We start from the raw sequence: 72,089 nt of genomic DNA, 5'->3' as shown, positions 1-72,089 counted from the left end.
GCAGCTCGATGCCGTTCTGGCGTTGAATGGCGTCACGGACCAGCCGCTGATGCACGCCATTCTTCAAGACGCCCTTCCGGTAGAGTTGCGTCATCTCTCTGGCACTTCAACCTCCAGCCAGCAGCCTTACGATGACCTCTGCTCTGCGGTGCTTGCCAGCTATGGCCTCACCTACCAACCGCTGCCGTTCACCCGCGACTTACAGGTTTCGTCTGCGTCGCAGCGTGCGGTACCCTCCGGCCCGAAAGTCTTCACTGACCGGGACCTAACTTCCCCGACTACGTCTCCTACAACATCTCGTCCGGCCACTATCAACGCGAGTCCCGCGTACGAATGCCCATCCGACGAGGTTCAGAACATTCGTGCTGCACGCGACCAGTCAGCCACGAAATCCGACGAGCTTCTTCAATACGTTCCTGTAGCCAACGACCGGGTCGCCACGAGGTGCATTTTTTCGAAGTCCTCGGCCGATTGTCCCTCGGGCACTCTCGCCACCCGCATGTCTTCTCCGGCCTACACAGACCACGATTTCTCAGACATGTCAGACTCCACGACGGCTTCATCGCCGCATGCCCCGGAGTCTGCCAAGACTACGGATATCCTCACGCTCACTATTCGCCCCTTGGTCGCGGAGACTTCAGCGTCGACGATGTCCGAAGGCGCCTCCCCACCCACCTCGACGCTCTCTGCGTCTTGCCAGCAGCGACCATCTTCAGCCCCGCAGTCTCCCGCAGCCGAAGTTAAAGTCATAAGCCGTCAACCACAGCCAAACTTCCGAGAGGCATCGACTATGACTGACGCAGCTGAGGACGACGTACCTGGCGCGCCTATGGCACTGCAGACTACATATGCCACACATGCTGTAGAGGTTGTCATCGATCATGCAGACCTGCACACCAACCCTCATGCGCGGAGAACCGATGGTCTTTCAGGTGTGCCACCCGATCCTCCATCAAAGCTCACGTCTTCTGAGCTTCACAACTATTCCCCAGAGCATTTGGCGCCGGATGCAGTCCGCCACACAGGCTCGTTGGTAACAACAGTGACGACGTGCGGTCCAACTGCATATCTGCCGCCCTTGATAGTATGCCAACGAAATCATCACGTTCGGCATAATACAGAGAGGCCCTTTTTCAAGCCTCTTGCTAAACAGTCATGTGTTGCAGCCTTGGCCTTCAAGACGGCGCAAACACCTACGAGGTTTTCCCGACGCAAGGGCCAACCACTTGCCGTGCACATGACTAGCCGCAATGCACGGCGTTTCCGCATCCGTCGGCTCGGCCACGCGCCCCGGCATGCCGGTCGCAGTGCTACGCGGAGGCCGGTGTTTCATCGACAGAGACGTCCGCACCAGCACGACCGCGACGCTGCTCCTTGTCGACAGCATGCTCGGCACCCTGTGCGCTGTCCGAGACCCCGCTGTGGCTGTGAAACTTCAGTGCTCGGTCATCATGGGTGCGTTCCGATCCTTCACACTATTTCGCCCACATTGCCGGCGCGAGCTCTTCAGCGCCTGTCCACAGTTCCAGCTGTGGGCACGTTTGTCAGCCGCGTCTACTCGAAACGGCGGGTGCGCATTCGAATGGTCCCGCCGCGTAATTGTGGGATGGACGTGTCTATGAACACAGCGACCCGGCACTTCCTTCTTCGTCCCTTGCGCTTCTCCCAGAGTCGCCCACCGGAGACACACTGCCTACTGATGGCCCATAAACGTTGACAACCTGGACTTGCCAAATGAACACTTTATGGATTGCCGTTCATGTATATAGCATTTGTCGCTCTCTTTCTTTTTCATACGCCTTCAAATAGCGCAAAGCGCTAGGGGGGGAGCCCTGTAGTGCCATAATCACCATCATCATTTCTCAATCAGCGCGCCGCGCCTCTCGCGCAGCTGATGCTAGCTCGAGCTGCGCGAGGATTAGAACGAGCTTCTGGCCTGGCGGTACAGACGTGGCAGCCGCCGCCGCTCCGCTTCGGCAATCGCCCTGGATAATAAAGTGGTGAGAGAACGACACGACCACGTTGGCCGCCGTCCCGTCTTCCTCTCTCGCTACAACATTATAGTGGTGCTGAAACCGCGTGAGACGCTCGACCTCAAGGCCACGTTTGGTCCTCGACAAGCCGGCGCTGCAGTCCGCAGCATCCTCGGAGCCGACGCAAGTGTGGGACTTGCGGTGTGGCCCCTCTGGGATCAAAATGTACTTGTGTGCACGCTCAAATCAGTGGACGCCGCCGAGAGACTCCTCCGGGACATTAAGCAGCCAGTCGGGGGCCGCCAGCTAACATTCCGGGGACATCCCAAACTCTCCGGTGAGTTCTGTCTCTCAAGACGAAACGTCCGAAACTGTGAAAAGCAAGCTCAGTGCTGAGCCAAATGTAGTGTCTGTGCGCAAGCTTGGGGACACCCCGATTGCGGTGATCACCTTCGCGGGGACCAAGGTGCCACGGACGGTGTTATACAACTGCGAGCGGCTCCCTGTTCGCTTGTATAAGAAGACAGTGCCTGCATGCCCACTCTGTGGCACAGTGGGCCATCGAGCAGATACTTGCCTGCGCCCGCAGCCCGGCCGCTGCACAAGCTGCGGCGTTCAGGTACCTGCTGCTACTCCTGACGGTCCCACGGAACACCAGTGCATTCCGAGCTGCCTGCTCTGCGGCGGTGTCTTTCGTGTCCTTCTTGTCTCTGTGTCGTCGTTTTGTTCTCGCGCTTACTATCGTCATGCCATACCAACTAGCCCAAGCTGCCACACTTCTAAGGTGGCCACAAGACTGGAGCTCCTGGTTGTGCTGGACGGTTCCGGCAGCCGGTCAAGTCGGGATCCCCACGCGGATCCAAGCCGAGGACAACGGGGGGGGAGGACAAACAGGCCCCGACTCCCAAGACTGGCCCCAAGAAAGCACCAGCCGCCAAGTCAAATAAGCCAGAACCCAAGAAGACCAACACCGGGCACTCCACCAATGTAAAGTCTGGGACCCCGTCGGAGCCTCCTGTCTTGGTCAAGGACTTCCCACCCTTGACACCCGTCCAAGCACAGGTGAGCTGTTGGAGTGGGGCAGTCTCCGGACCTTCCCCTTCTCCCTCCCCTACCGAAACCACCCTACAGCAGCAGATAGGGGAGCTCAGGCGCCAGAACCAAATTCTTGCGCGCAAAATTCAGGAATTAGAAGCCAAGCAGGTCGGGTCATCCGAGCCAGTGCAGGAAGCTGAGGCAGAGGACGGGGATGACGGCTCTTCCGTCACATCCCGCCTCACTAGCGTCTCGCGGCAGGACGCGGACACGGTGGTTGGACCAGCTTCCATTACCGGATCCATCGGTCGCATCGAGTCCCTAGAGCGTAAAACCGAGCAATTAGAGGCGAGCGTGGCAGCCCTCCCCACTCAAATCATGTCGGCAGTCCGCGAGTCCTTTCAGGACATGTTCACGGCAGCCTTAACACAAGCACTTCCCGAAATTGTGGCGCAGGTCTCTAACTCAGTCCTTAAAGCCGTGCAGCCCTGGGTTATCGCCCAAATTAAAAACACCACTCAGAGCGACCCCCCGCAGGTTAAACGCAAGCCGGCCTCCCGTCAGGCAGCAGAAGAAGGCTTTTCGGGGCCGGCTCCAGGTCCGGACCGGTCCTCTGCACCGTAAATAAATACTAAAAGATGGCTAGCCGATCTAACAAACAAGCTAAATATCTACAAAAATGTGAGATTATACAATGGAACTGCAGGGGTTTTAGAGCCTGGAAAAAACGGTCGCACCTCCAGCTCTACTTGCAGTCCCTCGGAAACATGCCCGCCTTGCTTGCTTTGCAGGAGCCCGGTTTGGACGTTAAATTCTCTGGCTATAGCACTTTCCAGGGGGGGCCCTCGTCATGCATCCTGGTGAACAAGGCATATACCGCGATTCGGGTCGATTTAAACTTAAGTACTGAACAAGAATACACAATGGTCAGAGTACTGCCTCTCAGACGTCGCGACCAGTCAATACATATCCTAAATATATACAGCCCCCCGCATAAGCCACGCGTAACTTTTAGCGAAATCTTCCTCCGGGCGATCAAGTTGGCAGACAAGGACCCCTTAGTGATCGTGGGAGACTTCAATGCTCCCAGCCTTCACTGGGGCTATCACTACGAGAAGGCCAGAGGACGTAAGCTGGCGGAGCTTATCTCCACCCTTCGCCTCACGCTGCTCACGGATCCGGCGTACCCCACTCTAGTGGGGAACTCGGTAACCCGTGACACGTGTCCGGACCTCTCTCTCGTAAAAAATGCTAAGGATGCTACCTGGGAGAACTTGGGCGATTCTCTAGGCAGTGATCACTGCCTTCTCCGGGTCACACTCCTAGAAAAGTCAGCTCATAAAAAAATGCGGTCAAGCCAAGTTGACCGATTGGACCCAATTTCGCAATCAGACTATCCCTCCCGTACTATTTTCTGGAGGCTATGCAGAATGGGCTCAACACGTAAACAACATTCAGAAAAGATTTATTACTACCCTCCAAACCAACGAAGAAATCCCCGCAGTTGACACTCACCTCCTACACTTGTGGGAGGCGCGCCGAAGCTTAACAAAACGTTGGAAAAAGCAGAAGACTAATCGCAAATTACGTATCCGCATAGCCTTACTCACGGAACAGGCTGCAGCGTATGCTGCCCAACTCTCAGATTCAAATTGGATAGCCCGCTGCGACGCCGCAGCTCGTCAGATGAGCTCGAAGGGGACATGGCGTCTCTTTCGCAGTCTTATAGACCCCTCTCAAACGAGAGGGGAGGCGCAGAAGCAGCTCCGGCGACCTCTGCAAGGGTACCAAGGCACTCCGGCACAGCTTGCGGATGCTCTGTGCGATAGGTATCTCTGTCGTACGGAGGACCCGCCTGGTCCGGCGTACACGTACTCTGGTAAGCCTAATCACCAACTCGATGCCCGTTTTGAGTTGCATGACCTTAAAGCGGCTTTAGCTAAAATGCGCAGGGGTACGGCTCCGGGGCTGGACCGCATAACAGTAAAGCTGTTGGCAAACCTCCCTGACACAGCCTACCTCCATTTATTGGTATACATGAACGAGATCTGGGACGGCCGTGCGCTCCCTTCCGAATGGAAAACGTCACTTGTGACTTTTATCCCCAAAGCAGGCAAGGCCGTGAATACGGAAAATCTGAGGCACATATCACTGACTTCGTGCGCGGGCAAGCTTATGGAGACGATGGTACGGGATCGCCTCTCCCCATACCTTGAGGGCAAGGGCTTCTTTGCAGACACCATGTTTGGGTTTCGCCCACACATGTCTGCACAGGACGTCCTTCTCCAGCTCCATAGGGCCGTCATACAGCCCATAACTATGCAACACAATGATAAAGCCATCCTCGCCCTTGATCTGAAGGGGGCTTTCGACAATGTTAAACACAGCAGCATCTTGGCTAACTTGAGTTCCACCGATTGCGGGGCTAAGGCCTTTGCATATGTCAGAGATTTTCTCTCTAAACGCCAAGCACTTCTTCGGATCGAGGACGAGGAATATGGCCCGTACATTATGGGAACACGGGGTACCCCACAGGGAGCAGTGTTATCACCGCTCCTTTTCAGCATTGCTATGATGCGCCTTCCAAGCGAATTGGCCAGGGTGGAAGGCACACAACACGCAGTATATGCCGATGATATTACAATCTGGACCACTGAAGGGAGCCTTGGTGAAATCCAGGAACGCCTTCAGCAGGCCGCATCCATAGTCGAGGCGTATGCCAACGATTGTGGACTCCAATGTGCTCCAAACAAATCACAGCTTCTGCACGTTAGAGCGAAGCCAAGAGATAAGTCAGCCATACACATCTCCCTGTCTGGGGTTCCCATCAGAGAGGTGGAGGAGCTCCGGATTCTGGGCCTGTTCATTCACCACAGACTCAGACCGGACTCCACTATAGCGAAACTCAAGAGAATAGGCGAACAGGTAGGGCGCATGATCCACCGCGTTTCCAACAAGCGGGGTGGTCTGCGGGGCATGGACGTGCTTCGGCTCGCCCATGCCTTCGTGACTAGCCGGATCCTCTACGCCGTCCCATACCTTCGCACTAACAAGCAAGAAGACGAAAGAATAGATGCCATCATTCGTAAGGCTACTAAACGAGCTCTGTATCTCCCGGTGGCCACTTCCAACGCCAAACTGAGGGCGTTAGGTGTGCTCAACTCCTACCAGGAGTTGCGGGAGGCCCACCTTATGAATCAATATACGCGGCTCGTGCAGACGGCTCCCGGGCGCCGCCTGCTGAACCGCTTACATATACAGCACACTTGCACTGCAGAGGAGGCGGAGCGTATTCCGGAACTGTGGCGGCATATGCTCTCGGTCCCTCCACTCCCCAGTAACCTGGATAAGCACACGCACGAAAGCAGAAGACAGGCGCGGGCTCGGACGCTTGAGAGGCAACACGGCTCCCGACCTGGTGTTTTCTACGTAGATATAGCAGGGCCTTCGCCCACGGGATTTTACACGGCCCGTGTAGTTCACCGGGAAAAGTATGTCAATGGGCTCTCGTTCCAAGCACAAAATCCAGAGCGCGCTGAGGAAGTCGCGATAGCGCTTGCGGCTGCGGACCCCAACTCGAAAGTTATCATCACAGACTCCCGGAAAGCATGTGCTCATTACTTGGTAGGAGAGATATCCCCCCTAGCCAGCCAAATTCTAAAACGGGCTCTCGCTGATCCAGCCCCGAAACGCATCGTATGGGCTCCTGGCCATCAGGGCTTACGAGGTAATGAGGCCGCTGACGCGGCCGCCCGAGCGCTTACCCACCGGGCTCCTCACCTTGGCTCTTATGACTCGGAGGCCAGTACACCGCTGCTGCGGTTCAAAGAAATTTTGACCTATTATCGCGACACTCACCGACTTTACCCGGCTCCTGCAAAGGGGCTGAGTAAGGCGGAAGAGCGAACTCTAAGGCGCCTGCAGACAGGTACTCTACTCTGTCCTGCAATCCTAAAACATTTCGATGCGAACACAGATGGGCGGTGCCCACACTGTGGGGAGACGTGTGATATCTTCCACGTGGTATGGGCATGTCCGAAAAATCCCCACCTACCCCCTACCCCTTCCCGAGAGGCATGCGAGACTGCCCTCCTCAACTGCTCATCACTAGAGTCTCAACGGGCTCTGGTGAGACGGGCGCGAGTAGGGGCCTCGTCATGCGGTGTCCCGGACTAAGGACGCCGACCATGTAGCGGGGTCATGCTTTGGCCCCGTACCTCTCTCTTTTATAATAAATGTTTTTCATCATCATCATCATCCATCTATCCATGCTCCCGTCTGTCCGTTCGTGCTTTTGTCTGTCCATCCGTACTCCTTTCCGTTCGCCCGTACGTCCATGCTTCTTGTCCATGCGTCTGTCCATCTGTCCTTCAAGACGTGCGCACGGGCGGATGGACGCACAGAAAGATGGATGGACACATGGACGGATGTATGGACACAAGGACGGACGCTTCGCCCCAGTCATCATCATTCACTCCATGGATATTCTTCCATTTTTATGAACAACTTTTTTGTGAATAACTTTATTAACTTTACTTGTGAAGAAGTGACACAACCACGTCACATTGAATCAAATATTTAGTTAAGAAAAAATACACGAAGCAACTTACACTTCTACATTCATATGAAGTTCTTTCGAGTAGCAGGGTCGGATTAATAATGTGACGCGCAGCCGAAGTTTATTGCGCACGCTACTACACTCTCTTTCAGAAGCGCCTTGTTCAACGAAATAGCTCGCAAGATCCAGCTCACAAACAACACAGGGCGCTTTAACAAGTGGCGGGACCGCACTTCCGCGAGCTTCTTCTCGACCACTTCGCGTCAACGGAATGGCGCCGCGGTCGTGCACTATCGAGACAAGTGCGTTGAAAGGAGAGCAGTGCTTTATTTACATACCTTAATGGTTCACTACAATGCCCACACTGCCTCTCTTTCTCTCTTGCTAGACGTCTTCGTCACGCCCTCCCTTTCGAAATTGTGCAGGGGCCGAAATTGGGTCCTTAGCCAGCCGACCCCTCCGCTCTTCCAACATATACTCTGGGTCCACTTGTTGCCCGGAGTCGAGTGCTAGGAGCCAGGATCGATGGCCTCGCAGCTCTCCCTGGCGAGCGGTGCCGCCACGGAGGCAAGCGACTAAGGAAGCCCGAGAGCGGGGCTGAAGGAAGCTGGGGAGTACCGGACTGCCCCACCACTACTCCCACGACGACGAAGACGACCAACTCTGGCTGCGCAGAGGCGGCGGCAACGCCCAAGTCCTCCATCTCTTCAGCGTTTTTGGAGGGGGGAAACAGCACTTGGCCGGAAGTAAGGGCCTGTCGCTCCGAGCATTTTCTCTGTCCGTCTCCCGTTTCTACCACGGAAGCTTTCAATAGAGAGGAAAAGGAGAAAAGAAAAGCTTCGGGATGTCCATTCGTACTCATCCCTGTCAGGCAGGAAAAAGCTTTCGTTTTGTCTCGTGTTGTCGTGCGCCTGTCGCTCATCACTGCTGCTTGTGGTTGCCGATTTCGGATTAGCGGTTTCTATCACGCCCAGCCATAGTTAACATCAATCACCGTCAATTAACGACAATTTTTCTTCCCGTAATCGTGCTCTTATTTGTAATAATGCTTTGCCGTTAAAGCTGTAGTTGGCGGCGTTGGAACACGGCAACCTGTCGATGTGCGATCCACGATGGAAGGCAGCACTTATTTAAACATATGCAGTGAACACGGCTCAAAATATGACGTTCTAGAAACAAAACTGGTACACAACAGGTTGTTCCAGAAGTGTGAAAGTCTAGATACGATACGCTATTAGGGTTTTCCATCCCATTAGACACGGGCAACGAAATGAACACACAGAGTGTTTTTAGTATGTGCGGCATTGTGGCACATGTGAAGGTGCTTTCCCGGTTACCACTTGACGGTACGGAATTACGTGCTGCTTTGTCTGACCAACGCTCCTCGTAGGCATGTTTGCTGGCTTTATGATAGACTTGCCGAAAACACATAAGGCAATGCGTTCTCCACTACGCCTCTGCCATACATTTACATCAGCACTGGTGGAATGCACTTTGTTACAGCAATAATTATTCCGACTCTGCCTTATTGGTCAATGCAGCTCCAGAGTGCGCCATCAATATAACCACTCAGGTTATTGACTCCGGTAGTGTGGTCACTGCAAACGCTAACAATCTTACCCATAAGCTGAAAATCATGTCCACTATACTGCTGCTTTTGTCTAACGTACTCCTAGACATCAATAATAGAGCAATATACCTTAAAGCCCCAACGTTCCAAAGTGATATCCGATGGCCTAAGCTAACCTAAAAGAAAAACTGCGAAATGTTACAAGTCGACTTTCCTTCCAGTGGGCGTAGTGCAGCTGATGATATCAGTGAGAATCTTAAGCGGATGGGGCCCTCGGCTTTTAAAGATTTGTAACGCCACCAAAACATGAACGTCGCATCGTGGGCGCTCTCTGGACTGACCAAAGCTGACCCCAAGGTGGGAGCAGCTCCCTGCGCCCTAGTCGCGTCTTTCGGTGCTATTAATAAAGTTGGTCCAACCCACCAGCCAACATCAACCCTAAACATAAGTCGCTTAAAATAATACGCGAACAAGAAATACAACCTAGTATAAGGCTTCCGACTGACGGTGAAAATGTAGTATCGGGGTTCATTAATTACGTAGTTGCCAAAAAAAAAACAAGCATTTGGACCTAAAATAAGCGCATAATACAAAGCCATTATGACTTAAAGCGTAAAGATCGAAACAAAGAACGAGAGAAATGGTTTTAGTTGACTCTCTAATCTGCATTTGCATTGTCCAGAACTACTTTTATAGAACTTAAACTTTATGCGATGATAGCTGATTTGTCGCCGTGACCCAAGTTATACGTGGTGAACTAATCAGTGAAGTGCTTTCGTCCGGGGTTTTTATTTGGTTCAGGTTTCATTGTGTCGTTTTCGTTGTTGCTTTACGTGAACTCAAAGGGGTTGTGATATAGAAATTTCGAGTTCTTTTTGGTGTGTGTAAAATGAAAAGCCAAGCCCTCACGAGTCTACCAAATGTACTGCTAAATTTGAGTGCAGTCATGAAAAAGTAATTACAGCATGTTTTTGAAAGCAAGTTTCGATTCATACTGTACTCTGTACGCGGCATTCGTACTGTACACGGTATGAGCTTCTCGTCGCCTGCTCACGCAAGCAATCATAACGTTTCCAGGGGTGTGCTTCACTTGGTGGCTCGACTGGGGGCGTACAAGCAGCCATTTTGGAAGTTTCAGTACCTTACGTCATCACAACTAGCTACACTGCTGCGTGACGTCAGCAGAATTAGAACCGTAGCCTGGCGTCAAGCTAGTGTCGATATTGGTTGTCACCCCACGAAAAAATAACCCCGATATCGAAATAAAATATCTTATCAGCATTTTCAGAGCATCGAACTTGCTCAGAGTCCTCCCTGTCTGTTTTCAAAAGATGAAGTCACCTTTGATATGTGATGTCAGTATCACTTTATGGGACTCTTATTGTTCCGTTATTGTGATGACTTAATTATCGCTTTTAACTTATTTTGTTTCACTACTTATCACGCATTGCTTATTATAAGCGCACAATGGTCACTCATACCGGAAAAGCGTTGTCCCTATATTAAGTAGTCAGCATAACATCTTTCCCTTTCACTCTTAGTGGTATCTTTCAATTGTACATTTCAGACGTGGCCTGAAGCATGGAATTACTTACGAGATCTTTATTAAAGTTTCTTTTTTTTTTTGAGACTGTCGCGTGCTCACGTAAACGTTTTGTTCTTTTTTTTCGAGCTAGCTATAGATATGCTCCTTAGAGTGTCAACATTATTCTTCTTTTTTTACTTACATTTTCACTGAATAATTAACACACTGAATGATTGTTTACTTCTACCTCACTGAGTCACTGCGAAATATTATATATCGCAAGAAAGAAAATTATGGTCACGGTAACAACTTCAGAGGCCATAAGCACATCAAACAAAGGGTAAGAGGTTAAAGATGAGATTGCTTTCAGTGGAGTATTATTAGGGTGGTGAATTCTGTAGTAATGCGCTACCGAATTAGGCGAATTAAGTCAAGTAAATATGCAAACACTGTGAGGACGCTAGTTCAAAAAAACACAAAAATGGCACATATCCGTGAATATCATCTCCGCCGGTCTTATTTGTGACTGTTAAAAATATTTTTCACTTTATTTCATTTAATTGTTCATATGCTGCCAATTACGACAAGTATTACTCCAAAAGCGGCAAAAAAATTACCTGCACACCGAGTATCGAGTATATTTATATGACAGTGAACTAAGCCAACCAGTCCTCCTCGGAAGTGTCACGGTTACGGAGCTCGGCTGCTGACTTAAACGTCGTGGGTTTGATCCCAGCCGCTGCAGTCGCATCACGATGGCGCTGAACTGATAGGACCTCGATATACCAAGCACTGTCATTGCATGTTAAAGAATACAAGATGGGACATAAAGATTACCGGAGCCCTTCACTACGGCATCTCTCCTAATAATATGGTTCGGGGGTCATAAAATCCCGACGATGATTAGATGTTTCTTAAACCAGGCACTTCAGAGTGTAGTTGTCACGAGGAGCAGTTACTTTTGTACTGCAGTAACTGGTGCAAGAGACAAAAGCTAACATAATAATATTTTGGTGAAACAGAACTGCGCATTATTCGCAATACACGCTCAACTTTCCCTACAGGTACGTTCAGGCACTAAATTTTGAAAAGGCGGATGAAAGTGCATTAGGACATACAAACAGATAAGCAATGAACGGCGCAGTCAGGCAGGTAAGCAAACCCATCGTGAAGGCACACTTATTTGACCGAACACCAAGCGACCTATACACGAGTAACGCGCGTTTCTTCCGTTTTTACCGTATCTGTCATATTTCTTGCGCCAAGTTATTTACCCATCCTATTGAAAGAAACGTCGCACAATACGTCAGCGTTAAGCTCTGCCTCTCGAAACAAATTGGTTGTTGGGCTGAAAAAGAAGCTCTTCGAGGAAAAAAAAAAGAAAGCCTGTATGGCGACATTTCTATAGTACGCAATACCATTCAAAAAGGGACCGGAATACAATAAAAAAAAAGGTGAAATAGGAACCTCAAACGGTGCATTCAGAGGAAGTCAGTTCTGGGCGTGATATGGAAAAAAAAGTTCTTAGAGGACTCTCGGCTGACTCTGGGCGTAGGCGCGGCAGTTTTGGAAAAACCAATAACTGGCTGCCCACTCCAGTCGCGTCTCGGGACGCCTGTGGAGTTTTCGGAGGATATTCCTGCATTCGAGTTTTATATTTGCGCCGCCAGGTCTCGCTGCCTGCGAGCCAATGTCGACTGTGCGAGAATACAGGCATCCCGGTTTATGCTGTGCCTGCCGTGTCCGTCTCCTTTCGTTTCGTCTCTGCGATCTCCCGTCTTTCTTCGCAGTCTCCAGCTTACACCAGCCAGTTCGTTCATCCACGGACATCCAACCTCCCGCCTCTCCAAGTATGGAGAACCTTTCACCGTCTAGTTTCCTTTTGTCGCGCTGGGCTTGGTTCCGCCGCTGATTTTCAACCGCGAAGTGAAGATGGGCAAGAAGACGCGGAGGAAAATGAAAGATGTGTAGAAAGAAAATCTCTCTAACTCTCTGGGCTTTTCTGTAATCCTAAATGCCATGGCTCCATTGGCAGCTGTAAATAAATATATATATATATATATATATATATATATATATATATATATATATATATATATATATATATGTGTGTGTGTGTGTGTGTGTGTGTGTGTGTGTGTGTGTGTGTGTGTGTGTGTGTGTGTGTGTGTGTGTGTGTGTGTGTGTGTGTGCGTGTGTGTGTGTGTGTGTGTGTGTGTGGTGGGGGGGGGGGGGGGTGTACGCATTCTTTTTCCGCGCATTCGCGCGCATTCTTTCTCCCCTTCCTGCCATTTCTTTTGATGAAACCATCATCGTTAGACAAGCGATAGACACAATAATGAATGGGAAGCGCAATATGTTTGCGCATAATTAGCTCACGCTTAAAAATGTGGTTGTCATATTCGTGCATCACAGTGTATTGTAAAATACCGTGCTGCCACAGAAACTTCCAAGCCGGATGAAAACGACTCATACCTTCGGCGAAGCCGCGGTACAACCGTCAACCTGCAAGCGGAACGCGTTTCACGACAGCGGACCACAAGTTCGAGAAGTTTCTTACGTACTGCCCGTTCGGCTTTGTTTTGGGAAATCCGTAAACGCCTGTGGTGTCAGCGTTAACGATCACCAACCGTCGGTGTCGATTTCTCGTTTGAAGTCAACCACAACAAGAACATTGCTGATACTCTCCAGTGTTAGCCTTTAAGAAGGGGGATCAATAGAACTAGGGTGTCAACGTAAGTGCCAACCCGTCCAACGCTGCCATGCCACCACTGTTTTAGTGTGCATTGGGCAATTTCTTACTTTTATACCTATTTCTAACAAGGTTCTAACTACTATGAAGTCATGTCCTACTTTTTCTTATGGCCAATACCTATCAGAGAGGAACGAAGGATTTATTTTCTACTGAGGACTATTTTTAAAACAAACCTTTTCAGAAGTCACTATATGATTCGCTCACCACAGGCCTGCACAAAAGGCATCACTTGTAGGATAAACCAGGGTGCTACACAAAATATAATCTGGTTATCTGGCTACTTACTCTCAGCGTTCAAGATTGAAGCATCATGGTATGTGCAAATATGTACAATTTTTAGCAATTCGGGATTGCGCCAAGTATAAATGTAGAAACTTACGTTATTCGCTTATGCAGACTGTGGCGATGAGCGACATCAAAGGCTGGCGAAGTCTCGAACTTATTATAAAGGACTTACCTTCTGTGATCAGAAGTTAATGAGTGATTCGCATGCTAGCGTGCGCAAGGCCGCGGGAGCAGCACCTGCTTCGTGTAAAAGCTATCGTCTTGGTCTTATTCTATGCGACGCCAATGCTGCTGCCGCTGCAAGGATAATGCAGGCTGGTTATATAAATAAGCCTCACAAGACACACCTCATAGCGGCGGAATCGCTGAACATTTGGGTTGATGCTATGCGAAGGAAATGAAAACGTTTCCTAATTTTTATCAGCACGGCCACAGCCTCTGCCACCGTAGTATTTCGTCACCATCGTCTTTATCTCTACTACTACCAACACCGCTCTATATTCGTACAGCAGAGTCGTTGTCTTCATCTTACCTTGACGATTCAGAAGCGTGCTTACAGGAAATCGATAGTAACTCGATGTAGGGGTGCGCCGCATAATTTTTCTGTTCCCGCTTATTTTAGCCCTACGCGGTATTGCAGACACGCGGCACAGACCTCATATTATCGTGGCTACGCCATCCTTTATTGCGTAGCTGCTGCCGTTTTTTTTTTCTTCGCAGCTTGGTCCTTCAAAATCCACCGTTTCTCGCGGCTGCGCTTAGGATTAACGACGGCGTTGAAAGAATGTACCAACGACATTCGGTTGGACGTTGACTTTTGTTGCTTCCGCTTTGGGTGTCACCTTATTTTCAGTTTCTACTAGTCAGAAAAGAACAAGAAACAAAATAAAACGAAATGTGTGATAGAAGTCTCAAGGAGCCGGTACTGTGGTCGAGATGAGAAAACTGGTCGAATCGAAATAACTTTCTCCGGAGTACGTGGCTGACGGGAGACCAAATAAATATTGCGGCCGGCTTCTGTGCGAACGCTTGGACGACGGCTGAATTGAAAGCACCAGAGATAAGAATAGGAAACAAAATGCGTCGTTGGAATTTTCTCCGGATGCAGCCCGCAACAGGGATTTATCCAACGTTCGCTCCTGCTCTTTCTGTGAGTTTAGCCCGAGTGATGAAAGTGTAGCTTTGCTTCAACGAATTATTTTCGTATATGAGAATGTTATGAAGAGTTATGAGCGACTCATTATCGTACGAATCAGCTCTCAAAACCAGAGGAGTAATACAAAGTGGAGACTAAGGTGAAGAAGTTATCGATATAGAAGACTGAATAAGTTAGGCTACGAAAAAGGAAGGAACGTGTTTTGGGTGAGTTCGAGAGGTGCTGAGACCAGAGTATGCTGTGGAGTCACACGAACTGATTGCAGCCATCCTGCTTACCCACCAGTATGCATACTCCAGAACTCTGGTCGACAACCCGCGGCCCGCATGCAGTCTGCGTGACAAGATTATGTGGCTTCCGACACGGTGTCTAACCCACCCTTCCCCTTGTACCCTCTCCTTTTGCCCCTTTCTTTGTGAAGGCCGACATGCCAGTTTTGACCGAAAGTAGAATTTTCACTCGTGACCTAGGCTTGATCGTAACATTGTGACATGGTTGTTAAAAATATACATTATCTTTAATACAATTTTACAAAGTGGTGTCCAATCACCAAATTATTACGCTCTGCCTGCAAATCCCCTCCCCCCCACCCCCTTCAAAATTTCACGGCCTCTACCTCAAAAAGTTGCTCACTCCTGCTTTTTTAAAAAAAAGAAGCTTAGAAAATGCAGGGCAGCAGAATACTGACACAGCTCTTCGTGCGTTTTCTCTCGTCCTGTCGTTTTTTTTTTTTTTTTGCGCTGTTCACTGAAGTTTACACAATCAAGACCAAGTACTCCTTTTATAAAAAGAAAATAAATAAATATATTTGTTGGGGTTTAACGTCCAAAACCACCATATGAATATGAGAGACGCCGCAATGGAGGGCTCCTGAAATTTCGACCACCTGGGGTTTTTTAACGTGCACCCGAATCTTGAAGACGGGCCTCAAGCATTTTCGCCTCCATGGAAAATGCGGCTGCTGCGGCCGGGATTTGAAACCGCAACCTGCAGGTGAGCACCTTAGCCACTTGACCACGGCGGCGGGTTTGTAGCAAGACAAAGCAACACATGCTTGCATGCATGTATGTATGTATGTATGTATGTATGTATGTATGTATGTATGTATGTATGTATGTATGTATGTATGTATGTATGTATGTATGTATGTATGTATGTATGTATGTATGTATGTATGTATGTATGTATGTATGTATGTATGTATGTATGTATGCATGCATGCATGTATGCATGCATGCATGTATGTATGTATGTATGTATGTATGTATGTATGTATGTATGTATGTATGTATGTATGTATGTATGTATGTATGTATGTATGTATGTGTGTATGTATGTACGCATGCATGCATGTATGTATGTATGTATGTATGTATGTATGTATGTATGTATGTATGTATGTATGTATGTATGTATGTATGTATGGATAGATAGATAGATAGATAGATAGATAGATAGATAGATAGATAGATAGATAGATAGATAGATAGATAGATAGATAGATAGATAGATAGATAGATAAATAGATAGATAGATAGATAGATAGATAGATAGATAGATAGATAGATAGATAGATAGATAGATAGATACATAGATAGATAGATAGATAGATAGATAGATAGATAGATAGATAGATAGATAGATAGATAGATAGATAGATAGATAGATAGATAGATAGATAGATAGATAGATAGATAGATAGATAGATAGATAGATAGATAGATAGATAGATAGATAGATAGATAGATAGATAGATAGATAGATAGATAGATAGATAGATAGATCCCACCATCTTAGGAACGCAAGTGATGTGGCAGCTTCTCTTCTGCAGCTGGGTAAATTTGCAAGCGCCAGAGAAACACAGCTGCTCCAGCTAAGTGATGCAACGTCACGAATAATGCTCGGTACCGCGATGTTGTTTGGCCCAAGCAGAACCTGCGGAAGACGTGTGAGTCCACGCTGTCCTACAGCCTGGTCTAACACTAGGAAGAAAAACAGCTCCTCCAATTAGCCCTAGGCATGTGGGAGAGGATGCTGCGGGAGGCATCTTAGAGCGAACAAGGGGGGGGGGGGAGGGGTCGGCGAAACGTACGGGTCGAGCTGTAGTCCTCGCTCCGGTTCCGGATAGAGCCAAATGGGTTAAGAGTTTTGTCTATGCCTTCGCTGAGGGAGAAAGTTAGTGACTAAAAGCGAGAGAAGGATAGAGAAGCAAGGATAAAGCGCACAGCAATCCCCAAGTAACAGAAAGGCCTTTCGCAATACCTGCAAGCGGGGCGCAGCTAGAGGGGCAACCAGGCAGCTAGAGTGCGGTGGGCCGAGATATACGGCCTCAGAGCGGGAAACTGTAATGGGTCTCAGGCTCGCGTAACGCCGCGCCGTTCTCTGGGACTCTTTGATGCATCATACATGCGATGGCACCGCGCTGCGCTGCCTTAATGCCACTTTCGGGCCCATTGAACATGCGTCCGCATGCTCATAGAGTGGCGCTCTCGCTGGGCCCACCACTCCCGAAGTTACGGCCGCCGAACGCGCGCGCTTGGCCGTAGTATAGCGACGGACGTGATCGCCAGGAGGCGCCCTTCAACCAAGCGCACCGGCTGTATGGTTCGGTTTGCTTCGCCTTTTTTTTTTCTTCTCTCTTCACCTCCACTTACCCGGCTTCCTTGGAAAGGCCTCCCCAGCGCGAGCCACTGTTCGTTCTTCTCCCGGCCAAACCGTCCCAACGACCAAATCCAGTGCGGTCTGTGAGCGGTGAATAATTGATTCGGGATTTGCAGATTTGGAAGTCGCTTCGGGGGCCCCTGTGCCATTGGTCGGGAAAGGATTATTGTAGCTGACGTGCGAGGCGCGATTGGTGGAACCGGTCGTGATCGCTAGGCTCACGTATGCCTTGCCGCCGCCGAGGCGCGTCTGTTTGTGGAGCCCGATCGACGTGCCCGATGCCTTCTTCGGCTCTCTTCGGTACGCGTTCTCGTATGAGGCAAGGCCAGTACTGCCACTGGCAATTTTTGGGGGGGCTCGCGTTTTGCGCGACACGAAGTGGCTCACGTATCGCCCAGACGGCGAGCGCGAGAACGTCGAATCGGGGCAGCGATCGTGCGCCCTACGCTATACAGAAAGGACTTGCGTTGGAATGCCGAGGTTTCGGAAGGGAGCGTTGAGGTACTCGCCTCCGGCGCGTAACGCGGCAGTCTTGCCTGCACTTCTTTGTTCTTGCGCGATCTCGGCAGGGTGGTTCGAGTCGAAACGCTGGGATCGCAGCCAGTCGATTTGCACGATGTCTTTTGCAGTGAGTGTTCGAGAACGAACCAAGCAGTTTTAGAGCCTTTACGGCTGGCGTGCTAACGAAATAAAAAACCTTTCCGTTGTTCCATTCCGTGAAGTACAAGAAAAGCGAGAGCAACACTCTATGCTTAGATTCGTTCCAACTTTTGTTCTTGCAAACATTCACGTTACTGCCCGGAGATAACTCCCGTCTCGGCCGTTTTTGACGTAATTTTCCTTGTGAATGCTACATGGTTGTACATTTTAGCCGGGTTTCGACCATTTTGTTCTTTCTTTGCTATACTATGGAAGCGAAACGGGAAGAAAATCACTCTTAGTTACGACATCGAACCGTGGTACGGGGACCCAAGCGGGTCGGCCTGCTGTCCGCCTCTTGGAAAGCGGCGCCGAAGCACCCAAGTTGGAAGTTGTTTGGCTGCAAGAGAGGAAACAAAAAAAAAAACTTTCTCAAAGCGCCGAGCTAAAAACTGCTGGCCACGGGGAACTTGCGTGACTTAAACTTTAGGGGTAAGTGCTTTCGCGCATAACTGCGCATTTTAAAATAGACCCCGAACCCCCACACGGCCCATGCTTTTACGAAACGATCACGTTACTCAGCAACACTTTGTAGGGCTGAGCCCCGTCATCGTTGCGAGAGCTGCCAGATAGGACCACTGAGAATGTCGATGCAGAGTCCATGGGTCGTCCCGTACTGTTCCGGTTGAGTTAAATTTTGGTAATTCGTGTTCTTGCTGCTGACGCACGTATGGTTAGTGCAAAAGTTTATGTGAAACGTGAGCCTTTATTCATAGTCTCCACTAGCTCTTGATGTGCGGCATGTTTACTTTGCGATTACTTCCATAAGAACACGCTGGGTGTAAGCTTGTTCGTTGCATTGTAACGCGAGTGCTCCGTATTGCAACTTTTACAAACTCTCGCAACAATTACCAATGAATTTCGCGCTTGCGTTACCACGCACTGCTTGCCATTCTGGCGCAATGCCAATGTCTTTCAACTCGAAAAGGGAATCGACGTTTTTGCGCCCCGTACGGACAACCACATCGGCGAACGAAAGTAAATTTCATCGACTTGGCATTTTCCGACGCCATACCTCTCATGACATGCGCTACATAGAGCCGTAAAAATCAATCAATCAATCAACCAACCAATCAATCAATCATTGCATTTGACGTCACAATAATTCCTACTTTGCGCTGGAAGGTGGCACTGCACCACTACGGGCTCGGCAGTTAACTACGGCACGTCCGGGCCAGCGAGGAAGCTGCTCGTGTCCAAGGACCGGAGGCTGTCACCCACGACGGAACACTTTTAGCCCCACCCCACCCATTGCCGCAGGGCATATTCAATAAAGCTTTTACTCACTCACCCATGCCTAGACGCCCTCTTGGCTTGCTGGGGCAACTTCTTGTAGGTCTTCATCATTTCGTATTTTCATTAACTAAACATGCATAGTGGCTTGACTTTTCTTTTCTGAGAATCTTCTTCAGCTCTTTTACAACACAGCAAACTCAATTCTTCGCTGTTCTTTCCCGTAATACGGCCTGTTCGGTAAGTTGATAGAATGGCGAATGAATATCATTATATAAAAACATAACCGAAAACATTACATATCCCCATAAATGACAGTTTGCATGTTGCATAGCAGAAGCAGCCATCGACTGAGTGACGCAGCCTCTTCAATTACTTGTAAAAGACGAAAGAAGAAACGTAACGTTTCCAAGCGTCTCTCCACACTCTAACCTCGCGCTACAAAGTACTTTAGCGTTGCCTTCCAACTTGTACATTTTTAGAATCACGCCGCCGCTTCGCTGTGTCGACAGAAAGGTGTCGCCTGGGGCCCCTTCGTGCACCTACTAAATAATTGCGATATTTAATTGCGCCCACATCGCGGGCTTTTTTCGCCTTCTCCACCGACACTCTCACAGCCAAGACGCGATGCAACGACGAGTTTGTGTCTTTTGTAATGTTTTTCGCAATGCCTTTGCGATAAAGGTCTTGCAGAAAATTAAACAATAAAGAACGAAGGAGTTGTGGGAGAGGCACTGCTCTGCGCGCTTTTGGCAGCGTTCTTCGTGCGCTGAACGAAGACAAGAAAAACGAGCCCCGCGCTGTAAAAGGCAAGCACCGACTACGTCACTGACAACGTCAACCAGCCCGTGTAACGCCGAGAGAAGAGGGGAGGAGGTCGAGCGACGAAAGAGGTGAGGGTACAGCGACTACCACTTTTTGTGGATGACACTTTTCCTCATTCTTCGTTTCCGCCGTACCCCTACCTACTTTACCCTTCCAACGCATACCGACACTATAGCTCGCCTCTTTTCTCTAACCAGCGCTGGCTACCCCGCCTTCCCTTGTGTTTTACGCCGAGCTGTAAATTAAAAGATGTGTCGCCTGTTTGTAGCTGATAAGGAACTCGAAAAAAGCGTTTTCCGCGACTCTCACTCACACACTGGCTCACTCGCTTTCACTCTGCCATCTTTTTTTTTTATTCGGTGGGCAACGACGGTTTCGGAGCCGTGAACGCCGACAAGCCCCCAGTGCACCGGCACGATGCCACCACCACCGCTTGCGTTCCTCGGGGAGACAAAAGTTCAAAGGGCCGCGCTGGGAAAAGAGAAACCGTCGTAAGGAGGAGGGAAACAATGCAGGCAACAACGCTGCGTTTGCTACTTTCCTTCTTTCTTTCTTTAACCATGCCCTCAGCAACTCTCGCTGGTTGCAAGCACTGGGGAATCTGCGTCCATTACTGCCATTCGTAGGGGCTCCTCGGGGTCTTAGTTTTTGGCAGACAATTCGTGTTCTGTTTTGTCGATATCGTTACCCTTTTAGCAGCTTTGCACTTTGTAGCTACTTAAGCATTTTTTTCCTGTTCTTCTATCGTCGTCCATGGTGTCCTCACGTTCTGGATTGTTGTTTTTTTTTGTTCTCCGTTAAGAGCGCATCCTCTCAAACTTGCTCTCACTTTTCGGTTGTTTTCGAGCGTGCACTCTGATATCGGTAGCTTCCACGCCCAGGAGTTTACAGTGTGTTCCGGTGTTTTAGCTTTAGTGCCTTCTTTTTTATTATTTTAATTTATTTCTTTTTCCTTATTGTTCGTTTCTAACGATTGAAATACAATAGTGCTTCTTCACGCTTCATTTGTCGTCACAAGGAAATAACTAGTTGTTACAACCACTGGTTATTAGACCTTTCAAACACTTTGCTTTTGGAGTTTTGCGTAAAAAAGATCACCGTTAGACTTTCTGACTTCTTTTTTTTTTCGGCCTCTCTTTAATACCCTGCTGTGTCAAGGAAAAAGAGAGAGGGTGTCTCGGGTGAACCAGATCTCACATTGTGTAGTTTTTGTTAGAAAAGCACTATCTCAGAAGCAATTTTTTCTGACAATTCTCCCGCTGCTGTTTAACTGCGAATGAACTCAATGCCCCGCGAGACTTGGTTCTCCTTGTAGATGTCGGAAAGTGTGGTAGCGTGATTGTTAGTGTGAGAAAATACATATTCAGTACGTAGACACCGCTTCAAAAGCAATGCTTGCGCGTCTAGTCGTCATGCTTACCGTTGGTGAAGCAGGAAACACGAATGTGCGTACACCACAGAAAGATGTTAATGCTGCATGCTAAATTATTAGAACCGAAAAAGAAAGAAGGACGGTAGATAGGTGCGGGTAAGATCGCGCAAACCCGTCCAAAAGCTGTGGCGCAGAAAATGCAATCACTTGTGGTGCCCGGTTTTGAACACTTCGTCAAAGCTGTCTGAGTTATTAGGATGAACAAATAAACCATACCAAACTCTTTCCAGAGAATTGTCATAAATCTGCTGCACGAACAACAGATTGTGATCTCAAAGATTAAAATGATTGCGTATTTATTGTTTTGATGGCCAGAAAATCGAGCATTGGCGATGCGCTGGAGGAAACAATGCGAAAATGCAGCGTTTCTGGAATCCTAGAAACCGTGGCGCAGATAGCACTCTTGACTTTATAGAAATTCAGCGAATACGCCTGAAAAACGATGCGCTTTGACTTTGTGATCATGCACATACTTGCGCAATATATTTTTTGGACAAAGCACAAAACAGGCCCGGAACACCGACCTGTTTGATCAATGTAAGGTTCTCAACACGGAAGTGGTCACTTGTACATGACCACATCTGTACACTAAACGTACTTCTTTTGGTGTTTAGGCCACATTTTTCCTTCCTATAGGTGTAACGGGGCTCGTGGGCATGCAGAGCTTGGGCATATTTTCGGGCATAAACATGACAACTTGTACTCCAACTTTTGTTCCAACTTTTTTTAATATAGGTGCAATAAGTAGGTGATGATGGAGTACCAACTAGCTCGAAACCACTCTTCATTAATCTTTGATTTCACCGAGAAAAGAGGTAAAATGTTCTTATTAGGAGTCAATGCTTAGCAGTGGTTGGAGGATTGAATATGTAGCGCAAAACTATCACTATGGCAGTTGCAGTGGTTGAGCTTCTCTTTACGGAGCATGGTCTTCCCTTAACTATAAGTGGTGAAAGACAATGGGCCGCTATTCGGGGTCGATGAATTCCAAATCTTTCAAAACGCACAAACTGTAGAGCACACAATCACCCCCCCCCCCCCACACACACACACAATTCCTGTACCACCTTGAGATCAACGGCGGACGGAGCGGGTGCAGAATATCCCGAAAACAAGCCTGTTCAAACAGTTGTTGCCGAACAGAAAAAAAGACAGTGCAAGAATCCTGAAGCACTGAATAAATGTTTTTCTATTGTGCTACAGCACAACGCCGCATACATTCACCCAAAACACTCCAGCTGGTCTATTTTGAGAAGGCAGTTGCGGACGAGACTGCGTTTGGTGTGGACACATCTTACAAGGGCCGTGACCGATAAAGCATTGTTGCGTTCGCACACCTCTCACCACTTATTAGCCAGCGCCAAAGTTTGGTTCATCTGCTACGAATGATAATCTGTTGTCGTGCATGTACATTGATATTGTCACGCCGCAAAGGACGACGCAGTTGTCTATAAGGAAAACAAGCTCATTGGAGGGAACTTGTGCTCCCCTAACAACTGAAAGAATACACAAGCGGCGAAGCAGTGGTCGGCAAAACGACGTGCATGCTAGTGAGCGTCGGCGATCGAATGTCGCGGCATCGGCTGTGCGGGAATTTATTCCTCGGCGCGAGGGTTTCTCGAATAGTCGAATTGTATCGAGAACATTTTAGAAGAACTGAGATTATGCTAGACGGTTCACGTTTGTTTGAAACGCTATCCCTATCACAAGAGATAATACATGCCGCGCACAAAGAACAGAATACGTGCTTGACACACAGCCGACAGTAATAGCACAGGCCGGCGCAGCCAGGCCGAAAAAGCAAAACACAAATAAAACAAACCCAATGCATGGTTCACGGCAATATGTTCTATCTCCCCCGTTGTTCACGGCATCTCTTTAAAAACGACTACGGGACACGTTGTTCCGGCAAGCATGCCGCATTGAAAAGTATGTTCTTCCTTCTTGTGGCGTCTTCTTTTTCTGGCTTGGAGTCCAACAAAATAAAATGTAACAGCAGAAAGGGTGAAACAGTAGGCCAATAGGTGCAGAATGAACTACCTCTATACTTTTTCCAAGCCATCGTGGCCAGGGACTCCTCGCAAGCTCACATCAAGAAGCTCCTCGTCTCGGTCCACCTGTAGCAGAGGGTGACCAACGGGCGGGCACCCAAGCTCTTCCCGGAGACAGGCCTCACCAGGAGGGAACGAGCTGACCTGCTGCGACTGCGTACCGGATGCGTGGGGACCGCTACCCGCATCCACCTCGATTAACTGCAACTCACCAGCCTGTAGTCGCTGAGGCAACCCTCAATCCCCTCCTTTGTGCCTGCCCTGCCCTGGCACAGGAATGCTCGAGGATCACCATGGCCTACCGTGACATGGCCTTCCTGCCACCACCTTGGAGCATCTACTCTTCCTGTCTCGTTCCCACTCACCAGTGCTCCGGAGACTGGCGGAGTTCCTGTACGAGACGGGAATCGTGGCCTACCGCTGAGAACGGGACCCTTGCCATTTCTATCATTGCTGACGGACAGCTGTTCGATGCTGAAAATGACTGTGCCAATACTCATTTAATTTTTTCTCTCCTATTCACTTTTCGGCTATTCCCCTTTCCGAGACGCGCCGGGCCATGCTCCCTACCAGGCTGCAGAAATTAGGCCCCTTCTTCTAACCACTTCCACCACCACCTATAGTTTCTTGTCGGTGACTGTGTGTTGGTTCGTTCCGTGCAAGGAGAGTTGGTGAAATGGATGCCGGGAAACGTTACGCGAGTCTAGTCTTAAATTACGCATTTACTTGCTGCTGGAAACAAGCTGTTTTGTCAAAGCTGAGCATTTCAGGCATCTGCATTGTTACACCTGGGAGTCCAGACTGAACGTCATTGCCTCTACGAAGGCAATCTGTGTCAAGGCAAGCGAGCGAGCCCACCTGAAGCCACCATCTCAACGACATCATAAAGCGGTGGCGCCGGTCTGTCGTACGCAACGCACGGCGAGCTCCCTCAGCCCACCGGCCCGATCAAGTAAGCGGCGCCATCCAGTCTGGCGAGTCTTACGCAATGCGTGGCAACATCCATCGTCCTTGGATGCAACCCAGCGCAGCGGCTCCGGATTTGAAGATCGTGACGCAACCCAGCGGCGAGTCCCTATTGGACGATTATGACGACACCCGGCGGCAGCCTCTGATTGGACGTTGATGACGTAAAGGATCACCTGGGGCCTATAAAAAACCACGCGGTGCTTCGCCAAGCAGCTGACCTATGCGTGAGAGAGAAATCATCTCGGCTCTTTGAGTCCCTAAGCTGTCAGCCCCAATGCCGATTATGTAACGCCTCTATTTTTATGATGTACATAAACCTTGCCTTAAGTCACCGTCGTCTTGTCCACTCGTCTTTCAGCTCTGCGAAAAAGCAGTCACTATCTGAGAAACACACGCTACCAAACAGTCAGGGACCTTGGCAGCGGCGAGTTTCGGAGCAGTGGCGCCTTCAGGACCATGTTGGCGTCTCGCCTCGTAACAGCATGAAAATCTTTGAACAAATTACTTTGGGGCGTGTAATGACAGTTCAATTCCTGTTGAATTCAAGAACTGATGTGAGAGTTCTGAAAAGTGAACGCAAGTAGCACTTTTCGGCAAAAAACAAAGACTGACCGCAGGGCTTCTTGAGAAGCTGAGCGTGCATTTTCACGTCATCCTTAGTGCGACTCGTTATCTGCAGCAGCAGCATTGCTGAAGTGTGGCCTCCTAGTTTAGCTACGGCAAGGGCCAATGCCACCTAGATAACATAAGGCCTGCTCACTGTGTCGGCCACTGGTTCTGACGTCAGTCCGTTTTGACCAAAGTGTTTAACAGCACAGACGTGCCTACGCTTGCTCTCGTCGCTGAAGAGACATCAATTGCGAAGCCCGACGACAGTTTTTGTGGCGTGCTAGTGTTTCTGTTGGCAAATTCAGAAAACCATCTTTTTTCTGTGTCCGTGAACTGCAGCGTGGATATGTGATGTGTTTTGTGCACTGGATATTCGAACGATATCCGAACGGTTGGGCGATGCTGCGTGGTGAATCATCGTGGAAAATGGACCGATGCTGCGAGTGTCCTCGTTTGCTAAGGACAACCGAAAAAGAAAATGGGAGTGTGTCATTCGTGAAGCTGACGTCGACATTTGTTTTCTTCGTGACCTGAAAGTACGTCTGTTCGTGCTACACATTGATTTGATTGATTGATTGATTGATTGATTGATTGATTGATTGATTGATATGTAGTGTTTAACGACCCAAACCACCACATGAATATGAGAGACGTCGTAGTCGAAGGCTCCGGAAAATTCAACTACCTGGGGTTCTTTAGCGGGCACCCAAATCAGAGCACACGGGCCTACAACATTTCCGCCCCCATCGGAAATGCAGCCGCTGCAGCCGGGATCTGAACCCGCGACCTCCGGGTCAGCATCCGAGTACCTTACCCACTAGACCACCGCGGCGGGGTGTGCTACACATTTCTAACTGGCCCCATGGCTCCATATCCACCTTGTTCCATTCTTGCTCTAAAATAAAGGTATAATGTGTGCTTCTGACTTATTGGCGTAAGCCCTGGAATTAAAATAAAGAACACGCGTGCCAGTACATTTTTAAAACAAGCGTTCTTTCTTCAGGGTCAATAAACATTTTGCTATTGGCGATTAGCGCCGCGGACGTATATTACATTTGTTCTTTTGTTTATAAAAATAAAACGAATGACTTGATGCATCAGTTTTGTACATAATATTTTTTGCCGGTATTCATACCACTTTATTGCGATCAGCACCTTAGCCTAATATGTTTTCTTGAAATTTAGATTCGTGTATACACTTACGGTAAATCACTTTATTTATTGGTTTTCAGGTAAGTGAGCTCTACCTCTAGCTTGGATAATTAAAACCACTACCAAAATTTTCCAATCCAAGAACCAGCAGTAAAGTAGACGTGCCCATGGAGGCTACACAGTTAAATATAGACCCAGTACTAACTTTTTTTTCAGGACCTAAGTGATATGGCCGACTACGCACCACTGCGAGAGTGTCCAGAGCAAAAGAGCGAAAGCCGCTTCTAGTGCCGGTCACAATGTTTTTGTGAAACGAAAGATTTTTTTTCCTGCAATGATCCTGACCCTGACAAAGTGCTTAATAACATACTTGTGGCAGCAGCACAACTCTCGTCAATATCTACGTGTCTATGAAGACAGATGTTCAAAAGAGTACAAATAATACAGCAGAAACTACCCAAATGTGTTGGAACAGTTTCTCTGCATGCTCTACATAGTGTGTGTGTGTGTGTGTGTGTGTGTGTGTGTGTGTGTGTGTGTGTGTGTGTGTGTGTGTGTGTGTGTGTGTGTGTGTGTGTGTGTGTGTGTGTGAGCGCGCGTGTGCGTGTGGGTGTGTGTGTGTGTGTGTGTGTGTGTGTGTGTGTGTGTAAATAAATAAACAAACAATGAATGAACTTCACCATTTTTTATTCGTCCCTGTGTGGGCCCATAAAATTTTGCTCTTGTAGATATAACACACGTTTGATAGCGTACAATAGACTTCGTGGAAGTATTGACCCACTTGTGAATCTGTAAATGCTTTGAAGCGCAATACATTACTTAAACAGGTGCTCTTTTCGACCCAAAAAGGCAGAATAAAGCTGTTAAGCGTGTAAAAATTGCCACCAACGCTTCATCTTTTAGTAGGAGACGATGGTGGCAATAGATTCACAACCTCCCGTACGAGCACTTGCTCGGGCAAAACAAGTGACGTCACGGTGGCAGTGAGCAGGCCTGATAGTCTACGTGGCATTGCAAGGGCACGTCACGAGTGTCACGTGATTCGATAGACGCTTGTACACGTAGGAGCTCAGTTTGTCATTATTTCAGATATTATATTCCAACCACAGAACTTCCAGCTTCGCTATACTTACTTCAGCCACATCGACAGTGATCTCACAGTTTAGATCACTGAGGGGTGGAAGCCTTCCATCAGAGTGTAGCATGGCTACGCCTAGGAACCGAGGATGACGTAGGTTTTCTCACCCATACAATCGGCGCACTCGTGTGAACAGAGCAAGACAAACTTTTATTTTGCATATTCAAAAACTGCTTCTGCAAACAACCCCGTAAACTAATCATATTGCCAACAATGATGTCGGTTCTCGCTAACCACGAGGTTTTGTCGAGTTCTAAAACCTCTGAAGCTTCTACTGACAATAATTTTTTGTGAAGCCTTTCACTCTCTCTCTGATGATGCAATGGTTGCAACGAAGCCTTTTATCTAAGCAGTTATTCCAGGCTAATTCTGATTAACGATGAAGTGCAACTACCATTGAGAGCATAGTAATAACGTAAATATTGCGACATGCATGCGTATTGATATTCTAGGGGGCGACGCGCGCGTGTGCCTGACGAGGAAGACAAAGAGTTGTCTCCGCTCGGTCGCTGGTGAACCGCTTACGCCATTACCGCTGGTTTTGAATATATCTAATCCCCAGTCTCGTCGTTACGGCGTCTCTTCTTTTCCGTAACAATATGAATCCTATCGGGGTTTTTCTAGTTCTTAGAGGGCTACCTAAACATTTCGGTGGGTTTGCTTTTAGAGTGGAGTGGTGCTTTAGACATGATGTGAAATTGCACATGTATGGGATGTTAATCCTTTTTTCCAAAAGTCTATTTCGTCATACCCAGCCGTTGTGCATTAAATTAATGAATATTATTTGCTTCATTATAGACGATGTGGAAGAATATAATCGTGAGGCCTATGTAATTTTATGCAGCCCCAAACTTCGATAGGCTGTTAATAAATTCTTCGACTATGTCCAGTTTTTTTTTTCTAACCAACTACTGACAATATTGGATGCTGTAGAATCACTCTGTAAATCCTAAGCTGCAGCATAAGTCTAACAAGTGTAGCGCAGCCAGTAAGTATTCTAGTGAGCCTTTTCGTTTCTTCAGCTTCCTTTCATTTCCACCTCAAGTTGCTGTTGTTTATAGAGTAGGGAATATAAAACATGACATCTGATTCAATTGAATTTGCCGTCTCAACCATCCGACAACTCCCTGACTTCGACAACCATTACCTCTCTGTGAAGAAGACGTGCTTACGTATATAACCATGAACGGGCCCGTTGAATTACGTACTAACATTTACTATTTTTATTGCTAGCTTCAGTCTCCATTCCCCGATTTCTCAAAGAACCGGTACCATGTGATGCAATTTGCTTCACCACGTGCACTAATGCTTTACAGACAGAACACGCTTTACAAGCGTACTGCTACACAGAAATTGGTCTCTTTCACTTCGGCAACTAGCCATGTGCCCCTCGAAGCCTTTAAGAAACTAACATCTACACTTTAGTAATTCCAGTTCAGAAAAAAATTATAAAGTGGAGTTCAGCAACAGTAGAGCTGATATCAGTTGACGGAGCCCAACGAATGCTGTTTCTTGCGACCACCACTGCGGGTGTTTGGCAGTACATTTTCGGAAGGTAGGAATTTCGCTGGTAGGCATTATCATCCAAGACGACTGTACACGTTATCCTTACAAACATTTTCACTCATTTTCCTCAGCCCTATTCAAGAACGTTACTGTCGCTGTCCACCCCCCGTTAAATACGTCATCGCAGCTTTCATAGAAATGATTAACAATTCCTTATATTTACATCCAAAATAATGAGTTATACAAAACTCATCACAATATAAAATCCAGGTCATCTGCTTTCGTTCGCAGTGTCATACTATACATTTAGAAGAATCTCACGCATTAGCCACGTGGATGCATAGTGTGCAGGTAATAGTTTACGTGGACACGTTTCCTCGCATCCGCAGGAAACTCTCCATGTATACTAGCCCTTAGAAAAAATGTGAAAAAATGATGTACCATGAATTGTATTGCATCTCATTACGTTTAGGTAAACATATATATATTTCTTGGAGGAATACGAAGTGATTCTTTGTAGAACACATCTCACTCGTCTCAGTGCTTTTCTGGACTTTTCGCTGCAGTTGTGGGGTGTGTAGCCCCGTAGGTTGCGGTAATGGATGTACAACCTCACGGGGCAACGTCTGACTCCGGTTCGACCACGGCCACTACCTCGAGGAAGCGAGGAAACACATCCAGTGAGAGCGATGACACTGAGCTGTACTCCGCATCTTGCGACGAGTCCTCAGACGACGGCTTTCAACCTGTCCTGCACCGCAAGGCCAAGCGACGGATCATCAATCCATCGCCGGTGTCAAGCACAGCCACCGTAAAAACGCCGCCCAAGGGATGGCCCCATTCCATTCTGTTTGTGCCAAAGAACGCTACCGAAAGTCTGCGTGTTCTGAACAGGCAAGCGCTTTCGCTCTATTTTGAGGACACTGTGCCAAACGAGATTAAAGACCTACGGCTTAATACAAGAAGAAACATCCTGGCTGTAGATGTGCGGCACCCGAGTGCGCTGAGCACGCTGCAACAAATAACACAACTGGGAAACATTGCAGTTAGGTCCATCATACCAGCCGATGGTGTGACCACATCAGGAGTCATTGACGACATTAACATGGAAATACCAAACGCAGACCTTCCGATACTTATAAAACCAGCGAGTCAAGACAACGTCATTGTCAGCGTTGGACGGCTTGGAAGCACACGCTGTGTGAGAGTAACATTCATAGGTGAATGTCTTCCCGCATACGTGAAGGTTGGCCACTTTCGTCAACAAGTTCGACCGTTCATTCCTAAACTTGTGCAATGCTTCAATTGTCAGAAGATCGTCCATGTAAAGGGTGTTTGCAGGAGCTCCGCAGCGTGCCCCCGGTGCGCCGAACCACACGCAGAAGACAACTGTAGCGCTACCACACTGAAGTGTCCTAACTGTCAGGGTGCTCACAAGGCTTCTTCGAAAGAATGTCCGCACATAAAGAAGGAATTTTCTATTCTGAAGCAAATGGTACGAGACAGCTCCACCCACAAAGAAGCTGCCGAGAAAATCCGGCGAAGACGACGTCGCCGTCGAAGGTCTTCACGTCGGAGATTGCCAACCTCAGGCGATAAGTCGACGCATCAGGGAAGATCGCCAGCTTCAGTTTACAGCACGGCAAACACAGACGTTGTAAAAAAGCAAAGGGGTAGACCAGTCTCTACAGAAGAGTGGCCTCCACTTACGCGTACACAACGCTCAGAAGAGCCGCAGCAGAGGCCGTCTTCTTCGGAGCAAGCTCCTGCAATGGCGGACTTGCGGAATACAGATCAGCAAGTAACAGCTCTTTTGCGACCATTAATTAACGCCATCCGCTTGTTGTTAAGCAACTTGCACACACCGTCAGCAAGAAGTGCATTGCAATTACTGGACGCTTTGAGTCCAGTACTCGCAGCGCTTGAGTAAATAATGGCTCACCAGCCACTGTCTTTCAAAGAAGAGGTCCGAAAATGAGCGATTATTCAATGGAATGCACGGGGACTGAGGTCACGCATCGCTGATTTCCGTCGGTTCGTGTACACCAATAAGTTCCCCATCATTGTCATCTGCGAGCCAAATTTGCAAAAAGAAATCAGACTTTCTGGTTATGAGTCATTCATGTCGTCTACAACTGTGGACAATAGCAAAGTTCTGATGTTTATTCGCCGCGACCTCACCTACATTCATCATCCGGTGTCACCCCACGACGACAATCAATATATAAGTATAACAGTTAAAAGGAGACTTACCATCACGGTTGTGGGTGCCTACCTCTCTCCGTCAAGTCGTTTCGACCATACAAGACTACAAGGTATCCTGTCAGCAACTTCTCGCCCATGCATTATAATTGGCGACTTCAACGCCCATCATACAATCTGGGGAAGTTCGAAGACCAATGTTAAAGGGAGAAAGTTGGTGTCCTTCGCCTCCGACAACCAACTTTTCTTGCTAAATGATGGCAGTCCAACGTTCCTACTTGGTTCAAGGTATAGCAGCTGCCTTGACCTGGCCTTTGTCTCACGAGGCCTCGTCAAGCATGCTGAGTGGTTTCCAGACATAGAAACGCATGGAAGTGACCACATTCCCACTTACGTCAAAATCGAGGGATTGTCCCATGCTAAGATACGCGACAGTGTTCAGAGAGTGGACTGGTTGAAATTCCAGTCTCGCATGGAAGAGCAATGTGAAGCAAACATATCCCTCGACATAGAGGAGATAATTAAAAGCACAATACACGATACTACGTGTACCCTCACCTGCTCTCCCAAAGTAACGGAATTTGACATCGAGCTAGAACGACTTCAAGCAATCCGACGGCGTGCTGAACGAAGATACCGACGCACGGAGGCAATAGAAGACTTACGGATTGCTCGACGTATACAAAAGAAGATTCAGCCCCGGATAAATAAACTCGAGACACAACGTTGGACTGCTTTTTGTGAGTCACTTGACCCACGAAAACCTTTATCTCAATTGTGGAAGACGGTACGAGGTCTCCGCACAAAACCCACTCAGTGGTCACCATTCAGGGCTCTCGCACTTTTTGAACAGAGACGCAGCATTGACGTGGCAGAAGACTTCTGCGCCAGAGTATCCGGGCCACTCGCAGTGCCCAATAGCCTATTCCCCTCGACTAACTCTCCACAAACACTGGATTCCCGCATGGATATGCCTTTTTCTATCGTGAAGCTCAGAGCAGCACTAGCTTTGTGTGGACGCACGTCGGCACCAGGGCCCGATAGAATTTTTTATAGGGCCTTGTGTCATCTGGGTGAACGCGCGAGAATCCTCCTTTTGGAGTTGTACAACAAGTCCTGGCAAGATGGAACGCTCCCGACAAGCTGGAAGACAAGTCGCCTAGTTCCACTTCTGAAGCCAGGCAAGTCACCGATGGACCTCTCATCTTATCGTCCGATCGCATTGGCCAGTTGTGTAGGCAAAGTTATGGAGAGGATGGTCCTGGGACGCCTGGAGTGGTTCTTGGAGTGTAACAACATCTACCCAGATGCCATGGCAGGATTTCGGCGTGGTCGAGCATCGATTGACAACGTAGTCGACCTGGTCACTTATGTCCAACACGAGAAAGGCCGTAAGCGTCTCTGCGCATTTTTGTTCCTAGACGTCAAAGAGCGTATGACAACGTTACGCATGAAGCTGTTCTCACCGCCCTCGAAGATATAGGAGTAGGTGGTTGGATGTATCGCTGGATACGTAGTTATTTGTCAATGCGGTCCTTCTTTGTGAGCACTGAAGACGGTCCAACCTCTCCACATTACAGCCACCGTGGCGTCCCCTAGGGTGGCGTACTCAGCCCTGTGCTGTTCAATCTTACGTTAATTGCTCTCACTGAGCATCTGCCAAGCACGGTCAGGCTATCAATGTACGCAGATGACATCTGCATTTGGGCATTGGCTGTAACACGCCTGCAGTTACGAGGAAGAATTCAAAAAGCTGCCACTGAAACATTACACTACCTCCGAAATCGAGGCTTGGAAATTTCTTCCGAGAAATGCGCCCTCGTAGCTTTTACACGAAAGCCTATGGATAAGTACACTATAAACATCAATGGTCAAACTGTGCCATACGTTCGATAGCATAAGTTTTTGGGCGTCATAATTGACTGGAATCTATCATGGAGCGATCACGTTTCGTACATGAAGAAACGGTTAATGGACATCTGTAATATACTGAAGTTCTTTGCAGGGAAGACTTGGGGAATGTCTCCCAGTGCAATGCTACAGCTGTACAGAGTACTTTTTCTCGGTTTCCTGCGGTACAGTTTACCGGCATTGACCAGTTCAAGCAAAACAAGCCTTCGAACGCTACAGAGTGTTCAATCCCAGGCACTCCGGATTTGCCTCGGCTTGCCTCGTAGTGCGTCAACAATGGCTACTATAGCTATCGCTGATGACCACCTCATCACGACACATATCGACGTTGAGGCACTTCGGGCACATATAAGGCATATTGCTCGGACACCCTGCCACCACCTAGCCTCTTTACCAGCAGACAGACCACGTTCGTCGTTTAGCCAAACGGTCACCACATACCGCGATTGTTTGCCAACATGCTTCACACCCGCCGCCAGGCTTCTGACTCCTCCCTGGTGCCTGACTCAGGCTAATATCAGGCTAACTATACCTGGCATCAAGAAAAAAGCAGATATGTCGTCACCTGCTCTTAGACAGCTTGCTCTGCTCTTGTTATACGAGACGTATCAAGGCTGTATACACGTATACACCGACGGCTCTGTTTTACAGAAGAGTTCAACGGCATCATATGTTATACCGATAAAAGACACGTCAAAAAAATTTATGACCTCCCACCTTACGACATCAACGGGAGCAGAGCTCACAGCTCTTCGTGCCGCATTGCAATTTATCAGCGATCAACAGCCACAAAAATGGACAATTTTCAGTGACTCAAAGGCGGCGCTGCAATCCCTTCTATCCCCTTTACGCCACGGCCCGTACGAACAGCTGGTATTTAAGATTGCAGAAAAGACTCACCAACTTATTGAGGAAGGACATGAAATAGCCTTTCAATGGCTGCCAAGTCATTGTGGAATAATTGGCAATGAACGGGCCGATCGAGCTGCGCGTTCTGCCCATACTGAAAGCGATGAAATATCAATTCCGCTTTCCAGAACTGACGCTGCACGGAAACTCCGCATGCTTGCTCGCAAGCGCACCACGTCACAGTGGAACGAGTCACATTTTTTCCATGCACGGTTAGGTACTTTAGACCCAACTCTCAGTCTTCAAATTCCTCCGGAATTACGCTGACGAGACGCTACTATGCTGTGCAGATTATGGTTGGGCGTCGCATTTACCAATGCGTACGCGTTCCGCATAGGAATGGCTGACACTGCTGCATGCAACCATTGTGGCAGTGATGAAACAACTTGGCCCATTCTGTGTGAATGCCCACAATACTGCTCGCAGAGACAGTTACTCTGCAATACACTAGATGAACTGGACAATCAGCCTCTTTCGGAAGAACGACTACTGCGCTGCCGACAGGACTTTATGTCGCAGAAGAAGGCTGTGAAGGCGCTCATGCGCTTCTTGCGTTCAACCGGCCTGTCCAAACGACTGTGATCGGAACTCCCTGAATGTGTGCGCATGTGTTTTTTTTTAAATTTATTTTATATCTCTCTATAGCTATCCTCTTTCCGACCCTTTTCCCCACCACCGTACAGGGTATCAAACCAGTTCGTCCAGGTTAACCTCCCTGTCTCTTCCTTTTAATTATTTCTCTCTCTATATATATTTCTTACTTTAATTTTTGCGCCCATCAATGTCGCCGCTTTATCTATCAAAACACAACCATCGTTCTAGATGTTAGTGCTTCGCCGCAAGCACAAGTGTCTTACAGACAAAACACGCTAACAGGCGTACATTGCAGTTTGTACAGCGAAAGCTGTTATGAGATCACAACTCGGGTCACGCGCAGTTGCATGTTGTCCGCCACCACCGCCACCGGTTTCCGTAACCACATCGCACGAACTAGAAAAAAACCTTGCACCTAATACACGGTGGAGCTTGAGCCCGGGTCCGCTGGGTGCCAGCTCAATAATCTACCACTGAGTTACACCGGTGCTCTTGTTGTCAAACTTGCCTTAGGCACGCGTGACCTAGCACCAAAGGCATAGTGGGGCTTGAATACGGGTTCGCTGGGTGGCAGCCCAGTATTCTACCACTGAGCTACTCCGGTGCTTGTGACTTGTTATCAAACTTGCCTTAGGCAGGCTTGATGTCGGGAAAGCAATCGCATTATTACGACTTATAAAGCGTTTTACAACAACGCAAGAACAACCAGTAGTCGCACAATGCGATTAGCATAACGGATGGGCCGTCCAATGCTCCAACCAAAAACAAAAGCTTATTCTCGTTTTTCTATTAACTGTGGCGCATACCCACTTCAGCCATGATTCCTCATCGTCGTCAGCTGCTGCTTGGACAGTTGGCACAAAATTCCTAGCAAGTGTTTAGCGGATACCACGCTTCTCGGAAAACTGAAGAAAAGTAGCATAGCGATTGCCAGTCTACTAACCAAAAGTTGATTATTAATGCCCTAGTGGGTACCAAACAAGTGCACTTGACATAGTTACCCAATAAGTGTTATTAAAAGGCTCTGAATGGCCGCTCTTCTAGCTTTCGCTGTAACTGCGCTGCGCCTACCGCCCAGGCCTAGCGTTTTTTTTTAGTAGTTTGATTTCCTCTCTTCTTCCCCTCATTTCTTCATAAATATTTAGATTATATTTACTGATACATTATGGTTAAATATTATTTTTCTGTTTACACGTTGTTGGCACCACTGCTAAAAAAACCACCAACCCCGTCCTATTCTAACGCGATGCGGTGCCACTTTATGGAAAGTTCTGAACAGGCAAAAATTTTCTATGAACAAAATGAGCACTTAAAAAGATCTTCTTACGAATCATTTGTTCTTATTTCTCACCTTTTTTGTGCTTAGAAAAAAATTTCGTTGAATTTTCACCTAATTTATTTCTTGATATCCAATTTTTCCCCTCAGTAGCTTTTTCATGTTTATTGTGCTAGTTTATCATTAAAACTGTGATAATAAAAATAGGTCTACGCGAATAATATTCAGTGCTATTCTTGAACGAAAGATTTTTGTGACCTTTATTCATAGTGTCACAGTTGCGAACTGCTATTTTTCCAACTTGCCAACAACACTGCATTCTCGATATCCCAACATTCGTGCCTGAACCTCCTATGTAAAAGTATTGTGGAGGATCAGCTCACTCATATTGATGTTTTGTGTATGCCAAAAAATAGGCTGCATCAAACTCGGTTTGCTTAAATTCAATGAAGCCAGATATCACCTCTACTTACGAGCGTCCTTAAACATATTACCGAAAACACCTAATATCTTGCTTTGTCAGATTTGTGACGTCTCATTTAGAATGAAATTATTTTAATGATATGAGACAAATCAAGAAACGAAATGAGATTTTCCCATACTATATTCATTATTACTGCGCTACTTCGTGGGCACTTGATAGCGAGGATGATAATTCTTAAGCAGCAACTAAATCATGCTCAATACGTTGAATAAAAGAAAAAGACAAGCATGAGCACAGTAAAATTGGAGCACAAGTAGCATGAACCAAAGCTAGTTCAAGTTTTGCCCGACGAGTCTGCCTTTCTGGTTGTCTGAGCCTGCTAAGCTATGACAGCTCTTTCTAAGTAGACTCATTATCATTTTGCCTATAAAAGCTGTGCTGTCTAATTTAATTGATATTAAATAAATCGCGCCCACTTGAATAAGTCCCACGCAGAGTGTACATGTGCTGAATTTTGTAATTTATAGTGTGTAGACTGCACTTCGTACGTTTCATGGTCACTGTAGAAGTGTCGCGTTCAAATTTTTCTAACGGCCTTTTTAAATCACAATTTTTCCAAATAATTGCACAGCCAACGCATTTTGCTCCAATATTTATGCTAAGTTTTTTATGATTGTATTCCGAAATTACTTGAAAATATAACACTCTGCAGTGTTTTCAATAGAAACAAACGTTTCACTATAGTTTTTTCTGAGAGCGTGATAATTAGCATGAGTGAGGTGTCATGCTTCAATACCATGCCACAACTTTTTTTTTTCCACTTCCAAAGCGTCGCACTTATATTCTGCATTCTTCAAGGTAGTGGCGCTACCTGTGGCACGCATCCTGATTTGAGCGTGCTCTTCTTCATCGATTTTCTTCTGGTCTTTACCCGGACTGGCGCGAGGTGGTGGTGATGGCAGCACTGGCTAGAGACGGGTGCTCAACCTCACAATAGATGGCGGCACAATGCAAGAAAGCCAGCAGAGTGCAAGCGCCCAATTCCTCCACGTGGCCTCTGAGACTACGGTAAACTGAGTATTTCTGTATGTACTATCGGCGTCAAATGAAACACGAACAGCGGCAAGCTTTCGCGATGGTATAGTGTGCGCCAACCACTCATCACCATGGACAGGTACACATATATGCGCACGGCTGCCGAACAGAATGCGCGAGCCTTTCAATCGTGATAACTGGACGGCGCGAACTATACCATTGTGACCATACCATTGTGAAAACGCCGCTAGTACTTTATGGTAGCAACATTTCAATCGAGCTTGAATTATTGCATGCTGTTTTATCACTGAGACATTTTCTTTATACAGATAAAAATAACATCTTCCGCAACGCTATCGCTTTAGCGTAAGCGTCGTTCCTGTTTTAATGTTTTTTTTTTCAGTGCATGACATTGTTCTATACATTTTACAGGGTGTACACCGGATCATAGTATAAATGCTCGAGTATGAAGGCTTATTATCTGCTCCTAGGCAGTATCAAAAACGTTGAGTCTTTGGTTCTTCCGTTGATATTCATTAATTTGGTGAGACACAACTCAGATTTTGGATGCAATGAAACTTAACCGACTCTTAGCGCATAGTTACATAGATGCTTTGCATATACTCTCAGTCGTTGTGGCAGCCTCCATGATGACTATGGCCACGCTAATAAAAATAATTAATTTTAATCTCGTCAGTTTCTTTGTCTCTCTTTTTTCTACTGAATATGCACTTTCTTTTTTTATCAGGCAGCTATCAACTCATCAAATTGATTGCTTATACAACAAGTGTCTCAGGGGCATGAAGCATTCTTTTATTTGCTTTATATGCGCCCACAATCTTATGAGCACTTTCCTCGAAGTAAAAAAAGAAAAAAGTTATGTATACATGATGCCACACAGAATACTGGCATGTTCACATAGAGCTTGAAGTTACGTGGCACGTGAAATAAAAGTAATCAAGGTCATCAAATTTGCCTAATTTGTGAGCACTTCAACGTTTTTATATAAGAATCGCCTCTACAATAAGCAGTTCATGGAAGTAAAGCTCCTGTGGGGCTGCCTGGTATGACTTTCATTTTTATGGTTATTCACCGCCAGGAATTTGACAAAAATACAGTTGGAGAAAGGATATGCAGGAAGTGATGGGCGTACAAACCATTCGTCTATTTTCTTGCCAAACACCTTCATATGCGTGATACAAAAAAAGAAAGATATAAAAAAGGGAAAGCGGAAAGAACGGTGAAAATCATGAAGCAGAAGTTTTCAGCCAAACACGCCACCATTCACAATAAAGCTTGCAAAAAATTATTGCCAAGATATCATGGCTGCCATTAAAATTTATTTTTAGCGTATGATGATCGAAGGTGAATTCACGCAATCTTCCATCGCGTTGGTGTTTTGAAACGATATCTTAGAAACGTAAACAGTAATTTGCCGCTTGCGAACAATTATGGTTGTTCACAGAATCAAATATTGCACGAAATTGAATGCAGATCTCTGCTATGTTTTAATATTGTTTGCCCGATTTATCTAGAGAAGTGGAATATCATAGGTTTATCCGAAAGATTCATCAGTGTGTCGTACAATCTTCACAAAGCCAAGAAATGTGCACGTTAGGTACAACAAAACAAAATTTACATCTATTGACATCTAGCTCCACAATTTAACCTGCGCAATATTCATACAGTAGCGCTTTTTAGATGTCACCAGAAAAGAAACCAGGCTCAATACAGGAAACGACATCTGTCGCCTTGTTGCCGAGGCATGCGGATACGTGCGTGAAGTTGCCGACAGGAGTCAGACTGCATGTTATAGCTTCTCTGTACACTCGCAAGAGGACGTCAGAAGCCTAAACCGGTTCCTTCTGACTAATATTACTTTTCTTGTTGCCCTATGTATTCATCATTTCAAAATCTTCACTTGTGAAATTATTCCGCATTATTGGGTCTCAATAGGCAATGATAAGTTGGTAATATTGTAAGATATGACGTGAACACTCCAAGTTTTAAGGGAACTCGGGCGACCATTATGCATAAGGGAAAATTAGGCTTGTACCAAAAAATTATTTCATGTACGCCGCGTCCTTGTGATCATAGCCCTAGTGGCTACAGCGTATCCGTGACAAGTTTTAACAGCTTAGATTTAGCATTATTGCACATTATTAGGTATGCTTGATAGCCATGTCCCCGTCCCTCCGCCGCGGTGGTTTAGTGACTAAGGTACTCGGCTGCTGATCCGCAGGTCACGGAATCGAATCCCGGCTGCAACGGATGCATTTCCTATGGAGGCGGAAATGTTGTGGGCTCGTGTGCTCAGATTCCGGTGCACGTTAAAGAACCCCGGGTAACCAAATTTCCGGAGTCTTCCTCTACAGCGTGTTTCGTAATCGTGTCGTGGTTTTTTCAGATGCTATTCAGATGCTTATAAAAGGTGAAATTTGTTTAGTTTTTTATTACTCGTCGCTGCGTGAGCCGATATCGTTGCAGCTCAAGTACGGCGAACTCACATTCTTTTATATACATGTCATGAGCTATTCCTGGCAAGAATGCAACCAATTAGGTGTATCTTCAAAACTCGAAACTTTTTGTAATAAAACATAGTAGGTTTTACATCCCAAAACCACGACATTGATTCTTAGAAACACCGTAGTGAAATGCTTGAAAACTTTCAGCTACCTGGCGTTCTTCAACGAGCACTGACATAGCAGAAAGCACGGCTTTATAGCATTTCACCTCCGTCAAAATGCGACTGCTCCGGCTCGGATAAAACCCCTGACCAGCTTTTATAGTAACTTGATAGAACAAAATGTATCTAGAGATGCAGCTACAAGTGAGCCCCATTTAAATATACTAGGCCTAGGGGCGCCTCCCAGTGCTTCTCTTTGCTCTTGTCTTAATTATGTCTCTTATATTACGTCGCTATTCTGATGCTCTAAAGAAAAACAATCAATATGTTTTTATTAAAGAAATAAATGCACTCGTAGCACTGCTGTCATATTCGGGCATAAGTGAGAATTTTTAGTAAGGGTAAGTGAGAAGGGAGAGTCTGCAATAAAAAAACATGTTCTAATAGGCAAAAATGCTTGCAACTGCTAAATAAAAAAAGAGATATGTAGAGCCAAAGCGATATCTTGCACGAATGAGCAAATATGAACGTCTCATTTTGACGTCGAAAGTAATCGGGTACACCAAACGTATTCATCCACACAAGCAGAATACCTGGCAAGTTTTGTCTGGGTATATTTTCCAAGCTTTAAAAAAGAGCGTATGATACAAAACGTGAGAAACGTATCGGCGAATCGCAGTCACCTTTTTTTTCTTTTTTTATCAATTAAAGTCACAAAACTTCTATACCAGTTCAGCTTTCTGTCCGCTTCCCCAAAAGCCACAACACAAAGCCCCTCGCACCGTCAGCCTGTTTCGCTGGTTTCACTAGTCAACCATAAGGAAATTCAGTCAGCCAGGAACCGACTGAAAAAAACGCCAAGAGCAGAACCATAAAGGATAAATGGGAAACTGACATTCAGAGCATCTGTAGGAGGAAACGAAGAAGAGTGGAATTGGGTGACAACTAAAATGCACGAAGCTGTCGCGTCTTTTTCTTTTTTTCAGGACTCATAGCTTCTTTATTTTTGCAAACACAGAATAATCACTGTCCTCCTGACACGAACCTTTTGCTTCTTTCTCATCAGCAGATTCTTTTTTACTCTACCTCAGTTTCTTTCCTTCCGCCACGAACGAAATTTTCATGTGTGCCTACCCAAGCTCTTGTCCACGTGGTAAGGTCTCTTTTTTGCTTTTTTTTTGCTTTTCTCTCTATTCCTCGGTGTCTGTATGTAGGTGTTGTCACTGCAGTGCAAATTTAAGAAGGTAAGAAAGCGTGCCCAAGCCACCAATAGTAGAGCTGCTGCATAAAACGTTGCACAACAAGGTCAAGATCCGGAGATACAACTACCTTTGAAGTTAGCCGAAAAAAAATCATAGGCAAAAATAAAAACTTCAAGGCCTAGCCTGAAAAGCTTAAGACGGAATCATCTCTGTGCGCTCCCAGGAAAGCCGGCACGCGGTGGATATTAGTGGCCCGTCACACATCTTTTTCGCAGCGGCTATCTGCCGTGGTTATGGCGTGTTTTTTTTTTTTTTTGTGTTGTTTCAATTTGAACGAATGTGCTGCCGCAGCTGTTTTTGTCTCCTTTTTTTAATAATTCGTCGTAAAATGGTGCACGTTAAAGAACCCCAGGTGGCCAAATTTCCGGAGCCCTCCACTACGGCGTCTCTCATAATCAAATGGTGGTTTTGAGACGTTAAACCCCACAAATCATTCAATCAATCAATTCGTCGTAAAAATAAACTGGCTTACAGGTGCATGTACAGAAGTATTGCAAAACTTTTTAACTTTTCATGCCGTTTATGTTTATTTCGTTTTCGTTTTTGAAGACCGCTCTTATCCGTAATTTTTATCCAAGGAGGGCTAAGCCAAAAGATACAATCCATTTCCGAGAAGAAGGTCAAGACATCAAATATGAAACACAGACAAAAAATATAATGTAGTCGAGCCTTTGCTAGCGAAAAGAAGCGTTCAAATTCATCGATATCTGTTTATTAGGTGATTCCGCATGGATTAGTATAGGACATTAGAATGAACGAAAAAAAACACAGAAATTATTTGAAGGTCATAAGTTTTGCGTAACACACAAGCTTTGAATGAATTCAGCAGACAAGCCGAGAAAACCGTAGAAGAGAATATATATATATATATATATATATATATATATATATATATATATATATATATATATATATATATATATATATATATATATATATATATATATATATATATATATATATATATATATATATATATATATAAGGGAAAGAAGTGTATACCTAAGGGCTCGTTTTTCTGTGTTTTTAACACAATAATAATGAGATATAACAGACAGTAATGCCAAGGAATGTACCGGGGAAGTTATTACCATTAATGGAATGTAAATAAGAAGAAAGAAAAGTGGATGAAAAAATTACCAACTGTAAGCAGGAATCGAACCTACGACCTTCGAATTACGCATATATATTAACTGAACACAACTTTTTTGAATATGACTGAGGGCTCTGAGCCTACCTCAGACAACGGTGTTTTTTCGCCCACATTATTTTTCTCAATAAGTGTCATAATTACTATGCTACTGTAAAACAAAATATAATCTATCCTAGGCTCTTCTTGACTTAAGTGTCTGTTGTGTGCATTTACTTGGGACATAGGGGTTTTACTCGTACTTATTTGTTTTTATCTCTCTTTTTATCCTGCACGTTTTAAGTAAAATTAAAGTTAAGGGTCAAAATGAAAGCATTTCAAACGTTCCACGCACGTCCTCACTAAACAAAAAGAACATAAACAGGGCCCCTACCCCAGGAAAGGCATTACGCAAAAATTGTAGTGCAAGGAACTTTAGAGTTAACCGTGATGCCACGCTCGTCGTAAGATAAGGCGGCTGTCTAATGACATGTAGCAATTACGAAAGCAAGCGCTATATGAATTTACTAATTTGGGCAAGTCGGTGTTTTCCAATAAAGCTCAAAGAACAATATTCGCAGACACAATAAAAGAGACGATGCAGCTTTCAGCCCCACACACCACAAACGCATAGCTAACGCGCATCTAGTCTCATTCGTATGCGCGGTTCTTAAAACAATTGTGGCTAGACTATACTGAGGCATGGGTGTTTCTGCATAGTAAAGGTTAAATATGTCGATACCTTCATGCAAATTTATCAAAATAGGTACGTCTATCAGTTTACCCACAATTTTTTTTCGAATTGCAGGCTTCGTAGGGTATGGTCACGTGTATTTGGAAGCATATTGTTTTGTTGGCTTACGTAAAATAGTCATACGAAATCACTACTTGTTAAGCCCTGGTTTTACGTTCTTTTGAAGTTACTGCATAAATTATGTAACTTGAAGAGCATGTAAATCTTTTCGTCCCACAATCTGATAAGCCCAACCTTCTTATCACCATTTTAAAGTTCACGCTCCTCTTTACCTGCGTTCTTAATGATTTAATGAAAGTTCGGTGCCTTGACGCCCGGAATGTTAAACTGTGAAAATGGGCTATGCGTGCGTTTCGAAAACTTCTATGCCTGTGAAATAGGCTTCACATATCCTTCAAGCCACAACTACGGTGCATTTCGCAAACTTACTCGAGACGCAAAGTTTCACCATCTAACGAACATTGATATTGCAACCACAATTGTAACAATACAGGCGTATTACTCATCATGTCGTTCATATAATGAATAGCTTGATTTTACTTTTTATACAGAACGTTAAAAAATGAAAATAAGAAAAGCCCCGAATTTCATGAACCACGTGCGCGTTATCCTATTCACCCTACTTTGTCCAAGCTGTGTGTTGACTCCTGCTCCCTCTAAATATCAATTGTCAAGAAGTATATCATGTGTGAGTTTATGCACTGCTGCATAATTGTAACATGAGCTCATGTCAACATTTCTCTCTAAATTGCAGTGCACTATAATAACGACCCGAAATTATCAAGTCTATGGATAAAATGGAAATCTAGGCTACAAATCGACACTTTGACCGTAAAAATTAGCATCGTCAAGGCAGCAGTCCTTGCCTCAAGGGAAAAAAGAACCCATACTTACTCATTATGTCTCCTCCGAAAAAGCATCTTTCGTTCACCCTCTTTGTTGCTGTAACCTGTCAATGAACCAGACTGACATCAGATAGAGGCAATAATAATAATAATAACAATAACAATAATAATAATAATAATAATAATATACCATGTGGAGTTTGACGTTATAAAACAACGATATGACTATATATGAACATAGCAGCATCGGAAAGCTCCAGAACTTTCAACTAACAGTACACAAGCCTGTAGCGGCAGGAGTTTACTTTGGGTGAGTTGGTTCATCGTGTTTGTATTGTATAGTAGCAGCGCGACAACGGTAGGAAGAAACAGAATGGACAGGAAAGAGCACTGACCGTCAACTGAATTTATTGAAGATGGCATGACCACTTTTATACAGAGTGCAAAAACGTTGCTCGTGCGCGACGACACATGCGTGACACACCTGTAGGCGTTCGAGCACCTTCAAGGTTGCAAGCGGGCAGCCGTGAAGAAGACAAGCCCACCTGTCGAAATCGCGCCTCCAGCGACACACCGTGCACACAATTTTTATTAACTTGCCAGGCTTCCATCTTCCCCAGAACGTTAAAGTAAATGTACTTTGGTAGTCCCATGTAAAACCGCACAATTTATTAAGTATCACGTGGCAAGGGTGCTCGTGCTTAAGAAAGTACCCCGACCAACAGAGTATGTTTTAGTGGGTGTATGAGCTTTCTCGTGGTTCCCGTTCGATAAGGGTTACGACACGGCAGCGAGCCGAGCGCGAGTCAATAAGGCAAGGCGAGTAAACGAATGAAACATGACAATGCTTTCACACGTGCCACAGGCAGCGCCTGCTGTACAGTTTGTATGGCGTGGTATCGGAATCACCTCCCGTCAGTGCGCAAGAAGATAATGCGGAAGACCACAGCAAATGTGTCTCCTTACCACGTGCGTGCAGTTCGTACTACTCGGCTAACCCAATAGAGTGCAGGGTATCGTTGTTACGGTCGCGCCTGCCGAAGATTCTTGTCTATCCGCTTATTCCCACATCCCTATAATAGATGAAAGCCGCCACGCTGGTGTGGTGGTTACTGTGCAATCCCGGCAACGGCAGAAGCATTTTCTAAAGAAGCGAAAATGCCAGACGCCCATACACTTAGATTTAGGTGTGCACGTTAGGGCACCCCAAGGGGTCCAAATTTCCGAAGCCGTTCCCTAAATGGCGCCTGCCAATGATATCGTAGTTTTGGGATGGTAACCTTCATAAAGTATTATTATTATTATTATTATTATTATTATTATTATTATTATTATTATTATTATTATTATTATTATTATTATTATTATTATTATTATTATTATTATTATTATTATTATTATTATTATTCAATAACCAGGAGTGGCGGGCTGGATTTCAAAGCGGCTTTTTTCTGCGTCTGTACTTTTTCCATTATTGTTTTACCTGCAGGCTGGTTCTGTTGTGGCTGGTTATCGGTGTAGAGGTAATAAATGTAAGAAATGTTATTGGTAATATGTTATGAATTTATGAGTGACGTTGCTGAAAAAGAAGCATCGAGAAACTAATTATTTTCGTGACAGTAACAGTTTATTCGTTCTAATAGTCTTGCTTTTTTTTTTATCCTGGGCCTCTAAAGATGACGAAACATGCATTTTAACAAACCTCTCCGCAAAGTATATCAAGTTCTAGCCCTCAAGAATTTTCATGTAAGTCACATACCTTTGTTATAAATGTTACTGCTGTAGCTATGCACATAGCAAAAGCGTCAATTAAAGAATACTTTTTTTTTAGTTGCTCAGGCTGAACTATACTTGTCTTGGTCATGCAGGCCTGTTGGATGTCAGTTAACAAGCTAGTGACGTGAAAAAACGCATCTCTTACGACGCAGTTTCATGTGGTTAAGGCGCTAGATTCATGATAAAATAGTATGGCTGTGGAATGAGAAGCTATATGATGTTACCGAGTGCCGCCAGAAGCCTTCTGCACTGGTGTGATTTCTCGGTCCTTGGAAATTTAAAATAACACAGTGCAAATCACTCTCCTGTTTTGTGGCGTGATAACTGACAGTTTCTGGGACTGAGCACACTGTGTCGTTCAGCCTCACCAGGCCATCGATCTTTTTTTGTGTCTTTATATTTATAGAACTGTACATCAATTTTCTTTTTTTAATCTTTTATCTAATCCACTTTAATCCGATAACCTGTGGCACTACTGCATGATTTTGGTATAACACTTTCACAATTTATAATATCAATGTGGTGTCCAAAGACTTATAGCTATCATTGAATCCTACTATGCTTTTCTCCATTTTGTTTTAGCTGTAACAAGCAGGTTTAGAAGCAAAGTGACACGCTCACATCTTACACTAAGAAGCTGAACTTCTCTCAGTTCTTTACATTACTAGTTATGAATTTTCATCATGTATGCATGAGTCCATGCGTCAGCCCTTTTCTCTCTCTCTCTCTCTCTCTCTCTCTCTCTCTCTCTCTCTTTCTGTGCACACCACATTGACCAGTTTTACTGATCATTCACGCACATCACGCGCAAATTGTGTAAAGCCACTTATTGAGCCATTTCATACTTGATATCTTGATGAACAATGTGGGTTTCTTCGCAAAATCGCAGAGCTTCGGAATGCGCTATTATTATTAATCACGCTAGGTTACTGAATGACTATAAACAACAACACATATTGTATTTGTTTCATTTGCAGTGCTACTGCAAAACAAGAATACGGGAGATTGTTATAAACAAGATTACGTCAAATTTTATTTCGGTTTTCATGAACACTCATTGACTTGTAAAATTTAATCAATGGTTGAGCACTTCATTTAGTTTTTCCCACTTGTCGTGTTGGCGACTTACTCTAAATGTATCCTGAATGTCGTGCTTAAGTTCAATTCCTTCTCACGTGTGATAAAACAAAATATCCGACAGCAAGGTATCGCTTCCTTATACAAACCAGCACCACAATGTACAAGTCAAGATACTTCCTAGGCAGTAAGTTGCGGGTGGTGATAACTTTTCATGGTATTCCCCCTCCTCCTCCCACCCATTATTATCTCAATAAACGGATGACTGTACAGTCCTTTCTTTCTTTGTTTCTTTACAACTGCATCTTTCGAGAATGTTAGAATTCATTTCTCGTAAGAGACGACGCCATCAGATTTACTGGTTTAACTATAAAAGTTGACTAGCCCGGGCAGCGACATTACAGCCCCGCAGATAACACTCTTAGGATAGAAAAAAAAAATTGAGTACGGGGACGTAATGGTGCAGTTGAAGAACGCCTTATAATAATAGTTTTTTTCGCCGACTTGGTCGATATTGGGGCAAACTATTGTGAAAAAGAAACAACCGAAAAGTAAAAATGTCCTAAGGAAAAGCGAAAGTACAGAAAAAAACAGAAAGAAGAAAACAAAAAAATTAAATTGGATCTCACATATAGGTACGCAATGGTGTGGACTGACCATCGGAAAAACAAGGAGAATTCGCGGGAGTTTCCGTTATCTGGGAAGTGAAAGCCTCAGTATAACTCAGGACAAAGGAGTGCCACGAAGCGTTCCGAAAGTTCGTAAGGAGAATAAAAAAACACAAGATATAAAAAAATGACAACAGAGTGCCTGTGCGGTCACGAATGGAGCTAACTTTACTCCCACCGGGGCGGGTTCGAGCAATGTTCGTTTTTTTTTTGTTTTTTTTTGGGGGGGGGGGGGGCGAGTAAGAATTTATGTTACTTAGTTTTTATTCAGTTTCACTTTGTAACATATCTTATTCACTCAATTTTACAGTGATAAATTCACAGCCGAGCCAATTCTCGAACCACATGAACAAGGAGTGTGTGTGTGTGTGTGTGTGTGTGTGTGTGTGTGTGTGTGTGTGTGTGTGTGTGTGCGTGTTTTTGTGTTTTGTTTTTTTATCAAAAGATAAACCAAAAGAGAAAAAGGAGACAGAGGTAGGTTCATTCCTTTCTTTTTTCCGACTGCACCCGACGATGCCATGAATTTTCTTATTTTTCGGGGCCACCGCGAGCTTACCGTCTCCTCGTACTGAGTAAAACGGTGAGCGACACGCTAAAGAAGAGAACAACGAGACAAAAAAAAAATAGACAGAAGGAGTGAATGAAACGGTTGTCGGTGTGCAGAACGCGTCGCAAGAGACACGCGGGAATGGAATATAGTCCGCCGCACGGCTACACGTCTCTCCCGGGTAATGACGGAACTACGGCGGCGTGAAATTGCTTACTAAGCAGCAGCAGCAGCAGCACGGTGACTTTTACGTGAACTGCGGGAGGAGGTGGCGACTTCCAAGACCTGGCGGCCGCGACCAATTTGTTGGTCCCACCATTTAATATTCGGCGGAGAGCAATATCGTCCCGAAACGGGAGTTGCGCCTCCCACCCCCTTTGCCAGGTCCAAGTCAATACCAAGTCAGCGAGGTGCCGAGCGCGGCAACCGTGACTTTACGCTCACCTGTTCCTGTTTTTCGAATCCCTTTATTGGCCAGTTTGCTTGCGTTCTGTTTTTTTTTCTACTCAGACTTTTCACCATATCTGTGTCATTCGGGCATCACTGACTTTATCTGCGAATGTCCTTCAATCCACCTTCGGGAAACTACCTATTTGTTTTCAGCTTAAGCTTGCTTTTTATAGTCTTTACTTGTCTGTTTTCGTGTTAGATGCAGAGTTTTTGTTTTTCCAGCCTTACGATCAATACCTGATAGCTAACATCGATATCTCAGGTGTGTGGACAAAGTCTATAAGGTCTGTGCACAGTGGCAGAGAAAAAATAGCAGTAGAATAGGCAATACACTAAGATGTTCAACGCACGTATGTTTTTATCGTCGAAGTAGCGTTTCTCATCTTCATTCAGCCCAAAATCACGGTAGGTCATACTTATTCCCTGTTCACTATGGGCTACGCAAACGAAAGTATATTATTGTATACGGTAATTCTGAACAAAGGTATGGTTAGCTTTTACTTCGACATAGAGTTTCGCTCTACTGTCATTGCATCGGCGATGAAAGTTAATATTATAGAATAGATTGCTGTCCCACATTTATTTTTATCTATAATATTTTCAATTACGAAGGCCAAATAATTGCACGACAATGTTATTTATATTCCTTTCCGTTGTCACCTTTTCTATTCAACACAGTGAAAATAATTAGTACTAGTCGAGACTTCAATCCATACAGAACGCAGACTTCATAGCACGCATATAATATATCTTGATAATTACGTATCAAGGGACAATGTTCATCACAATTTAAAAAAAGAACGAATACTTGGCAAGAAAAAAAAACAGTATCTTATAACAAAAAAGGAAATCTGGGCTAGTTGGTGATAGTTCATTTTCGATAACTCACAGCGTAAGAAGGACGCAGTGCCCGTGTTATCCTATACTTTGTATGCGTAATTCTTGTGCTGTGACTATTCGAAAATGAGTTTCTTATAAACTGCCAGCTTTAATATTTCATCAGTATACTCGGTATATATTGGAGCTCCATGCTTGGAGTCACCACATGAATTTATCATAAATATAATTTATTCCTCTTTCAACATTTGGTAATAAATAAAAAAAACATTATATGTAGAGTCTTATTTTTTCATTGCGTCATAATAACGAACCATTCAAGTAACTTCTGGATAGGTCTAGCTTTATGTTTTTTCCACAAGTTTTCTTTTTTTAGGACTTGACGGGTACACTGTAGACCACCATTTATTCTTTGTCGTATTCCCAAAGGTTTCCGTATAGTTCTACTCCGTACGCATGAACTTATTTAGTATCCTGTTGTCTTCTGTTCTGTTATACCTGTCTTGCTGTGAAATGGTTGAGATTCATATCACCAGGGCTATTCCATATCTATATGATTTGCAGCGAAAAAAATAAACGGAAGAGAATGTTACCCAAAATAAACAATGAGCAACTAAAAAACACATATGGCACACTGACACAGGTAAAGATAACATGGTAATGTACACTTTGCTTGCAAAAGTTCACATTGCAATAATAAAATTCACACGCACACATTTTTAATTCTGCCCGCACTGTGTGAGCTAACACATTATTCCTTATGTAACAACGCATAGCTCTATATCACAAGCGCTTCTCCTATCTATGGCCAGTGTTACAGACAGAAATATTGTTTTTCCGCAAATTTGCACTTGATTGTTAGCATTCAATGTTATGAATTATGAACAAACCCCTTATTTTGCCTATTACGCAATTTTTATTGCACGTGTATTTCGTGTGTTTTGCAAGGCTTGCAAAACACACGAAATTTACAACTTTGTTTATTTAAGGCATCATATAGGCATTGCTTTATATTTCGTTGTCACATCACAAATCAGCGTCTTTTATTTTCTCTATTCGAAAAACAATGTGAAATCATCGCAATCTATTCATCTTAAATGGCACTGTATTTCTTTTAGAGAGTACTACAGTACCAAAATCATATAATAAATTCGTCAAGTCAGGCGTGAACAATAATAAATATCTTAATCAAGAAAAGTAATACGTCTTTCACAAGAACGAACTATGGTTCTAATAAGTAACTGGCGAAGGTGAAGGTACCACGAGTTCCCCGGATCATGTGGTCTGATAAAAAACAACCTTTCGAATTATTTTTATCCTACAGCCAGAGATCTAGGGAGCGGCTAATATACAGGGTCCGGAGAATGAACCGTAATTACAATAATGGAGAAGTACTCGTCACTAAACGCACGTATTTTTTTTTAATCGGTGTCCCGTGTTTTCATTTCCACGAAAGTGAGAAGGTGACGCATTTCACGCGCGCTTAAAACCGGCCGTTATGGATCCAACATCATTTCGACGTCGCCGAAACGAGGACTCCTTAGCGCCTCCCAGGGACCGTCTTATTACTGTCGTAAGATCGTATAAGCGTGAGCTCTTAGTGAAGTAAACGAGCGGTGAGAAAAAAGAAGAAAATGTTTCCACGCCAAAAGCAGAGAGATTGTGCACACCCACACTGATGCCTGCGACATCAGGGGAGGATCATTGTAGGGCGCTGGTCAGTATGATGAAATTAAAAAATAAGGTTAATAAATTGAGCAGCGGCAAAAATAACAACAAAGAAAATGGGTTTAGCTGTCCGAAGAAGGGTCTCGGAAGAGATGAGGGGCTTCTTTCGACTTTGGAGGCGCCCATTGTCAGTTACCTTCTCAATAACGCGGGCCATGAGCCCCAGCACAGCAGTGCAGGCCCGTTTGTTAGAGAGCAATCAAGACATTACGTCCCGCGCTCTTGGGATTGAATAGATTGGATCCAGATATTCTTCTCAAATTGACGGCTTCATCCCCGGCCTCGCCACCGACCCTTGCTTCTGCAGCTCCTTCGCCGGCCAGCTTGTGGGCCTTCTCGCGTTGAAAGCCTGCGGGAATAAAATGAGAAAGAATGGAAGGCTGGGCTAGGAGAATGAGGGTGACGGGACGGTCCCAGGAGTTGCCACAAAAACCTTCTCTTTCCCATTGTCATCTGGAACGAAACATAGCTGCCGTTACTGCTGCCCCGGCAGACGCGGGAGCAGCATGCTACAGTCGCCTTTGCCGGCTAGCTGCCCGGTTTGTGCGGATCGATGTTGGGCTACCTTCTACCGCGCGGTGCGCAGCAAGTCCAGACCGTTGCGGTGATGAGCTGGGGAGCGCGAGTCAATCTTGCACGAGTCGCAACTCCAGCGGTCCCATTTCCAGTTTTTCTCTTTTCTTTTCCTGAGACCTCCCGACCCCATTCCTCCCCTACCTCTTTTAGTTCAACATGCTTTCATGCTCGGGCGAGCCTTGTGTGTGCGCTCACCTAAGTTTTCGAGAACACCTCCCAAGTGGTTCATACTCGAACACAATGCTGTCCGTATGCGCGCGTATTAGTGTTTATTTTCGCGCATACAATAAGTGCACACACGAACGCTTGTTAGCGGCGTGCGTGCGTGCGCGCACTGCTCGTACACTGATGCACTAGCTTTAATCACGTCCTCAGTGTGATTTTGCGTCAATTTTCATGCATACAGAGCCCTCGTACTGATTCGTCGAAATCGTCTTGACCACCTTGATGAAGCGTTTCTTATTCGTCATAGCTTGTAACAATGCCACCATCATATAGAGGTGTATATATTTGCAACATGTCGGTCACATGAAGACTACTATTAATATGGTATTTTGTCCTCTTTCAATATCAATCAGCCATTATTTTATACCAACAACAGCAAAAATGATGAACGAAAAAAGAGGTTTTCTTTTTCTAGAGAGCCTTCTTTATGTGTTGAACACAACAATGTAAACCGAAAAGATAACTAGGCCAGGGAAAGCATGAAGGACATTAATCGTTTATTTAACTGTTGTGTACTAACGGGGACTCAACGTCAAAGGAATGGAACCGCCCCCTTTCCGTCGATCTAAAGCGACAACCTTTCGAAATTCGAATGTTGTGGGTTCACATCCCACTTACGGAAGGAGTAACTTATAGACTACTTCAATTGCTTTCAAAATAAGTGCCAGTTAGTACCCTACAGTTAAATCAACAATTAACGTCCTGTGTGTTTCCCTGGGCTAGTTGTTCGTTCAATTCACTTGGTCGTGCCTGATTTGTAAGAGTGGGACTTAGGCCTTCGGAGCTTTTGACAACGCGCGCAACAATCCACAACAACCGCAAAGGAAGGCTTTCAATGCATGCTTCTGGTCGTATTTTCATGGCGAGACTAACGCAAGGGCAGCAACCCCTCATTTTGCGTAGGAGCAATATATCTGACCGGGCCTTCAGGTGCATGCCTGGACGCACCATCACTACGAGACTATACAGGGATCGAAATCTGCAGGGCTTTTCTTGCAGCGGCAGCTACCGATGGCTGTGTGCCTTTCTCACGAGCAATATTAATCACTCTGCTCGGACCACGCGCCTCTCGGACGGGCGGCTGATCAGCAGTGCGTGTGAGAGCGAGGGCATCGGCGTCATCTCTCATTGATGACCGGCCCCAGCGTGGTGCGCCTGACGGCACCGGACGCTAAGTTCATCAGGCTGAATGAAAGGCGATCGTCGGAGAAATCCGAGCACGAGCGTGGCGGGAACTCACGGAGGAGACACTAATGTGAAACTCCTTCCCTTTCTAGCGCAAGCTGCCTCGCAAGACGTCAGAGTAACGGCCCCCTTTGCGTGAGGTCGATCAGCTTCCTGTGAAGGGCATGCCACTAATCCCTGGCGTACACTTAGGGAAAGGCGAGGGAGAATGTCGAGAGGGAGAATGTGGAGAATATGATAGAGAAAAAAGAAAAAGACTTAAAAACAAAAAACTTTTTTTCGTGGGAGATAGTTTGGCTGTCATATTTTCGTGCTTATGAGGCGCAAAAGCTTCCGGTAGGAGCGTTATTATGTTTTATTTGATTTCTTAATATACACGTAATTGAAACAGTTGAAAATAAAAGTATATTGATCGGGTGCAAAAGTCCACCGGTAGGGTCAGAACTCTTGCCAGTCCTTCAGGAAAGAACAACAGAAAAAATATTGGAGCGCAAACCTAAAAGACAAATTGTTGATGTATGTGAAAAATAGTGACCATTCAAAGTGAAGCGCATACCTTTGAGCACTAGGAGAAACTGAAGCGTATAACTCCGTCACTGCCGTTCATGTCAAAAGATTTAGATGAGAAACTGATGATAAAAGTGGCATAAAGCACGAAAAAGTTGGGGAGTTTGCAGAAACTTGGTAGAATTCTCGATTCACTCTGAAGAGAAAATATCTGCACTTTTTAATGACGGAACAATCAGTGGTGTTCAAAAAAACATGTTTTCACACGCATGAATAGATCAAAAGCTAAAACAATATTGGCATAGCATCCACCTCGACTTCACTAATTGTTAGCGACTCGCAGATGGCTGTGAGAAACTTTGCATGAGGGCGAATATCCCAAATAGCTTTAAGAATACTGGCTGGATGCAAAGACCAACGAACAATAGCAATAGTCTGGACACCCGCTCACTCCTCCTTGCCCGGCAATGAGGCTGCACACAGGACAGCTCGAGGACTTACAGGCCGAACCTCTGGATTGCCCTAGTCGAACGGGGAGGACGATGAGAGATTGAGCGGATGACCACTTACAGAGATATTACGCAGTATTATAGGCTAAGCAGAAAAATTTATCCTTCCGCCCACTCGTCATTGAACAAAGGACAGGCGGTGGCGTGGCGCCTACTCCAGACCCACACGTTTCCTAGTCCGGTAACAATGAACCGCTGCGTGCCGGAACTTCATTCGGACAAGTGTAAATTTTGCCACAACAGGGCGGACTTGAGCCAAATTTTATGGGCATGCCCGCAGGCCCCCATGAGAGGCGAATTTCCAGACGGTAGGGGGTGGGATGCCGCGCTCCTCAGCTCTGATTCTCAATTACAAGCCCGCTTAATACGGCAGGCCGAAGACGCCGCCAGGGCCCATGGGATCATGGCCGTCGTCTAGGTTAGGTCCTCCCTTCTCCTCTCGCACCTGAAAGGGGAGGAAGATCTTTTTGCTAATTAAATAAAGTTTGTTCATCATTATCAGATCCCACGTACAGTGGGAATCGATGATATGCGAAGCACGAATGAGGAAGGTTCACATGTCACTTTAAGATCAGAACAACGTTACGAGGTGGCAGTTAATAGAGAGTTTTAGTACTGCGTACGCTGCGTACGTGGCAGTGTTGCGTACGTAAGGACGCCACGTTTTGCGTAGTGCGCATGCGCAGACCGCAACGCGCACGTATCGCATTACGTACGCAGCCGCTACGTACGCACGCATGAGATGCGTGCGTGCGTACGTATGAGGTGATCGCGCCGTTCTCGAACAAGTTCGCGGCAGCGCGAGACTTCGTTTTGCAAAATGGCGGCATCGAAGGCAAGCACCGACTGGCTCTGTGGCTTAAAATATGGTCATAATCTGGCTATAACACTTGGATTGGCTCACATTGGCTGTCAACAACACGTGCTTCTATTTTGATCTACCAGATGGCGCAACACGCTTCACGCTCGTTAAGTACGCGGGTACTACGGCGTACTAAAAGCCCATAAGTGGCAAACGACGCCACGTAACGCAAGGCGCTTGCGTGCTGCGTACGTAGCACCATTCCGCAGCACTAAAACTCGCTAATTATGCTGTACATAGCTTCCATGTCATAATTATTATGTTTGTACGTGTCATTTACCTTCATCATCTATTCACGCCACCTGATACGAAATTTGGTATCATGTGGAGCTAGCAAAATGTGGAGCTAGTGAAACAGCCTCGAACGTGCTATAAGCGTAGCATGTAGTCATGTTTTACATGACACACATATGATTATCATGTTAAGACGAGTCATTTAACTTGGCCGTATATTGACGTCATGCAATACCAATTCGGTATATGTGAAGCTAGAGGAACGACCGCAAGCGCATCATGAGCGTGGTATGTGGTCTTGTTGTTACATGACGCATATCTCATGATTATCATGTTTGTACCAGTCGCATGCTTTCGTCGTACATTCTCGTCCCGTAATACCAAACGTGGAATATGTGAAGCTAGTGAAACGGCGGGGAGAGCATCATGGAGGGCCCAATATACTGCGACGTAACGTTGACGCCGCGCTGGGCGCAGAGGCGCTACGCTAGCAAAACGCGAACACTGTATATAGTCTGACGCCAGCCGCAACCAGCGTCTGTCGTCGCGGCCCGGCGGCAACCGGTGCGAAATGTGACATGCTGCATTTTGCACCAACCACGTTACCCAGAATGCACCGTGTCTGTCTAGCTTCGTAACGAAGGGACGCCGGGTGTGCTCAAACGCGCATGCGTCAAAGCAACGCAGTGCGGCGCGTTCCTGCGAATATATGCCATTCAGATCGGCGCCTGGCGTGGCAACGCTGGCATGATGCGACGAAACGAACGCTGGAGCACACGCGCACCCGGTCACGTCTAAGTGTTTTGGCTCCTTGAGTGTGGCATGTAGTCATGCTCTTACATTACACGCATCTCATATATGTTATGCTTGCACCAGTCACATACCTTCGTCCTCCATTCACGTGACTAATACCAAATATGGCATATATGAATCTAGCGAAACGGCCCCGAGCACATCATTAGTGCGGCATCTAGTCATGTTACATAACAGGCATGTCATGATTATCATGTTTGGACATGTCATTTACATATGTCGTCCGTTCGCGTCACGTAATATTGAATTTGGTTACATGAGAAGCTAGCGAGGCGGCAAAGAGCACATCATGAGCATAGGATCTACTCATGTTGTTACATGACACGCATCACATGATCATCATGCTCGCACCAGTCACATCCCTTTGTCGTCCATTCACGTCCCGTAACACAAAATTTGGTGTATGTGATGCTAGCGAAACGGCTGCGAGGGCATCATGAGTGTGGCTTGTAGTCATTATATCACATGACACGCATCTCATGATTATAATGTTTTGCATCAGTCCCATACCTTCGTGATCCATTCGCATTATGTAATGTCAAATTTGGTATATGTCAAGCTAACGAGACGGCTGCTAGCGCATCATAAGCGTGGCGTGTAGTCATGACTCATTACTTATATGACATGCATGTCATGATTTCCACGTTTGGGTATGTGTTCGTCATGCAATCATGACATACCATACCAGTTTTGCAACATGTCATGTGAACAAGACCACCGCAAGAGCAGAAAGACCATGAAATGTAAATCATGACATTCATAACATATATGCGATTTTCATGTTATGACTAGTCAAATATGCTTGCCATCAGTGCCAACAAAACGTCACTGACCCCCGCCACAGCCTACTACTCTTTTACCGCCGGCTTCAGTGGTCGACAGAGGGCTCGCCAAAAGTTTCCCGATCTCCCCGAGAACGCGGCTAACGAGCTCAGACACGGGGGCGCACCTCGTGCCACTGTTGCCCCCCTCTCCTCTCCTCTTTGCGACAGGACGATGTGAAATGGCCGAAAGATGCTGGCTGAGAGGAGAAGGGGAGTGTGGCTATCGAGCCGGCTGGTGTAGCATTCCGCGTGACAAGCGGCGCGGGACAGGCTGACCACGCCGAGCGGTGCTGCGAGCGTTCTAGGCAACTGGACGGACACACGCAAAGCATTCGGAAGACGTGATTGCGGGTGTCACGTGCGAGAGGAAAATCAATCGCGATGCCGTAGCGAATGCCCCCGCTTAGCGTCGTTCCTCCGAGCGTCTATCGAGGAGGAGCGGCTTGCCTCGTCTCCGAAGGACTGAGAATCCTGGTGCACGCTGCTTAAATCTGGCATCTTGTCCTGTAATGAGTTAGCCAATTGGGCCAATTAGAATGTACCCGCGACGGGCCAGCGCAAATAAAACAGAATACAATAAAAGGAAGGACAACACAGACGCGGTGTCTTGTATTTTCTAGGTTGTTTTTTTTTCCTTGTTCTTTATTTGCGCCACAAAACTTTCGTTAAACTATGTGCAGTAATCAGGGATGCAAACAGGACAATTTAGGGCTAAATAATGCACATAATCCTTTTTTCGCCGTCTTCAATTCGGGTAAAATCGGCATCATTTTGACTCGAATACGTACATCGGAGCCAACGCTATCTTTGGAGACCAGACTAATCGCGACATAACGTGGTTATCTCGAGTGATTGTTCATGCCAGTGGTTATACTGCGCTTGAATTCATTCATAATTGAATTCATGAATTCAATTATATTGCGCTTGAATTCATGAGCTTTGTTCCTACTCGTTCGATGCTTTAATTTGTTAAATTGTGATTTTCGAGTCGAGGATAACATTCGAAACTGCTCAGCTAGTTGTCAGATTGGTTTTTGGTCATTCACGATTCTTTTAAACCACATCCACGTCTAAGCATGCTGCAACACAAGCCCAATAACCACCGAAAGTTTAATTGCAATAGTTTTAAGCACATCTTGAATTAATTAATAATTTGTTGCGTAAGCGGTGTTCGCCATTCCCATACACAGCTAAGTAATGGTGTCTTGCAGTAACAATTGTTTCCCACGTGTTCATAAATGTTGTTATGGAGTGAAAACCTTTTACCTGCAATAAGAGTTCAGGGCAGGAAAACACAAAAAAATAACATCAAGGAAGTGCATAAATATAAAACGTGAACGGTGTTTATAATAAATGTACGATGATCTAGAGTACGATGTACTCGACTCTGGGAGAGGCAGAACATAAGTAGGAGGAACGCCCGAACACTCTAAATGTGCACCACACTTTCAAATTTTGTTAAAAAAACGTTCAACAATTTAGAGTGAGTGATATACTCTAATATGGGAGAGAATCAGTTTGTCCTGGTTTTCGTGTTCATAAGAAGTGGTTAATAATTTAGAATACTTCGTACTCGGCTGTGGGAGAGCATAAGGTAATCCCGTGGGCCTCACACTTGATGAAGGCGCAAATACACGACTACAGAGTTTCTATGAACACAGTATACAGGTCAAACACATCTCGCTGATACGTATGTTAAATGAACCCTAGTTGAGCCCCAGTTTAAACAGCCGCTGGAGAGCTTTTTTTGTTCGGATGAACAAATTTCTTGATATAACACACAGTTATAGTTTCGTAACATTATTTCTGCGTATTCTCTCATATTATTAGTGTTCACAACGCCTAACTAGAGGTACACTATACGGGACTTTCCACACGCAGATTATGTCGTGATTAACAGATTGGTGTGAATGCGCAACTAACTCTTTACACCACTTCATTGAACGCATGGGTGCTTGGCTGCTGACCAGCAGGAGACGTGGCGGATTTCATGGCTGACGGTTGTCTCATCCGCGATGTCCTCTCTTTGATGACCACTCGCCGATCGAGGCTCCGTCCATGGACTTCTCTACCCGTCTGCCAATCTTTTACTTTTGTCTCAATCCTTACTTCTCTCTATCCCTTTTACTCCTTCTTTATCCCTTCCCTTGTGAGCTACTGCTGAGGTGTCACACTTTGAGGCAGACAGTTGCGGGGCTTTTTCCTATTGAATAGTCACTACCCCCCTGCTGACCATAATTTCGCAGGTTCCATCTCTGCCGTGGTGGTCTCATAACAATAGTGGCGAAACGCTTCAAATACTTTGTACTGTGTGACCTTACTGCATGCTATATCACGAGATTCTAAAAATCTCCGGAACCTTCCACTATAGCGTGCGTCTCATAACCATATCGTAGTTTTAGCACGTAAAACCCAGGATATTATTAGCATTCAGCGCATGGAAATTTGGTGTGCATTTTCGGTAATTTCATGCCCGGAGATATATGCCGTTCCCAAGACAGCATAACCGCCAAGGCATCGCTGACATTTTAACGCGACAGCGTTAAAGAACTCGTTTCGCATAAATTCCAGCATCATTAGTAGTGGGGCAAAAAATCGTCCTATCTATGAGCTAGAAATCGATAAATATTCCAATAAAATAAGATTTAAGTATTTTGGGGTCGTAGTGAGGATAAAAATCAGGCTGTCAGCGTGGCAACCAGGTGTTCTACACCACAGCTAAACGTTTTTAAAACTGCTTTATGGGAAAACACTATAAGAATGTCATGCAGTGAAAGGGATCTCCTAAACCTTTCATATATTGCGTTGCAGTAGCGTGCAATAGTGTCAGGCGTCAAAAGACGTGAAGTGAGCAAGAAGAGAGTGTTTCAAAGGCCCACCTATTACAAGCGCTCAGACATATTTAATCGTCGACAATAAAATACATCACCAAAGTGAATAGCTGCGAAGGATTCGTGTGTTGTTCTACGGAGGCGCAGTGGGCCTAATATTGACGCAGCAGGCAGTTAGCAAGTGTACTTGCAATCAATGATACTTTCGCTTCATCAAGGCATCACTGAGACATAGGCATACACCGATGAGCCAAGCCAGTTGGCAGTTCAGAAGACCATGCGCACGAGGAAGATTATGAAATCGCGACAATCTCTTGAAGGCAAAGCGCAAACGTCCTTTATTTTTTTTCTCTTTTGTAATCTCAAGCAATTTAAATCAACAAATTTACTTACGACATCCGCTTGAAATGCCTTCAAAAAAAAAAGAAGATTGTGGTTGTCACGGTCTTGGTGTTTATTTTCTCCCGTCAGAGTTTACTGTGGACCTGTGTTCGTGTTCAAATAAACACGTTATGGTAGTTCTGTGCGGAACAACGTTACAATGGTTATCTGCCGAAATAAAAAAATTGCAGGTGGGAGAAGAAGAAGAAAAATATCAGAAAGGTAGGGAGGTTAACTAGACGAAGTCCAGTTTGCTACCATACACGGGGAAGAGGTGAATTAGGGGGAAAGGGACGGAGTAGTAGTAGTAGTAGTAGTATTAGTAGAAGGAGGAGGAGGAGGAGGAGGAGGAGGAGGAGGAGGAGGAGGAGGAGGATATACACATTGCACATAACACACACACCTCATACACAGTTCAGGTTTCACAAGCGGTCGCACAGTGACGTTGCTCTCAAGAATTGTAGAAGGGCTCGTGTGGTTTTCTGGGTTGAAGCACGTGAAAGCCACGCTCCCAAGATCTTCTCCATAGTAGAGAGTCGGTCATCCAGCCTCCTTAAGGCACACTGGAGGGTCCGGCGGTCTTTTTCAAATTCTGAATAATGGCACAGGACATAGTCGAGAGTTTCTACACAATTGCAGTTATCACAGTTTGTGGTTGAGCCATACGAATGCTATAACTGAATGAATTGGTAAAAAAAAAAACGCCGACCCACAACCGACACATCATTGTAGCGTCCCGTCGCGAAGTCTTTGATGGCAGCTATATTTTGAGTAATGAAACGAGGTTCTATGGGCGTCGAGTGGAGTTTAGTGGATGATTCAAATGCATAAGTGTGGTATTATGCGCGAAACGGCGAAGTTCTTTTGCGGCATCAACCCTTGACAGAGGTATGAGCAGTGTGGGTGCTCCGTCGTGGGCACAACAGGCAGCGTTGTCGGTGAGGTGGTTACCACCAATCCCACAGTGACCAGGTAGCCATTAAAAGATTGGCATGTCCTTTGTTAGTGGCGCGATGACAGATTTTATAGATTTGAGATACGATCTGATGCTAGTTCCGGCGTCGTAGACTTCGCATACATTGAAGGGCCGCCTTGGAGTTGCAGAAGATAGCCCACTTAGCAGGAGATTCTCGCATAAGAAATCTAATTGCGGCTAGCCTTAAGGGCAGTGAGCTCGGAGCCCATAGATGTTATGACGGGTGAAGTCTTGACCTTGGCGGTGATTGACCGAGATGGAATCACAAAAGCGCCCGTCGACAGAGACTGAACCGTCCGTATAGATATGAGTTCGGTTTTCACATGATATATGCAAAAGGTCCAATGAGATCTGCTTAAGGGCTGCAGATGACAGGCTAGCCTTTTTGGTTATCCCCAGGACTTCATGGTGTACAAGTGGTCTTTGCTGGCACCACTCCGGGTAAAGCAGTATGGTTGAGGGGGGAGTGCTGGCTAGCCGCCACTACTCTGGAGAACTTTGCCTTTGGTCTTTGCAGTGGCAGTCTAGCAAAATGGTGGTTAGGCAGTCTGTATGTATGACGAATGTGCGCCTGGAGTGTGTCGACAGTTATATAGGTCGTAATCGGGTTGTCTTTGGCAATCGCGATAGTTGCGACCGTGTTGGCACACCTAGGCAATCCCAAGCATGTGCGAAGAGCTTGGCCTTGAATGCTTTGCAAGACCCGGATGTTGATTTTTTTGGCATTTGAAATCATGGGTGTGCTATACCGAAAATACCCCAAGAAGAGCGTTCTGTACAGTTAAAGCATGGCTGACACAGATGTTCCCCGAGTTTCACCGGCAAAAAATTTCATTACATGGGCGATACAGCTGAACCTATTCTTCAAGTGTGTGATGTGAGCACTCCACGAAAGATCTCTGTCAATGCTGATGCCCAGGAATATATGACGCCTCGTATAAAAAATTCTGGCATTCACGATGGAAACGGGATACTAGAACATTGCCTTGTGAGTGAAAGGAACTAAGACGCGTTTCTCGGGTGAAATCCGTAGCCCTCGAACACGGAGATACTTCAACGTTGTTGTCGGTAGTGACACGACACTAGGTACGAACAAGGCTAAAAAAACTTGCAAGCAAAAACAACAACAAGTGCAAGTACTCTGCGACTGAGCCACAATAGATGTCATACTCGCCAAGCTGCTCGAAACCATTTATTCGCTATCCGCAGCTGCAAAAATACGAAAGTGAAAACAAGGACTCATTGGATTTAAGGCCGATCTACTGCGCAAGTGCGCCTGTTGTACTTTATGGCACTGGGTACCGAGTAACTTCCGGTATAACCACAAGCATTTGTTCCGAGCATCGGTACACTCGAATTTTCTTTTTCATGCATAGATTAAAGGGGTGCATCGATAGCTACAGGTACGAACAATCGTATAGGCGACCCGTTTATGTTTTCTACGTCACCTCGCGAAATTGAACAGAAGAATGACGCTTATCTAGCTATTTTAAATAGCGTGTCTTATTTCTAAAGTCCAGTAATTCCTTCCCTACCTGCATCTAAATAACTGCTTACGTTTATTTTTCATTGCCTTTTCTTTACACAATGATCAGATTTCATAAGCCACTGCCACTTTTTCAAACATTCAAATTCACACTTGTCTTTTAAATATTTATTTCCATCCGCTCTTACTTAGAGTTTTTTTTTTCATTTAGTGGTTTCCTCAATTCACTTCTCAAGTGTTATTTTTATTGCATCCATGTATAATTATTTGCTCAAAGGCCTGGTCTAACACTTCGTACTGGGCTGAATCTTTTATGGCGTTCCTGTGAAACCGACAGTCTAACGGCCAATCTAACGGCATTGCAGCAGTATCTATAAGAATGTCAATTGATTAATTGATTGATTATATAATTGATTGATTGATTGATTGATTGATTGATTGATTGATTGATTGATTGATTGATTGATTGATTGATTGATTGATTGGTCGATTGCTTGATTGATAAACGCATCCTCTGCTTTAGCCTCATGATCCTTTTTCACTGTGCCATTTTTCTCCCCTTTCTCTCTTTCCCGTCGCAGTAAGCAGAGCTGCAGGCCAGAGAATCTCAGGTACACTTATCTGCAATTACTTCTCCTCCATCCGCTCGTGTGAATCCAGCTTTACTGGCCCATGACGCCCTATCCTTGCGTATAGTGAGTGTTATGTAGGGTAATCCGTTGGTTTTCACATAGAAGCTGATTGAATTTCAGCGCATTTGATCGATAACGCAAATTTTAGAGCATTTTTATACAAACGAAAGCGGCCTTAGAGACTGACAACAGTGGTGCATTAACGAGCCGCTTGTTTTGCGAGCGTCGTTATTCCGACCAGCGATATTGTTTTGTTGTCAGCTGCGTGTGGAAGGGTGCTATTTAGAGCTGTCTTCAATTCAAAACACTGGAAGATGAACGCCTTACAGTGACTGAAATATGGGTAGAAGATGATGGATCAACTCCACGTGTTATATGACGTCCCACTCGACATGGAAAAATTGCAGGGGCCGGCAGTGGGCGAGGTTCATAGCCTGCGACTTCTGAGGGCTCATTTTGCAATGGGATATTACGTTACTGTCCATTTTTCACACATACACAGTCATGATGAACTCTATACTCAAACCCGGCGAACAACCATAGTTATGCGGCAAAGCCACACTATGTTTTTGCAGGTGATAGAGTGCCGAGTAATGTGCGCCGTCGCTCCCACGACATCACGTGGCGCCAGCTACGGGGGATAGAAAACAACTGAAGGCATCCATTGAACTTCATCTGCTTCATCTGTAAGCAACCATCATCAATATTGGCGTCGTTGATCTATGTGATCAGCGCCATCTTGCTGTTCTTGAAATGAATCGTCGATGGAGCAATGTTCGTTCACAACTATAGCAAATATGTATACTTCATGCGAGATTCCGGGAACCCCCATCATCTCTCGCTAGGCTTACAGCATTGATTATTTCAGTATGTTTTTGTTTAACGCTGCCGTATCGGCACAAATATTTTGCGGTCGAAGCTCAAGGACATGAATATAAAACAATAAGGGCATCTGTTCGGAGCTAACAAGCTACAGAGCGCTCGATGGTGATTGATAGATTCTAGGTAGACGGCCACCGCTTTCGGCGGTGTGCCCTTTTTTATTTTTTGCGGGCACGCGCATGCATCTTGCTTACAGCTTGTTCCGGACAAGATATAAACCTGTGACGGCTGACTTCACAGCCTTGACAGTGGACATCTGTGGGGTCACTCTTATTAAAGGGATAATGACAACGCCGAGGGAGCTAATTCAGGATACACAGAAGCCAACGGATGGCCTCTTGTCAAAGTGGTTCACTGCAGTTGCACTGGGGCGTCCTATAATGTACCTCTGCTTCAGCTTCTCTGCAGTTTATGGTTGCTAGTGGCGTTTGGAAAACAGATGCGCAGTTCTGCTACGTAAAGTTGGTATATACAGTAACGCTAGTGAATTGATAAAATACCCCATGAGTTGTTTTCTTTGTTTTCTTTTTTTCTTTCACGGTCAACTTGGTTAGCTAAAATAATTACTTCAGTCTTGTCGACCTGTCACGGTAGCTGGATGAATAGGCATGGCTTCATGAGCCACAGAGTGCGAGTTCGCGGGTCTGATTCTCCAACACTACGGACGATTTTCACAGGACGACACACAAACATATCGGGCACATTTTTTCAACACATATAGGAAGATTTGTTGAAGTTTTACGTTTTAGAAGGACTATATGATTGTGTGCGATACCCTAATTAAGAGCTGAAAAAAGTTTGGCCACCTGGCTGTCTTTAACAAGCAACTTAATCTAAGCACGCGGCCCTCTCATGTTTTGTTTCTATCTAAACGCAGTCGCAGCGGCTGCGATTTGATCCCGCGAGCTTAGGGTCAGCAGTCGAACACTATAGGAACCAGACTGCCATGGCAGGTGTTTTACTAACGATGGTTGATGCTCGGCTTAATTTGATGTAGCGGTGTTTATGCATATGTAATAGTTGATTATGCTATTTTAATTGTTGCACCATGTCTACATGTTATAGCACGTCAAAGTGCTGTAGATGCAGTGTTATGTTAATAACTAAACAGTATATGGTATGCAACTAGCACACTTCTTGACGTCCTTGCGTCACTACGCCAACACAATCTGACATGCGATCTTGAGCGCTAAGATGTATTTTAGACGCATTCAAGAGCCGAGAAGTATACCACATGTTATCTGTTCGTCAGCACCACCTTGCACCCCACAAATTTTTTCGTAAAGCAGCCAGCCATTTCCCGTTCACATAATCATTATTTAATTTCGTATGTCATGAAAAATTAAATGGTGGGGAGGGGCAGGGGCCCAGTCACCACCCCCTAGCTACGACACTGCCCACACGTTAGGTGAAAGTGGTCCGTGGTCCATAGCCAGGAACGCATTACATACGATGTTTCACGGTACCTCAACGATCGCTCACGGTTCCGGCTAACGCCGTGTTAAAAGCTTCTCCCGAGCGTGGCCGTGTCCGAGCGAACGTACGTTTCACTTTTGACAAACGAGTCGCTTTCGGCACCCCGCGTTTGCCACCAATGGCCTCGGTCGTGAATCCTGGGGGACGTCGCTCTCTTTGCCGAGGTTTTCTTTGATCCCTACATAGATCACAGAGACGAAGAGGTAATCGCCGAACCGATGGTTGTTTTTTTTTTTTCATTCACTCGTTGTGGTCAGTTCGGGTACGTCTCTCTGAATTTATTTTTTAAACTCTGAGCCTATTTTATGTTTTCATCGTCCCGCCATGGGGACGGCAGTTTTCTCTCGGCGACTTTAATCTCAAGAAGTGTTTCCAGGAAAGGCAATCGCGATGAGAAAGAACAAAATTTCCCGCACTTCGTCCTTTGACTTCAACCCAGTCTTTATCAATTGCCTTTAGCAAAAAAGAAAACAGACACATCACCATCCATCTCGAGTATTTTTCGTTGACACAATACCGTGTCTATGGCGTAACCTATAGTTCCTCTTGGAGAACAAGGACGCTGTCATTTCTGAAGTATTTGCGAGAAACACATCTTACGTCATCGCTTGAAGTTCTCTACAAACCACTTTGTAATGAAAAAAAGATGGCACCAATCGAAAGAGACGTTTTCACAGAACGGAAAAAGCTTACTGAGAAAAAAAAATGAAATAAATTAACAAATTATTTTTTATCAAGCACAATCTAGTTAAGTCAACAGAGAAGGAAGTCAAGGAAGCCGTATGCGGAACATATCCTGTAGTTTTATGTGGCAGTGTTTTAATTTTTTTTACCAGTGACGCTAACACTACCTTTATTGCGCACGCAGAAATATAATTCAAGAAAATGGCAAATCAAGCACCGCTGTAGCTCAGTTGGTAGAGCATTGGACACTTTGACCGAAGGTAATAGTGCACTTCAAGTTGTAAAAGACTATGTCTACTTAGGGCAGGTAATAACCACGGAGACGAACCACGAGATTGAAGTAACTAGAAGAATGAGAATGGGGTGGAGAACATTTGGTAAGCACTCTCAAATTATGACAGGTAGATTGCCACTATCCCTCAAGAGGAGGGTATATAACAGCTGTGTCTTGCCGGTACTTAGCTACGGAGCAGAAACCTGGAGACTTACAAAGAGGGTTCAGCTTACATTGAGGACGACGTAGCGAGCAATGGAAAGAAAAATGGAAGATGTTAACTTAAAAGACAAGAAGAGAGCAGAGTGGATTAGAGAACAAACGGGGGTTAAGGATATCGTAGTTGAAATCAAGAAGAGGGAATGGACATGGACTGGGCATGCAGCACGTATACGTGATAACCATTACTCATTAAGGGTAACTAACTGGATTCCTAGAGAAGGCAAGTGGGTTAGAGGGAGACAGCCTTGTTAGGTGGGCAGATCAGATTTCGAAGTTTACTGGTATAAATTGGCAGCAGCAAGCACAGGATCGAGTTGACTAGCGCAACATGAGAGAATCCTTTGTCCTGCAGTGGACGTAGTCAGACTGATGATTATGATGGTGATGATGATAATGACGATGATGATTACTCCTCGGTGAGGTGAGAAAATCCTCTGCGAATCTCCAAGCTCGCTTATCAACTCAAGGCAGTATAGCAGGTCGGTGAAGTGTTCCGACTTGAGAGACCTGAGTCCAGGCCTTTCATCTGCCGGACAACTAATAAAGTTTTTTTTATCCATTCATCCATCCTTTCTCTTCATTGGCTGTTGGTTCAACGTACAGTGAAGCGACGTAAAGCGCAGTGAAAGTTATCCAAATGTATAATTTATCGTGCAGTATTTATGAGATCGATGGATTTGAAAATTTGTGAAAAAGAAAAAGATTGCCGACTTTGGCGTCTGAAGCTCCGTATCACATAAGGGGTGCAGGACAAGTTACGTTACAATGACGGGTGTTCTCCCGTCCATTTTTTTTGTGTGTGTGCATTTATGTATGCGTTGCCATGAAAGTTTTAGCCAGTGTCGCTCGTAGTCATGGCAACCGAATGTGCAGTCCCTTTTCGTGGTCCCACGGTATCAGGTATAGTACGCGAACTTATTAAAACTGGCTGCTCACTCAGCATACTACCTATTAGTATCAAACCTGTGCAGCAGTCGAGACCGCGGCTATGAAGTGATAGCTCTGTCAAGTTAGGATTGAAAATAACTTGTCCTTTGTTTTCCATAGGTTCATAATTATTTCGATGTGTACTTTGTGTACCACTAAAGTTTTGGGGGAGGGACAGAAGCGAATGTAAAAGGTAGGGAGGATAACTAAAAACGTGTTCGGTTCGCTATGGTACGCTTGAGTAAGAGGGCACGAAGAAAAAAATAACAGAGAAAATTAATATGAAGGAGTAAAAAATAGTGACACAGTGGTCATGAGGGTGACCTCACACAACATATACGAACTGCTCACAAGGGTTTGTGATAAACACGGTAAGGGGTTTGTGATCCGGTGCACATATGGCTGTATAGGCCAAATGTTCAAGATAATGTCCTTCGTAAGTTTTTCATTGAGATTCTAGCTTCCGAATGGCATCCTCGGATTTTCGAAGGGCAGCCATTAACAGGGAGGTCGTTCAGCCTTCTTCTCACTAACGCTATATCAAAAGCGGGAACGTTGGCTATTCGTATTTACAAACAAGTCTATACATCACATTTTAAAATGAAGTCAACTTCTTCTGGATGGTCATTTTCTGAAAGATGCGTAGCGACTGAGCCCTTAAAGAGACTGTCTACCAGTCGGAAATTTTTTTTTGATTGCAGGATAAACGAGAAGACTGTTTGTCAAATCGGTGACAACGAGCATGATCTTTCGAAAAGAAAAAAAGAAACAATCACTTTAATTTAGTTCAGAAAATTGTGAAAGAATGACTGCTAGCGTTCCCCAACAGTGATGTGGCTCGACCCATTGATTGATGCATGAAACCGTCGCAGGCAGACTTACTTCGCTTAAAAATAACTATGTATAACTTAAAATTGAATTTAATGAACTTGCATGTGGCAGCTTTCCTTTGCGTCCGAGTAACACCTGCTTCTTTTTTTTTGTGCACGTTGGAAAGCAGTGCTTCATGCCGTATTTGGTTTCAGTTTTTTTTCTGTTTTTTTTTATTTCACTGGCGCAACGATTGTCATCACGTGGCGTCTCCACACCTTTTCGAGAAGGCGAAGAGTAGATCGAAATATTCTGTTTCAAAAATGTGTGCTCGATTTTGAAAAAAAACTGCTGCGAAGTAGGACAGTTCAGGCGGTAGGCTTCCTATTGTAACACAAAGCACACAAAGCGTGACGGGTGGAAGATTGTCTCTTTAATATTAAGGGTGGCTATCAATTTTAAAAGCTCTTTTTTTTCACTCCGACTGAGAATTACGATCAACTTTTCAATTCATTTTGACAACAGAAGCTGTGTGCGAGCGTGCAAAATCTGTAACCTTTCTGTTGTGTTATTACACCGGGAAAATAACAGGAAGAGATCACACTAGAACGGTCACTCACCTGACAGTAGCGTGTAATATAACTCCAACGTTTCAGTATCTTACCTTTTCATATTCGTCCCACAAATTAAAGGTTATAATTTTTGCGCTAACGGCCTGCATTGATATTTGTAAAGAATTTTTTCGCGATCTGATAAAGTCACATCCCACAAAATAGCAATAAAAAACATTGTTACTGGGCTGGCGTTGCACTCGACTTGGCATTTACACTACTGAACAAAATATTTCAGTCGGTGAATAATGGTCTGCTCTCTGTAAATCAAATGACGTAAAAGCGAGACGATTCATTCAGATTTGCACACAATCCCCACCACCCAAATGTTATTGCGTAAAAACCGATAGCATTGTGTCGTCACTCGCCAGAGTTCGAAAAAGACATCACCGCAGAGAAAGCGCCTGAAATATCGATGGCGTTCAATAAATATGGCCTTACCCCCCCCCCCCCCTAACCGACTCTATGGACGCAGTTGCTGAAACATTAAACTGTCAAAGTTAGCGACGGGCCTCTCTTCCCAGTTATCAATGATTGATGACCCTTTTTGTGGCGCTGAATATCGAAACACACGAATGCATGTAGAGGCAGCATTTATCAACAATCGTTGCGCCATGTGATGGGAAAGAGATGTCGAAGCTACAGTGAAGATATGAGCGACGACGTACGTAGAAAAACAAGTTTTCGGCTTGTATTCACGAGGCGTTCGCATTCAATTGGTTCAAGTGAAGTGAAACGGTTCAACAACCCACACGCGCTATGCCACGAATCGACCGGTAGGAGGCCGCCGGAACGTCTCCTCACCTTATCTATGTTTAAACGAACGTCACGTTTCTAAAGACATTATCCCTGTTCAACTACAACCCAGACTTCGAACAAAGGCTTGTTTTACAAAGGCATCCCGTGCGACGGGCTTCTAGACTCGCTTCGCAATTGTTCTGGAGGCCATTGAGGAGAGCCGCTGTGTACTCTACACGTCTCGGCTAATCGGCGATGATTGCCCTCTAGGTCTGTTCGCACGCGCAGCATCTCCTTCCCTTTAACATTTGGGTAGACCGGTGCGGCAGGCCGCGAGCGAAGTTAAGTGACCGACCAAACCAACTATGCTAGAAGGCATGCGGAGCCTGACGCGTTTTCCATCGCTTAGGAGCTATAGCTACCAGCGCATGCCGCAGCCGCAGTCACATTTAGTTAACGAAGCTGTGGATCGTCGGGCTCTACGACGCTTTCTGAGAGGGGTAAGGAGGAAGAGCGCGGGCACTGCCTCCGCCTCGACTTTCTCGCGAGTAACTCGCTCATCTGCATCCACATGCCGGGAGCCCTTTTTCATACACCTATACTCGGTGGCTGGAAGAAGCGAGCTAGGTATCCGACAGGCACCTGAACTCAGCGGGTCTGGTCTGCCTGCTCTGGCGGAATACATTTAGCATATGCGCCTATGACGCCCGGCGCTCACCGCAGAACTAGACTCAGTGCCTGTCGATCAATACGTGTCGGCCCGGCGGCGGTAATTATGAGAGAAGTTTCTTGAGTCGTCGACGATGGGGTGTGTGGGGCCGAAGTACGCGCAAGTTGTACGCTACAAAGGCGCAAGCGCAGTAATAGGATGCCGCTCGCGGCAGGAAGTCAAAGCGTAACGATGTCTTTGGTGCTGGAGTTTGAAAGTCGAGCTTCCGTTCCGAGGTCGACCTAGTTTCAGCATCAGGAGGCCTCCAACTCCGCGTTAGAAGCGAGGGTGCTGCAAAGTAGAGGGACGTCTTCGTATGAATGCAGGCAAGTTTCGTTTTTTTTTTTTTTTTACCGAATATATGGTTACCTCTATAGGTAAAGTCAATGGTGCTACGTACCAACCTAATTACAAAAAAAAACCATCTTTCTTCTATCCGTCCTTTTTTTAAGAGTAGGAAAAGGCGTAGGAATACCTGCTGGGAAGGTGAAAAGTTGTGCTGAAAAGTCTGTGTTGAGGCGGGATTTTCGAAAAAATTGCATAACTTAATACAAGAAAAAAAAAGAAGACAACGCGAAGACGACACACAAAGCGATAGCTACACAAGAAAGCGCACGGGAAAAACCGGTTTCCGGAGTTAACTTTATCCTCTGGATATCACGGCGTAAGCATGACTTACTCATCTCTAATTTTTTTTAACTTGTTGGTCATAAGGCATGGGAACTTGCCACTCCGTGTTTCGCCGTCAGGCTTCCTAGAAGTGCTGCTATTCAAAATAGAAGTCCAGTTCTCGGAATGCTAAGAACAACTTGCTCTAATAAACTGCGAGCTCGCTTTCATACCAACCCTGAGGTAACATCGCCAAAAGTAAGGAGCCAGCCACGATTCGCACGAGTGTCGTTATCAGGCACGACGAAGTACACCGACAAAATACAATCTAAAGCATTACCTCCAGTACCTCCAGGGCAAGGGTTTTCTACACGAGACAACACTAGCCAGCTGAAAGAACCGCCGTATACTAAGGATTTGGTTTTGGTTTGAGAGACGTACCTTTTGGTTTTTCTCACTTCTCTCATTACAGCTGTATCACGCCAAGTCTAACGTCATACGCATTGCCGGAAGTCAAACCCAACTCATAGCTGGCAAACCTGCGTAGCACTGGCGTCCGAAGCCCAGACACTGCGAGAGAAGAAGGTTTACTTAACCGAGCAAACAGTCGTAGCTAGAGCCACGGGCTCGTTTTATTCTCCGTTTCTTTTATTTGTGTCCACCTGTTTATCAGTGTCGAAGCAACGGGTGCGGCTTTACTAGAGCTTAATTCCTGGAGCATTGGATGCCGATGCACGCACGCGTAAGAGGAAAAAAGAAAGAGGAAGGTAAGGGCCTGTGAAACCGGGAATGTTCACGTGGGCGGATAAGGAGAGTGAGGGAGAAAGCGTGCTGCATAATTGAATGATCCCGGCGCTTTCGTTCGGAAGTCTGCGGCGGCAAACCTGGGAGCACGCCCGAGCGAAAGGCTGCGCTCCTTGGGTC

The sequence above is a fragment of the Rhipicephalus microplus genome, chromosome 4 (assembly GCF_043290135.1).
Source record: "Rhipicephalus microplus isolate Deutch F79 chromosome 4, USDA_Rmic, whole genome shotgun sequence".
NCBI lineage: Eukaryota > Metazoa > Arthropoda > Arachnida > Ixodida > Ixodidae > Rhipicephalus > Rhipicephalus microplus.
This window is presented reverse-complemented; position numbering follows the sequence as displayed.